Below are 72,089 nucleotides of genomic sequence, written 5' to 3'. Positions count from 1 at the left end.
AGTATTTGACAATGCTCAATTAAATTCCTTCAACTGCATTTGAAAAATACCAAATGTATCATGTACATGTTACTTTTACATAGAAAATTTAAAGACAGCAACATTATAAAAAAAAAATTTTAATTAGATGATCTCTAATTTTAAATTGTCCACAAAAAAAAAAACAAAAAATAAAAACACATTTGAAGGTACTACACTGAAAGAAAGCAAAATATATGAAACATTAATTAGTGTCTAGGAAAATCAAGGAGTCCCAAAACTGTCATGAAAAAAAAAAAAACAAGAGGCCCAGGGGCCACATCGCTCACCTGAGCACTCTGGCTAGGAAAAAGCAGAAATCAGTTCAGTCTTGAAAAGTTCTGATATAAAAGTGGTTCGGGAGGGGGGGGGGTGTTGATTTGAACTTGAATCTATTCTTAAGAAGACAATTTTTATTGATATATCATTTGTATTCCTTTGTATAACTATGATCCCCTGTTATGGCCCCCCATTCTCCCGGGGGGGGGGGGGGGGGTCATGATTTGAACAAAATTTGAGTCTACATTACCTGAGGATGCTTCCATTTAAATATGACCAATTATGGCTTTGCTGTTCTTGAGAAGAAGGTTTTAAAAGACTTTTTCCTATGTATTCCTATGTAAAACTTTGATCGCCCATTGTGGCCCCACCCTACCCCTGGGGGGAAGGTCATGATTGGAACAAACTTGAATCTACACTACCTGAGGATGCTTCCATATAAGTTTCTTATTTTCAAGCACAGTGGTTCTTGAGAAGATTTTTAAATGATGCCATCAATTTTTCACAAATTCATGATTATCTCCCCTTGGAAGAAGGTGTGGCCCTTCATTTGAACAAACTTGAATTCCCTTTACCCAAGGATACTTTGTGGCAAGTTTGGTTGAAATTGGCCCAATGGTTCTTGAGAAGAAGATGAAAATGTGAAAAGTTTACATGACGACAACGATGACGACAGACAACGGGCAAATTTCGATCAGAAAAGCTCACTTGAGCCTTCAGCCAGGTGAGCTAAAAAAAGTTTCATCCTTTTCCTTTGGAATGCTGTGGACAGCTTGAAGCATCAACTTTGTACCTTGGCATGGTGCAACAGGCCCTATTGCTAAATGTGCTGACATATGTAAAATATTCCTGTACAGTATTGCATAGTCCAATTTCTGAGATACTTGACACTTTAAGGGAGGGTAATCTTCATTTGACAGGATATGCTTTGCATGATTGAACAATTTATGCTGAGATCTTTCATCTTTTGACCAATTTAGATGCACTGATGATATGAATTCAAAATCTGTAAAAGCAATGACAAATTGATGTTTGAATTAAAGTTTATAATTGATATTGCAATAATCATGATAATCAAAGAAGACATTTTAGTACAATAAATTTTCATTTATATCCAAAAGCAAAAGAGCATGTATTTTGATGTTCTAAATGACATTGGGAATTAGGGAATAATTTCAATTTTACAACAAAGGGACCTTGGCAATGCTAGCCTGAATCACCTTTATTTCCTATTTTGTAAGAGATCCAAATGCCTTAAATGGCTACTTGAGTTTAATGCAAACCTGCAAATGATCCAAATATAAAACAAGCTAATTCAGAGAATTGTGGCCCCCACTTATGGGGAAAAATTGAGGATGGGAGAACTGGACAAAAAAACATGCAGATGGAAAAAGAAAAAGGTCAACCTTAACCTTTCAGCTTTTGGCCTTAAAGTCAATTGGTGTCTTTTTTTTATTAAAGAAATAAATTCAAGACCTCAAAGAGAACCAGAATTATCACCAGGACATAATTTATTGCAAGATATGAATTTTTCAACTTGACCTTTTAACTTAGAAATCAAAGGGGATTTCTTTAAGTCATTGGGAATTATGATATAAAATTTAACAGAAAAAGCTCAAGGGAAACTAAAGTTATTATTTGAATTTTTTTTTGCATTGTAGGAATTTCTAACCTTGACCTTTTGACCTCAAATCAATAGGGATCTTTTCTAGGCTGTAAGGAGTTGTGATATGAAATGATATTGCAAAAGCTCAAAGGCTTCAAGAGATATTGTTCCCAAATTAAAGTGTTATAGTACATACATGTACAGACAGAATGACACACGGACAGACTAAAATTAATATCCCCACTTACAGTACAACAAATAAGGGACAACAAAATAAACTGTTTACATAACCAGAAGTCTCTGATGAGACTGTAGCTCTACTGGTCTGTTTGTATAACAAAAGAAAAGTAGCACTTGGATTTGAAACATTGCAACATGCAACAATAAATAGAATTATGTATCTTAATGTAGTCTACTTTTGTGACAAGTTATATTGAAATCAAATGAAAACTAGGAGTAGTAGCGTTTTGAAAGTATTTCACGGAAATTTCTATTTTTAGTACCGGTAACAATGACAACACCATTCACCCAAATAAAAAAAACAGAAATACATATTATGTATCGTAGTGTATTCTAACTGTGTGCCAAATTAGATTGAAATTAGACCAAAATTGTAGGAGGAGTAACGTTTTAAAGGAATTTCACAGAAATTTCTATTTTAAGTAACCATGGCAACACTGTTCATCGAATTCAAAAACCAATGCAATAAATTATGTATCTTAGTATAGTCTTCTTGTATGCCTAATTATATTAGAAGCAGACTAAAACTGTAGCAGGAGTAGTGTTTTAAAGGAATTTCACAGAAATTTCTATTTTTAGTAACCATGGCAACACCGTCCATTGAATTCAAAAACCGATGCAATAAATTATGCATCTTAGTGTAGTGTACTTGTGTGCCAAGTTATACTGAAATCGGACCAAAACTGTAGCAGAAGTAGCGTTTTAAAGGAATTTCACAGAAATTTCTATTTTTAGTAACCATGGCAACACCGTTCATCGAAATCAAAAACTGATGCACTAAATTATGTATCTTAGTGTAGTCTACTTGTGTGCCAAGTTATATTGAAATCGGACCAAAACTGTAGGAGATGTAGCGTTTTAAAGGAATTTCACAGAAATTTCTATTTTTAGTAACCATGGCAACACCGTCCATCGAAATCAAAAACCGATGCACTAAATTATGTATCTTAGTGTAGTCTACTTGTGTGCCAAGTTATATTGAAATCGGACCAAAACTGTAGGAGGAGTAGCGTTTTAAAGGAATTTCACAGAAATTTCTATTTTTAGTAACCATGGCAACACCGTCCATCGAAATCAAAAACCGATGCTCTAAATTATGTATCTTAGTGTAGTCTACTTGTGTGCCAAGTTATATTGAAATCGGACCAAAACTGTAGGAGGAGTAGCGTTTTAAAGGAATTTCACAGAAATTTCTATTTTTAGTAACCATGGCAACACCGTCCATCGAAATCAAAAACCGATGCACTAAATTATGTATCTTAGTGTAGTCTACTTGTGTGCCAAGTTATATTGAAATCGGACCAAAACTGTAGGAGGAGTAGCGTTTTGAAAAATTGTTTACAGACAGACGGACAGACAGACAGACAGACAGAAGACGGACGGACGACGGACACCTTACTATCGCATAAGCTCTTCTGGTCTCTGACCAGTAGAGCTAAAAACACACATACTTGCCTGTATAAGTTATTTATAAATAATTGATAAACATTTATTTGGGGGGGGGGGAGGCTGTTACCTACACGTATTAGGTCATATGTTTTCTGTTATGTCCATGACTTCTTCCATTTTCCTCCACTCTTTACTCTGTAAAATAATTGAAAAAGCCATGAAGTATATATACTCTTATACATTACAGTTAATGCTAAAACTGCTAATGGTGAAACATTTTGAATGAATCATAATTAAATAATTTGAAAGCTCAAAACTTGAACTATATGGACTGGACTTTTCAGTTTATCACTCACATATTCAGGCATCTTCACCATTTAGACCTAACTTCACATAAATTGTTCTTTGTTATTTTACTTATCAGTAATGTGAATGAGCAGTTACATGTATATTATCATGATTATAGTAACTTGTATGTATACATTATAAAATGTTAACCACATGTACAAACTCTGGTTCATGTCATTGAACTTCATGATAACAATGTCCACTTAGTTATATTTTTCAGTGTGGAAATGAAACATATTTGTTAATTTTATTTTTTGAGATATTAAACATTGACCTTATCTATATTATTATGTAGTACCTTAAAAATATTATATTACAGTAAGTGATCACCTGTTTGGTTTGATTCAATTGTTGCCTTGTCAATAGGAACACATTTCTGCTAAAGAATAAACATTAATTTTAATATTAACTATACAATACTTAATAATCCTCATAGTTACATGAATACTTATAACCAGTTATGTACACATAAAATAAAACAGAAATCATACTTGAGATTTTATTTTTAGAACTAATTCAAAATAATATGCAATTGAAATTTTATTTCCAAACAGGATTGGATCATTTACATGTGAAATCTATCAATATTATGAAACTATTGAGTGTAAAAACCATTCATCAACATTTACTGTAGAATCCTTAATTTATGTGAGTACTAAATATACTCGAATGAGAACAAGAATTAACAAGTGGACTGCTGCTCAAGAGTTTTCACTTTTTACATGTATTTCAGCTATAAAATAATAAAAGCAGGTAATTTTGCTTCATAAGTGAAACTTGATGTATAAGCTACTGAGTGAATTTCAGAAATAATTTGATAAAACTTTTACATATAATTATAAACACATAGTATATGTATATGTACCTTTAAGCTCTTCCTTCAGCTTTACTTCCATACTGATTTTTTAGTGTGTGTTTCTATACATCTTTTGCATATACCTGTAACAATTAGGAATCAAATTAGTTGATAAATATAAATCATTATTATAAATCATTATAATAGATTGGACATGTAAGTTGTGTAAACTTGATATCAATAGGTTTTCACAAACTATAAAGACAAAGTCAGTAAATATTTCCAATTATGATATCACTTTGTGATATTATATTTACATGTATAGGGTTGTCCTTAAGACCTGTGGGACTGGGGAATTTCTTCACCTGTAATGACATAATTCCCCAAATACTCTGGTATTGCCCTCTCAACCCTCACTAAGGGGAGGAACCCCCAACATGCTTTAATTTTTTTTAAAAAATCTGTTTCATTTCTTATGGACAACCCAAATACCATGTACAGTGTCTCTCTGAAAACTTTAAGGTCAGAAATTCAGTTAATTTCAATGGTTTAGCAAAATTCCTTAAGTTTTTAATTCCTTGAGGGACACACAAAAACTGCATAATGTTCTTACCAGTTCCAACAGGCAAAACCTCATTCAGCTTGACCCTCTCGGTTAACGGGTTTGCATAATAGCGTCTCCCCTATCAGGTATGGGTGACAACATGTTCTTTTTTTCCTTTTCCAGTGTAGACCAAGTATATTTCTGTGTTTGACACATACATGTACATGTAGGTATGTTTACAGAAAATAGACTGTCCAAGTCCCATAACAGCTGCATGGTTCAAGATGGTTAACGATAAGAAGCGTTTCAGGGACAGAAATGTCTTCTGTGCTGCATTTAAAATACCTTGTATATTCAGCTGAATCTATTTTACAATCTTTCAACAAAGCTAGAGATCTTTTATCATAATATTGTCGTCAAATCAACACTTCATCTTTTCGTCTGCCATTAAGACACCATACTTTTAATTCCTTTAAATAAGGAGAGTTCCACTAAGGGAGATAATTTTTCTAATAGTTTCAGCCAACTTCAATCTATTTTTAAATTAGCATAATGCCATTTGCAACCAAATTCCTTTTAACTATATATTGATTTTGAAGGATTTTTGCAATTAAACTGATATGTATAATGTTTTAAGCGTTTCTTGGGTTTTTACAGCATTATAAAGATAGTGGTATTTTAAACACATTAATTTAATCTAATTTTAGACCCCACTTTTACAGAATCAGTGTTGTTAAATGAAATTAAATAAAATATTTCTAGTTAGAGCACTTCCTTTAAATTTATTTAATATGTAACATTTGAATAAAAGTGCATTTTTTCCTGCAATTTTTTTCTCTTAATCTCTGGGTGTTTTTCAAAATATTTTCATAAAATGTGCTAAAAATAGAATATAGGGCTATAATAGGGATCCCCAAAGGTACCTGACAGTTTTGATACCGTGATTTATTAGAGGACACATGATGCTAATCAGAAACAATAAAATCAGTCAAAATGATCACAATGCCTTTCATAATAAAATTTGGATTTTGCATGGTTTTCTCGTAGACACGCATTTAAAGTATGGGAAAGTAATTGAATGTAGCGTGTTTGTCATCATATTCATTTCAAATGATATTGCGTGGCTGCATTAATAGGAAATATTTATATGCATATATATTAGGAAGTTAAACTATTTTTATTCATTAAAGCTAAGCGCAGATACAATGAATCCTGTAATATGCATTCACAATGCTATGGGAATACCAATTGTCAACAGGCTGGGGAAGAATTTTTGTGTCGTTGCAAAGAAGGATTCGAGTTTATAAATGGAGAATGCCTGAAAGGTTTACTAGATTCTTGATTACTGAAATGTGCACTTCTATGCAACACTTCGGAATCAGACCGTGTTTATTATCAAGAGATGAAACTGTAACATATTTAAATAGAAAATATATGTACAATTGCATACGATAATGTGTATACTGTACTATCATCATTTTATCTTTTTTCTACTCATGAATATTGATAAGTTAATGGCATTTGCTAATAAATAATGTTAATTATCATAAATATACGAACTTTCAACAAAGATTATTTCAATCGTTAAACTTTCATTTTGAAATGCATTTCTTTCGCGACAAGTTATTTATATAATGCCACTTGATATAATTAACGTTTTTACATGAATCTTTAAGTCATGATTATTTAGAGTCCTCTTTTGTTAAGTTGAAATACCACTTAGTGAGGAGTGTAATGACAGTCGACAATGCACAGGATCTGAAAATGCAAAGGAGTGTGTCTTTAATACCAACAAGATGAAACGTGTTTGTTCTTGTGAGAAACCATTCCTTCTAAACAGAGGAAAATGCCTAGAGAGTAAGTGTGTGTGTGTGTGCATATGCAATTCAAAAGGTTGCACAAAAGACACATGTATCGATCGGATGTATTAATAATTTTTTTTTAGGATACGTTTACTTAGAGGACGAAAACTCCACTAACAAGAATAAAAAACCACCTATTGTACATTGTATATCTATGATTATAGTGATATTTCAATTTCAAATAACTAGGTCAATGACCTACTTTTTATGCTAGTCTCCCCTGAGAATCTTTGAGGAAATTAATCATTTTTTAACACTATGACCAATATTTTCTTAATCAATGAAATATGTCAAGCAAGAAAACTCTTCAGTTAATGAAATAAAATTGGAAATGTTTGAGCAAAAAAATTCTTAAATATTCCAGTCCGAAATTTCCTCTGTCAATTTTCTAATTTTTACCCATCTTTTAATTTATTATTACAAAAATCTGAGTGATAGGAACTCTACAATATTTCTACCTTAAGTTAACTTATAATGCCCTAATTCTGCTTGTATGAAAATTATATGATCAAATCTTAATATATGTTATCTGGAATCTGATTTGTATTTTTGATATATTTTATCACATCCTATTTTGATATATTTCATTGCATCCCATCTAATTATTTGAAATAATACATGAGCTTCATCACACCTAATATTTGCAAAATGATGTAAAAAACACAAAAAAATCTTAATTTTCAGAAGAATACTGTAAGAAGAAGAAAAAGTATGGGTAAAAATGAAAAATTAGAATTTGTTGCGAATTTCCTCTGCATCACTTTAGATTAAACTATATGATGTTGCTTTTTTTTTTTTCTCCAAACAGTACAAAATTAAATTTTAACACTAGAATTCGTTTATTAAATCGTTATTTGCCCCTTTAGAGCAATTCTGATTTTAAGATGTTGTACTTAAGGTAGAACCTACGTCGTATAACGTCATATCGAGTAAATGAGTTTAGTCTGTCTTTTTGGTGCTAAATCCATTATGACGTCATAATTAATTAAATGTTACTTTTTCCCGTACTTTATTGCTTTAATCCAAGACTGTCTCGTGTAATGAAGTTGCACAACTGTGATAATGTGAATGGCATGCAACTGTTTTGAAGGAATGCAAAAATCCAAAGAAATCTAAATAGTACAATATCTTGATGAAGTGTGTCGGAGTCAAAGACCTTTTAAAGACTGTGTGTAAATTTTGTAATGTCTATAATAATATGACGTGCATTCTTTTTCATAATTATTTGTAAATTATTCATAATGGTTGGTGTATAATAATAATGTTTCCTTTAAATATTCTCTTTTTAAATAAAAAAAATTACAATTTTTTGATAAATATTCACTTTGTAAATTTGAACGTAACTCCAAAACAGTCATTTGATAATTAAATCCTGTGTAAGTGCAAAAATTCAACAAAAGAAGAATTGATAAATAGAGTGTCTCTCATTAGTTTGCGGGGAAAGGTGTATATTTTAATCACTTTTTCTAATTATTTGGGTAAGTTCTTCATCATTTTAAAGATTGAAAACATTTTGACAAAGACTTTTGAAAAATATTTACAAATTAGGTTGTAAATAGACTCAAAAAATATTGAGCACATTTACCTTTATTTGTTGAAATGTGGATTTAATCTTTTATGTCAATTGAATAAAAAGGGATTTATTCTTGAATCATATTGCTTAATATGATTCAGTTAATGAAGTCTATAAACGGCGATGTTTGAAGAAGTATTTTTGTGATTTTCTATATTCTCTTTCTGACCAGTGCCCCTAAAAATGGCTGAAAATATGTAGTTGCAGTGTAAAATTATCATTCCAAGTTGCACAGGCTGCACTACTTTTAATAACAAGGAAACATACCATATATATTTTAATTGATTGATAAGCGAGTGCTAATTTTTTCATTTTGAAAAGTTTGAAAATCTTGTGACAAAGACTTTTCCGACATAGGTTCTACCTTACACAATTTGTTTCTGTCAATTAAAACCCTGAGTAAAGTAAACGCCATCCTGATGTATATTCTTATGATAAGGTATATAAGATACTTATTTATTGTTTTATTTCTATAAAGGAATGTCTAATCTACTCATGTAAATTTTCTCCTTTTTTTATGTTTCATATCTAATAACTATGAGATTTTCTTAAATTTACACTACTTAAACGTGCATTTGTATGATAATAGTCATTGTCCTTTTCAACTTTAATTAATACCTGTGCATCTTTAAACACTGGCCATATAGTTTCGTGTTGATAATATCTGTTGAATGTAATTATCTATATTTTGAAGGGGATCGACGTCTATATGAGCCATGTGAGTCTTCACTTCAGTGCAAGGGATCATTTGGCGCGACGGAATGCAGATATGTGGATGGAGTAAAACTATGTTATTGCCCATATGGCCATGGCATCTTCAGAGGCGCATGTTTGAAAGGTGTTGATGTTACAAATGTCCTAAGGCTTTTTGCTAATCTAAACCAAAAGTAAAGATATACATAATTGGCTTCACATTTATTCAATTAAGCCATGGCTTGTTATTCTAGTCGGTCTTGTCATGGGAAAGTTTTGTTTGGCAAATGAACAATGTACTGGAACAAAGAATGCCCAACAATGTAAACCTGACAATGAAACAGAAAAATCACTCTGTGTCTGTAACCCTGGATTCATAAGACATGATGCCCACTGTCTACAAGGTATGCTGCATTCAATGATATATCCTATATGTCTAATGATTATCGGTTTTACTGACACAGTAATCAGAGAAATCTCAGTAAATGTTTCAGATTGTATTGTAGTCAACAAAACTCTGTACGAGGATTGTTTGATAGATGATCAGTGCAATGGAACAGCAGGTATGGGAGTCTGCAAAAAAGTCCGAGACAGAAAGCTTTGTATGTGTGCTTCTGACTTCGTAGAAGATAAAGAAACTCTTACGTGTCGGAAAGGTATAATAAATCATATATTCGATTCCAAAACATACATGACATATGAGACTTGAATAATTTACAAGAGAATCTAAACTTCAACGTTTCTAACGCGTTTTTGAAACATGGGGAATTGATATTATTTTCATTATTTTCAGCCAATAAGTGTGTATTTGATTCATGCAAAATTAATGAGCAGTGTACTGGTACAGAAAACGCTAGAGTCTGTCGTTTTAACGAAGAACAGAAAGAACATATTTGTACTTGCGATGACACTTTTATCTGGCATCAGAAAAGGTGCATACTGTGTACGTGATGTATGATAATACTCATTTTATAAATAAATTAAGTTTTAAGTAGATTTATCATCGTTTTTAACATGCCAAATGCACAATGAAAACCAAGTCTTAAAAATATTTTACTGTTTTTGCGGTAAGTCTTCACATATACGAACTTCAAATATTTACACAAAAACGCTTCTTTATTTAAAAACATGACAATTTCAGAATAATATTTATTCAATAAAGTTTGTTTTCTTCGTTTTCCATTTTCCTTTTGTTATTTTCTCTTCTCAGGTTGAAAAAAAAACATGAAAAGAAATATTTATGTTGTTTAGGATTTGCACGATTTGTAATAGTACCACTAAATACATTAATACATTATACAGGAAGAGAAAGATTTTTACCCTTTATTTTGCATGCATAAAAGATAAATAAATGAAATATGTTTTCCGTGGAAGGGGTAGGGTTGTTGAATTACCAATGACTCTAATTACTGTTCATATTCACCAGCAATCAACATTCATCTGGCAATTCACGAAGTGTACTTAATTTTTTATTATTATTATTATTATTTTACTGTTTCTTTATAAATTTTAAATTTTAAATTTTAAAAAAATTCTTTTTAAACATCTTTTTCCTATTCAGTAAAACAAACTAATTTGAAGGCTTAAAAAAAATTGAAAAGTGTCCATAGTCCATATAGTGAGTACTTATACACATATACAAATTTCTACATATTAATGAATTATATGTTTATGAAATATTAATGTCAAAAGCTCTTGCTAAAAGAATACTTTTTTAAATTTTTTATTTCATTTTTTTAAATAATGCTACTTAATTATTTCTCTCTGTCTTTTTAAAGAATTATAAAATATGATCATATTCCAATCATGACAGGACAAAACATAATCATATATTTAGATCCCACGCATTATGTTAAAACTTATCATTGATAAAAGCGTAATTTAATGAAACAATTTATTGAAGAACAAACACACACATTGTAGAGAAAATGTTTCGCAAAGTTGCATTTCCTGAACTCTTTTATTTACATTTTTTGACAACTTTATAATTTGTGATAATATGAAGCATTTCATTTGTAGCAGAAAGACATTTATTTGATTCCTGTGAGTATGATATTCAATGTAATGGAACAGAAGATGCTGACTTTTGTACAGCATTTGGAAAAATGAAAGTGTGTTATTGCAAACCTGGACACGTCGAATATAATGGACGATGCATTCAAGGTACATTTTTATGGACTCTGAAGTAGATGTAAAAAATGTCAGAAAACTGCTATTATATGTCTTGTTTCTGATAATTTTAGATAAAATCCGTTTTGGTGATCTATGTGAGATAGATAAGCAATGTGCGGAGAAAGAAGACAATGTTATATGTGGTAAAAATTGGACTTGTACATGTAACGATGGATACTTAAGGGTCGATAAACAATGTGTTATAGGTGAGCCTGGAAGAATTTCATATATTAACCATCCCCTGTTGACCGATCACACCCGCCGTGTGCTCGTCATGATCGGGTAAACGAAAAAATCTGTACATTGTACGATAGTTTAAAAATGGCCTAACTCTTTATATGAAGAAAGTTAGTCAACATTAGACATCCTGGTAGATAGTATTGTAATCAAGGTCATTGTATCAACCATAACTGTAGAACTGTAGCTCTTTGGTTGAATTAAAATTCGGGAAAAACAAACCAGAGAGCATTGAAAAAATCTTTAAAATGTCGGCATTTTTATAAACCATATAAATAAAATGTCTATATAAAGTCCAGACTCTCTGACATTGTTGAAAGCTGAAAAATTTGACAGCGTTGACAGCTGAAAAATTTCTCAAGGATATCAACAGTCTCGTTTGAAGTCATCTTTTCGCAAGTTTTCCGGTCGATACATTGACTTTGTCAGCACATACAACCAATCATTGAGTCAAATGCCGACTGTGACGTTTTTCATAGTAATTGTTCAGCCATCATTTATACACTGAACTGTCTACGGATTTTTCCGGTTTTTGTTTCCCGATCATGACAAGGAGCACACGGCGGGTGTGACCGGTCGGCAAGGGATGCTCACTCCTCCATGGCACTTAATCCCACCTCTAAATTTTGATGTCCGTGTTTGCTCTGCTCCAAAATTGTATCGTTTCATTGGATTTTTGAGATTGAATACTGTTCGTTATCTTCATATTTCATGCCACTGTAGGTGTTTGAGTTAAGAACAAAAGAACGTTTTCCATACGTAAGCAGTCGTAATGTTATTCATACATTTTGTGATATTAGTTAAACACGTTTTTGTAAGGCAAACTTCATTCCAAGACATTTCATTCATAAATAAGAAATCCGAAATGTCTACATTGGGGGGGGGGGGGGAGGGGAGGGGATGTAGTTATCATATACAAGATTTTATAAAATGACATCCTAATAGGGTAGGGGATATGAATTACTGATGCAATATTCACGGAATGCTTGTTTTGATTTGTTTGTAACTGATATTGAATAACTTTGTCAATAATAATTATGTAGCGGGAAGAAAGATGTTTGAGTCCTGCATTTTTGATATCCAATGCACTGGCACACCAAATGCTACCAGATGCAAATCGGTCGGGGAGGTTCAGATATGTCATTGCAACATTGGACAATTTGAATTTGAAGGAAGATGTTTTCAAGGTATACAAGTTTTATCTCACGGGGCATGGAAATATTTTTATTTATAAGAGTACACAGGTAACATACTCTGATAGGAAAGGATTTTAAAAACTTATTTGTAAGATGTATTTATTTAAACATTAGAACAAGAGGGACTTTCATAAACAAACATACTAATTATTTGTTGTACATATTTTATGATGACATTTGACGCCTGCGTTTAACATGTGCCTTATATTAGTAGTTTCCAGAATTCTTCAACAATCTTAGAAAAGATTGCATGTGTTAAACAATTTCTAGAAATTACTTTATGCAATTATTTCTACAAGGGAAAGCAATACTGCAAGAAAAAAAAATTATTTTCTAATTGTCTTGTACGTTCGGGAAATATAAATACCTTCCTCGCGTCTTAATCGGTACACTATATACTTTCCATGCCGGGATACTCATATATTTGATTGCTTCTGGGTTTTTTTTTCCGTTTGATTCTTGTGGTTTAATTTTTTATATGAAGATAGGCAAGAATTTGTAGGTGACAAAAAAATGGATGATACATGTGAAATTGGCCTACAATGTAATGGAACAAAGCACGCTAGTGTCTGCGGAGAAAATCTTACTTGTATATGTGATGTCGGATTTTTAGTGATGAATGAAACCTGTATTATATATAGGTTGTATATGTATTTTATATATGTATTGTATATTTGCATACGAATAATAAGCTCTTTATTCAATTCGTAAAAATATATACTTGTGCTAATCAAAGAAAACATTAAAAGATATTTATCCTTAGGAAATTTATCTGTTGGTCAATCCTGTGTACATTCATCACAATGCACTGGGACTGAGAACAGTAGATGTGTAGTTGGGAAATGTTTGTGTGAAATGGGGTTTGTTCTCGACAACTTACAGTGTGTTTCAGGTCTGTAATATAAAATTTAAAAATAGATCTTGAATAATTAAAAATTTGATTTCAGTCATTTTCATCGATTTAGTTTAGCATTTTTATGTTGCTTATATAATCTAATTGTTATGTGTAGCACCTTGTTATGGAAATTCATAAAATTCTTAACTTACTAAGGGTTTGATAGTTCTAGTCATGGTGAGTTAAAATGTTGAAGATATTCTTTATTAAGATAAAAACATGTAATACAGTAATACTATCTATTTACAGAAAAAATGCCTTTGCCTTGGATTAGTGGTATGGAAAATTCTATCAAAGGACCCTATAATTATTGATATTTCGTAATTAAATTATACAGAGTTCATATCTTCATAGTTACTTCATTTTGCTATACTTGCTTTTATGTTTTAAGTCAATCTTCAGGTAAATATAATATTTCTAATGATTTTTTCTAACATGCTTCTCCTGAAATTTCAGAAAAGAAGAACCAGTTAGTATTGGTCGGTACTGGTGGTTCCCTCTTTGTCATATTTATTTCATTCATAATTTGCCTCATAGTCTTTAGAAGAAAATGGAAATCGCAAAATAAAAGGTAGTTTCTTTTTTAAGATAAATATATAGAAAAACTTTTAAAAGAAAATAAATATTCTGAAATACTCTATTATAACTTTGTTTTGTTGAATTAGACTGGATATTCATACAGCTGACAATGTACCAGAGGACCATAATTACTACACGTATGCTATTCATGACAATTTCAGAGATATAATGGTATGCTTAAGACAATTGCAAGAGAAGAAAAAATATTAATATCTACTGAAAAGTATCTCCTTTATTTCTTAAGAAAACCAAGTACGGTCATGTATCAATATTTCAACGGCTGTTTAACGTTGCTTAGCAAGCCATCTAATAGTTTTCGTGAGCAGTGGCTCTTCTATCAATGAACATTCAATGATGTATATATCAATTAATAATACAATATTTAACGTACGTAATCCTACTTTATACGATGATTTATACAGACATAAATATAAACCATAATATGTCTTAAGTGTTTGTTAGTATGAGAATTAACTTCGCAGCTATTATAGAAAAAAACACATAATTAGCTTACGCGATTTAAATTATGTATTTCTTCTGCAACAACTGCAACAAAAAACCAAAGAAAGCATTTTATTGCTTGCACATGTCACATGTTTTTACTTTTTTAAGAGACTGGAATTGCTAAGTCCCCATGAAAACATTTAAATTTCATGTACTTTACATTTTGTTTACTTAATTTCAGAAAAATCAAATCTCTCCGAATATCAATAATTGCAGTAACACAGGAGATATATACGATACAACTCGCCACACAGAAGAACAGCAAACAGAAAATATATATGACGTCACTGAACCATTGTCCACCTTCAGAGGTCAAGCCTCCTCTGAGGGTGTATACATGTACAACCACCTGCATGATAAAGAAACACAGCTGTGTGAAAATCTGTATGACGTAACAGAGACAATACCTGTTACTCCTGAAACAGACGCATGAAAGTGTACACATGTACATTGCAAGGTTTTGTTAAAGTGTGAGGGGAAATACTAAGTGATAATCAATTTTATTTTGTACTTCAGGGTCAAATCTACACTTATAAATTAATAAATTTTGCAAATAAACTCCGAAACGGATGCACCAGAGTTTTTACTTACTCCTCTAAGAATACATTAGAAACAAAATGATGTCCGTAAACTATATTTAGATTTCACTCGCATTGTAAGTATCGTACATTGAATTAAAAGTCTACATTTTCTATAAACAGCCATGAAATAGCAAAAACGTGAGTACGGTGGCGTTTCCGGTTGGCGGATCTAAGTTACTGGCAATTTTTAATGAAACTGACAACAAGCAATCGTTATTTATTTCATAAAACGTCATCACTGAAATAATCAATCAAAACTTGATTTAAAGTATATAAAAGAAATAAGTTGTGATAATCGATTAAAAAGGGAAATGTGCAAATAATTTTCGTCCTTCACCGATCTTAATATTGACGGAAGCTTCTAGAACATCATATAGCATCGAGCCCGATGTTAAAAAGAAAAACGAGGCGATTATAGCTGCATGAACATTAAAATAGCTTTTGTGTTAATGGCCATTGAAATAATGGCAAATCATTGATAACACTATAAGTTGTGAATATATTTATATATCGAAAGACTATTACATATAATTGGTTTTCCTAATAAATTTATCGGTAAAATTTGTATATATTCCTTATTGAGAGCATCGTGGCAACGAACCCGATGTACAATTTGTACTTAATAAACTTGCTTACATGAAAAGAAAAAAAATAATGAACAAGGTATTGTTCAAACACATTAAAGCTGTAAACTTTTGTTCCTTAATCAGTACATTTCAGGGTTTTTTTCTGAATACAGTCTTTTGTATCAAATACTCGGCCTATCCATAAGGCGTTAAAAGCTAATTTTTACACAGGTACTTGGTTTATATATATGTATGTACTTACTGATATAAAAAAGTACATTTTTTGCATATCAATAAGGTACACACATATTTATAAACCAAGACGAAAGGAACTGTGAATCCCCCCCTCCGAAAAAAATCAATTTATCAGTAAAATGTGCATATTCGCTGCTTTTATCCTTCACGGAAATGAAATAAAAGCACCTGAAGTACAATATCCATAACAGTATAACAGGTTTCACAATAAACGTCAATTAATGCAAATTGTTATTTTTCAAGTTTTTACAAAGGGGGTGGGGTGGAGACGTACATCTACTTCATGCGGGATTTTGAACAAAGTATTTCTTCCTGCTATAAGCCTGTAGGCTGTCAGTAGAAACTACAATATATTTTCTGTCGGTAGTGGTATAAATTCAATTCCACGCGCTTGCGCGGGGTTTCGTCTAGTTATTAATCGTTCTTAAAGTTAATTGGGATTTAACTACGGGTTGTCACGTGATCAAACTACCTTAAAGCTTTATATTAGATTTGAACACGAACCAACCCGTATCGTTTTATACAGGTAATTTTTTTTAAAAATGATACCTCATTACTATTATTAATACGTGGGACTGATTTATGACAAATATTTGCGTCCTATAGTTTTAAACCTATGCAATGATTTTTTTTTCTTTTTAGTCAGACCTCAACGGTATAAACTGAATATGTTGAACTCATCGACACTTACGACATCATTGGGAGATAACATCGATAACAAAACAATGAGCTTATGGCCATTTGATTATTTTTTTACATATAGACTTAAATAATCCTTATTCAAATAATGTTAAATAAGGGAAAACATTTGCAAATGTAAATGTATGCATTTAATATTAGACATTATTAGCCTGTCACATTTGGTTTTGGGGACCTTTCTTAAATATTGAGTTGAATTTCAGTATGTGAGTCTACCTTGATACGGTACAGACAGAGTTTGTTTTCTTCCCGTTTCCATAACTCAGACGGAATGGTGGCCTTTAGTCTTGGAGCCTTAATTTTTCTTTATGTAATCCTCTCATAATGCTAATTGAATAAGACATGAATATGATAAAATTAAATATTTACCTTTTTAAATATGCAATACTCTCAGAATTCTTATTATGATAAAATCAAATATTTACATTAGAAAACGATTACGTGACGTCACTTACAATTGAAATAGGAGATATCTGCTACGAATTACGCAAAACTATATTCACTTTGTGTACAAAATGTACGACTGTGTTCACGGTTTAAGAAAGTACTGTAGCCCAGAGTATATGTAAAATGAAATGTGAATATAACGAACAGTATTCAATCTCGAAAGTACAATGAAACGATACGAATTTGGAGTAAAGCAAACACAGACCTCAAAATTTAGAGGTGGGATCAGATGCCATGTAGGGGTGAGCATCCCCTGCCTATCTGTTATACCCGCCGTGTGCTTCTTGTCATGATCGAAAAAACGGAAAAATTTGTAGACAGTTCAGTATATAAATTATGGCAAACAATTAGTATGAAAAACGTCAGTGATCATTTGACTCAATGATAGGTTGTATGTGCTGACAAGGTCATTGTATGGACCGTAAAACTTGCGAAAAGATGACTTTAAACGAGACTGTTGATATCCTTGTTTTATCCACTTGTTTGTCAATAGCTTGCCTCGTTTTAGAAATTGTATGCTCTAGCGTATCGAGTCAATTGAGAGACATAAACCCCATATGCAGGTGATAAGGGTATATTGCTACATAAGTAAGGAAAGTTGACGATTGAAAAGTGAGCTGACTTTTCTTTTGATATGGAAGAGTCTCCTTCGATTCAGGCAGAGTTAAAGCTGCGGCGAGCTATAATATAGCCATTGGATGGATAATTGCTTCTCATTAAAATTGGTGGTGTTTAGTAATCTCAATTCATAAGCTCTAGGCTAGGACTTGATTTCCGTGAAGACAGAGAATTTGCAGTTACTGAAGAGGCTACAGACACTCAGAAAGGAACTACGTGTATATAGTATGATAAGCTTCCGGCTGAGGCCAAAGTATATAGGGAATCTGACGTATTGCCTTGCCTCCCTGATATAGTCAGTGTAAAAAAAATGGGCGAAGATAACGAACAGTGATCAGAAAGCCTACATGTACAAACAATACAGATCTGTGACCAGCACATAAAATACGGATACATTAGCAGCTGCTTATCTTTACCGGAGATTTCAGAATTGTGATCAGGTGCCTAGGAGGAATAAGCATCCCGTGTCCAACGGTGACACCCGCCATGGGTCCTATGTATTGATCAGGTATTTGGAATAATCCGTAGTTAAATTTAGTAAAAGAAAACGAAGGAAGGCCTTACAATTGGTATGAAATAAATCAGTTCAATACGACTAATGATAGGTTGTATTAGCTAATAAGGTCATTACAACGACCATAGAATTTACAACATGCTGACTTAATTAAAACAAGGTTGTTGAAATTAATCCCTACAACTTATTTGTCAGTAGCCTGTCTCGGTTTAAAAGTAATCGTACTCAGAGCAAGCTATTGAAAATCAAAATAGGTTGGGATACATAAACACCACATGCAGGTAATAGCGGAATACTTCTACATGAATAAGGAAATCTGACAACAGAAAAGATAAAGTCATCTCGTTTGTCATACAATGAAGTTGTTAATTTGGCCTTATCTCACATTGTCAGTAAAATAAGATATATCTGAATGATGTTTTTTCTCTTTCTCATGTACATGTATTGGAAAAAAAATTCTACTTCACGGGAATTTAAAAACTGATCGTCTAATAAAGGGGCAAAATTAGTGCCCATTGCGATTCCAACATATTGTACAGATCTGGTCTCCGAAGACAACATAGATGCGAGTTAGATGATTTTGTTGTAACGTGGTAGAGTCGCTCTCCATTTCAGGCAGGTTATTAAGCTGCTGCAAGCCTGAATCAGCCTTAGGTCGGTGACCGTTTCATGATACAGGTTCTCACCATGCTCTTACTATGACCTGGTTTAAAATTGATCCTATAAAATATTTTTAATGTTTGCTTGCCTTCCCCGGATTCAGGGTGGGAAAATGGGTAGGTATACATGTAGGGGAATAATTTTCTTTTTCAAAAATGTTTCAAAATCAGTGCTTTATTTAAGGAGGATCGGTCCTGAGCTTATGTGCAGATTTTTTCCTGGACCTCTGTTTCTAAGATTCTGCGACACATTTACGTTCTTACAATAAACGATTCTATAATACCAATTAAACTATATTCAATTAAAAACTCATGATTTAAGTCCATATAAAAACATTAAGTAAGGAAATATAGGGTTTTTTAAAAGAAGAAAATGATCAATTTATCTCATTTAAAGTATTTACAATTCTAGGTTCGGATCCCTTTTTTCCATGCAGGGTGCACATTGAGTTATTTTATGCTGCAAAATGTTTTATGCTTGTAACGAATTATAAAATTAATCAAATTAACTGTTCTATCAACATATTGTGACAAATACAGCAAATATATAGTGAAAGTCCAGAAAAAAACGCCTAATTTTTTAGCTTTAAACAAGGGATGCTTACTCCATGAAGGCACCTAATCCCACCTCTGGAATTTCCGGGGGGAGGAGGGGCATGTTCACAGATGTGTATTGTTTGTAGATTTTATTGAGATTGGTCACTGTTCGTTACATTCGCCTTTTTCATTAACAAAGTCTGTAATCTAGGTAATTGAGTCATGTGACTTTAGTTCTTCTAATCCTTAGGCGTCGTATTAGTATCAGTGGTGGATTCAGGGAAGGGGGGATTGGGAACCCCCCCCATGCTCATTTTTCTTTTTACGTAAGTGTCATTTTAACAAAAACATAAATGAGATTCTAAAATCCAAGCACATTGTTGTACACAATGATGTGAAATACACAGCCACTACGTAACGAGAAATCAATTTCCGCTTGAACGCACACAATACACTCTCAGGTAATCAACAGTATGGAGGGTGGCACTAGGGGTATCATAATAGTTCGTGCAGCTAGTGATAAAACAAGAAAATTTACAAAGAACCAAAACTGCACACAGTTATGATGTAATTGTTTTGGCATTGCTTTAAGTAATATTCTCGATCGCAATCATTTTTTTCTGATAAATGAATGTTATTTTATTGAACTACTCTAATAAACTAGGATTGTTGTTTTAAAAAAATAAATTAATACAATATTTTTCACAATCAGGTTGGCTTTACTACTGGGAAAGTAAATCCCTCAAGTTGTAACGGTTTACCAGTAGTCTACGTTGTGACCTGTGTCATGTTGTAAATTTTGAATTTACCGGGTGGCAGTAAATACAAAATTTACAAGTTGTCGTCATGCTGTAAATTTTTTATTTATAATTACTGCTACCCGGTGAATTCAAAATTTATAACATGACGTCTGTACCAAAAGGGTAAAGTCTACAGAAAAAAATGCATTGTATAGTGTTCGCTGTGTATATGGAGTAACAATATGATGGAATTTAAAAAAACAAAAGATCTGCAAATATTTTTTTTTTTTTCAAAAAAAAAAAAAAAAAAAAATACAGCTGTACGGAAGCCCGTTGAGGCCAGTTCAGAAAAAGAAATATTTTTATTGCGTTTAAACGCAATAAGTATTGCGTTTAAACGCAAAACATTGCATTTAATCGCAATAACCATTGCGTTTAAACGCAAAACACTGCGTTAAATCGCAATAACCATTGCGTTTAAACGCAAAAGACTGCGTTTAATCGCAATGTATATTGCGTTTAAACGCAAAACACTTTGCGTTTAATCGCAAAAGATTGCGATTAAACGCAATCTTTTGCGGCGTTTAAACGCAATAACTTTGCGATTAAACGCAAAAGTTTTTGCGTTTAAACGCAATAATATTTTTGCGATTAAACGCAATGATTTTTGCGATTAAACGCAATAGTTTTTGCGTTTAAACGCAATACTTTTGCGTTTAAACGCAATAATTTTTAGTTCAAAGGCAATAATCTTTGTGTTTAAAGGCAGTCATATGTATCAAACCTTGCAGAGTGCAGTGGATCCACGCATACTTATATCTTTTATTTCTTTCTCTTTTTACTTATGAGGAAATTGCGTATTGTTTAGTTTTGTAGAATCAGAATTCTCCGAGCAAACGCTCTCTGAAAGGATAAATCACTAATTAGAATTTATAGAGGAGATAAAATGTCGGGTTGTAAAAACAAAGGCACCCTAAGAACGAGACATGTCTTAAGCTTATTATTCTCTACATTCTTAATGAAGTTTTGGTCAGTTGCTCTGTTAAAAAAAAACTGTCCCCTATTGTGTGGTCACAAGTTTAACCCATGTATAAAGGGATTTTTTAAAAGGACTGAGGAAATGTTGGAATTACGTACAACATCATGAAGTATTTAGAATTTAATGTACATTCATAACCCTTCCTATGGTTGCATACAGTAAACACAAGAACATATGTGATGGATTTATATGAGATCAAAATCAAAATCAAATGAAAACAGATTGGTCGATGTGCACTACATGTATCAAACTGACAAGTGCTATTAATACCACTGAAACATTCTCTGTAAGTTGTGATATACGTAAGCAATTGATCAGACACTTCATTAAGAGTTTTGGGTTCTAATACATTTAAGACATTCAGGTTTTTAGGATGCCATTGTTTTACCACAATTTTCAAAAACTGGAAAATTTTGCAAAAAGACACAGAACAAATCGAATCTTCTTAAAGTTGAAGTGTCGGGTCCTAGTACATGTACATGTAATTATAAGCTTTGACTAATTCATGTTTGATTTTGAAACTACAGTATCATTGTATTTAAATGCAAAACAAATCCTTATAATGAAGGATTATAGCGTTTAAACGCAAAGATTATTGCGTTTAATCGCAAAAAATATTGCGTTTAATCGCAATACTATTGCGTTTAATTGCAAAAGTATTGCGTTTAAACGCAAAAGATTGCGTTTAATCGCAATTTTTTGTGTTTAAACGCAAAGTGTTTTGCGTTTAAACGCAATATACATTGTGATTAATCGCAATCTTTTGCGTTTAAACGCAATGATTATTGCGATTAAACGCAATGTTTTGCGTTTAAACGCAATAATTATTGCGTTTAAACGCAATAAAAAATATTTCTTTCTCTGAACTGGCATCAACGGGCTTCCGTACAGCTGAATTGAATTCTTATAATTAAACCCCAATTAACGGTTGCAACTTTGTATTGTGAATTGTGGTAAAACTGATATGTAATAATAATGTACAATAGAGGCAAAGCAAGAATCGAACACTTTTTTTATTAAATGTTTTTCAAGACTTTTTCTGAAAATGACGGGCCGCTAGGTCGGTAAAAAATAAAATTTGATTAGTTCATTTATGTACGAATCTATTTTTACCCCCCCCCCCCCCAAATGAATTAACAAAACTTCCTTTTTTCAACAATTTCCCTATCTAATATATATTTTTTCTTCAAAATGAAATTTCATTCTTTGTTTATTTTTTAAATTATATTGACAGTATTATCAAGTAAGTTGAAAGGCATTAATTAGGGATTCTACATAGAATCCAAAGAGCTAGGTTCACTTTATGCATAAAATGGCCCTGTCTATACACCAATTAATTGACCAAGTCCCAATGTCCCAATTCAATCATCAAATTAAATATAAAGTAGAGACTTAGTGCTTCTATTTCGTCTAAAAAGTTTCCTCTCAAAATCCAGGTAGTAAAAATTCAGGCTTTGTGAAATTGCAATGTTCTTCAATTTTGCAGAAATCAGGTGTATTTGAGTACCTACAGCAAAAAGAAAAAAGAAAAAAGAATGAAATATGAGCCCACCCCTCGGCTAGTATGTTAAGGCGGCATTTAGATCAGTATATTCGGAAAATTCACTTGTAAAATGTAACATTTATAAATCGAAAAATCATGGATTAAACATTTGCTATTATTTTCCATTGTATAGACATCAGTCAGTCTTAGGCAAAAGGAGCACTCCACTAAGACATCAACATGTGACGTCTATAATAGAAAGATATGCCTTAAAAAATCTTTTTGTAAAATTGATCGTGTAAAACATCTCTAGCGGCCATGAAATCCTACTCTCCTGTCACAGAAATGATTATTCGACACGTTCGCGTTACCTTTAACCTTTTAACCTGGTTTAACCTTTCCAAAATCTTTTACATTTTGTTCAAAAGATCGAAGAAATTTCATCAACGCACGCTTACCACACGATTCTAGCAGCACTTCAAAGGTACTTTTAGAACACAAGCTCTTGATATGGACAAAAATCATGTTTCAAAGTATGCGACACAGTGTTGAATTTTTGCATCTTTGTTGTTAAGAAACAAACAGGCTGATCGTTAATTTAAAACACTGCCTTTCTTCAGTTAAGAAGGGGAAAAACATGATATTCACGGTATATGCTTTTTACTCCCATTTCATATGTATTTATTTACTCGCTAATTAAGTTTCATTTTCACTCGACAAATATTTTATCAAATACTTCGTGTATTTATACCATCCACAGCATTAAGTTTATAATATATTTTGTTTTGCGTGTTTACATTTATATCTAGGACTTGAAATATATAAATCTATTAAGAAATCGTTATCTCAAAAATTCACGTCATATAGATTACCTTAACGTCATATTGTACATATCTGGATGTATGCTTAACGAGGTTGGATCCTGATATTTAAAGTCTTAAACTTTTTTTGTCAAGTATATTTTTAGTTTCTACACATATAGCTTAATTAAAAATCAAAACAAAAAATGGGGGTCAATATGCTTCTTTTGCCGCTACAGTACATTTAATATGACCTTTTTGCACTGAAATTTTTGTCTGAATCAAAAATCACATCTTCGACCTTTTCCCTCCAATGTTTTTATCCAAATAAATCATGGGACAAAATAAACTATTAGCCTATTTGAAAAAAGACACATTAAAATTGTGACTAAGAAAAAGTTTCAAATTGCTTCGCATAATCAATTATTTGACCTTTCTGCACTCAGAAAATGTGATTTTTCTGGCATTAAAAATTTAACAAGCAGGAAAATTATTTTAAAGTCTTAAACTTTTGCTGAATTTTAGCAGGTTGATCAAAGTTATCTTATATATTCAGAAAAGAAAAACAAAAGTGGGGGTCTATGATGTAAATTTTTAGATATTACTAAAAAAAGGTTTAATTTTATGTTAAAATTGGCTCAATTTTTTCCTGGACTTTCAGAATATATTTACTATATTTGTCACAATATAATGAAAGAATTCATAAGAAATAATTAAATAGATATTTCAGAACCAGAATAAAACATTTCAGTGCAAAAAACAGCTCTGTGTGCAACCAGCATGGAAAAATAGGAATTTAAACTTAACAGTACTGTATATACTTTAAAAGAGAAAAATTGATCATTTTCTTCTAAAAAACCTTCGCCACAAAATATAGTTCCTGGCTTAATCCTATTTGAATGGAATTTAATCACGTTTTTTTCATTGGATATAGTTTAATTTGCATTGTAGAATCCAAATTTAATGTTAGAACTTAAAAATGATGCAGAATTTTAGAAATAAAGGTCCAGACCAAAATCTGCTCAAAGGCTCAGGATCGAACCTCCTTAAAATACCCGCCTCCATCCAAAATAATTGGCTTGTATTCTTGATACTCAATTCAATTCATTAGTTTATTTACCAATTAAGGGCCCTCATGGGGCAAAAAGAAAGTATACATTGTAAATTAACATTTATATAGTCATATATATGTAATACAATATACACACATGTTAAATTATTTTTTATAAATATACAGTGTTTTATTTAGAAATACTTCGTTTTCCACAATGATAACAAACACTATAGCGTGCACTAAATTTTAACCGATAAAATCAGGGTCTAAAAAGTGATCACGCTACTTATACTTAGGTTGGTAACTCCTCCCTCAGAAAAGTTTCAATTTTCATGTTTACATGTAAGTTAAAAAAAATCCCCGTTTTTTTTTTCTTTTATTTTCAAATTCGTGAAGATTTTGGTAGGCCGGTCTTAAAAAACAACTAATAAAAATTGGTCATTAAGAAATGATTTTAAAAAATTGATTCCATCTAAAAAAAACTGGAAAATACACCATTTGGAGCCTTTTTTTAATTTCACGGGGTAGGCCTTCTGAACCCCACCTCAAAAACCTCTCCCTTCGGGCATCAACCTCTCTTCAATCATGAATTTCTCGATCCCAGTGGCGGATTCATGGGGGTTGAGGAGGGGTCCCCCCCCCGCTCTATTATTTTCTACAAGTGTCATTTTAACAACTTATTGCATAAATGAGATTGATAAATGAGACCCATTGTTTTATATAAATATATACGGCCAGCACAAAGGGTGGCATGGTCCGTGCTGCTAGCGATGATAAAATGTCATCAACAAACAACCCACAGTTTGTTTTTGGTATTGCTTTAAAGTAATATTCTTGCAAAGTTAACACTTTTTCTGATAATAGTTTTTAATTTCATTGGACAACATGAATAAATTAAGGACCCTCTATACACCAGTGTAAAATGTTTTTTGGACATTGAGAAAATTATATTGTATATAGGTGTAAATTTTGAGCTTATCTATATAAATTCCAATATATGGTACGTGGCATTTACCCCCAAGAAAAAATGTTCAAAGACAACAAAATATCAATGAACAGAAATCACTGTTCTTTACTTCAATGGATACAATATATGCAAATGAAGTGTTCAGTTTATTTATCTTGGCCTTTTAAAATGTTAAGAATGCTTGAATTGATTACAAATTGAGAAATACACGGTAGATTTCGATTTATTTGAATTTAAATCTAAGGGCAGATCACTCTAACTGCAGAAAAATACCACAGAATCAGAACTCTTGTGTGCAGTGTAGAGAGGGTTCTTAACTATGATTTTTTTTTTTTAATTGAATTGAACTTTTACAATTGTAAAGCCAATCTAAATTTGAAAATATTGTATTACACTGTAAGTTAGGTTTATCGTAGTGACCTTTACCAAAGGATAAAGTTTAAAGGGACGACCATTTGACATTGGAAGTGGGGGCAACGATTTTGGAGTCTTTTTTTTTTTTTATTTTCTTGCCAGTCGAGGACAGAGTATTTCTTTTCAACATTTTTGAGGACACATGCATTATTTATTTCCAAAATCTGCCCCGCAGCCCCGAATCAAATGGTCGTCCCCATAACATGCTAAAGTTGTTGTTGTTGTTTTTTTTTAATAACATGCATTGGATAAATTCTCTATTGAGAAGTTGATGGCTCGTTTTAATACTCCCCCTCAGGGAGTATTAAAACGAGTCATCAACTTCTCAATGGAGAATAGCATTGAATAGTGTTCCTTGTATAGATGGAAGTTACAATGTAATAATTAAACTTGTTGATTTAAGCAAAAGTTCTACAAATATTTTAAAAAAAGTTACTATTGAAACTTAGTGAACGATTACAACTTTGTATAATGAATTTTGGTAATTTTTAACTATTTCGTTTGTCCACTAGAAGCCCTTTAATTTCAAAGCAAGAAAAAAAACTAACAGGTTCAATTTAAAATGCCATTTTTGAATAAAATTTTCTCGAGGGAGGCCCCGAACCCCCCCCCCCCCACTGAACATCCCCTCCAATATCCTCCCCCTCGGGCCTCAACCTCCCGCCCCCACACACACGAATTTCTGGATCCTCCATTGGATCAGCTACTGCTCAAGGATACTGGAATTGAATAACTCTTCGCTGTCTGATAGTACTTTTTTTTTATTCTGATTCCTTATTGAAAACCGCCTTCACGCTAGTGCTGCACATATTTTTTTTTTTTTTTTTTTTTTTTTTTTTTTGTTTGTTTTGTTTTGTTTCTGCACACGTGGAGTTTCTTATTTCCTAATATTTGACTCTTTTTGGCACTTAAATATTGACAAATTTACAAACAAAAAATGTATTTCCTGCGCTTTGTCGTGGGGGCAAATATTGGATTAATCTCGGTGAAGATTCGGCTCGACCGAGATTAAAATTGGATCCGCCACGTAAAAGTGAAGGAAATACGAAACTGCGCATTGTGTCTAGCTTTACAGTAGCGGTATTCGCCATTTTAAGAGTTTGGAGAAAGAAAAATTTTGACCAAACAGCCGATCTTGATATGACTGGGTTACCGAGAAGAATTATAAAGGTTGAATTTTAATAACAAAAATATTTAATATTTTTTAATTAGAGACTGTCAATATAATTAGTGATTCCTGGCTTTTATCAAATGTTTAGTGTCAAATGTTAACCGATTCGTAACACGAGTTATCGGGAAAACATTGGGAATGGATCAGACTCTATGTCTGTTTTTGCAAAAAGGGACGGGGAATGTTCTGTATAAGCTTAATTCTTTTAAGCCTACTATTTATAAGTGAGCAATAGATAATCTGGACATTACGTGTCGTATCAAACCTTTTACGTGTTATACAGTTGTTGCTTGATGCTGCTGATGCTCACATATATAAGTAGTAGCATCTTGGTAAACAAATATGTATGATATTTAAGAACAGAAGGAAATAGCACAGTTCTGACAGAACTAGACATAGAACTACTGAAAGTCTTTAGAGAGCAGAAATTTGGCAGGGTTTTACTTGCAACCAATCCCTCTAGGCTTTCCATAGATAGAACATTCTATCATTAAAATGATATTGTCCTACGGACTCGGTTTAACGATAGAATTCGTTCCGTGTATTGGCAATGTTGTAAAATAAACACGGGCGATAACTCAAACTCTGTGCATTTTCTATGAACAATCCAGAGAGTTCCGAATGTAACATGGTGTTAAATTTGAAGCGAGGAAAAAACGTTGAGAAAATGAGTTGAATTTTTGTATTTATATGGATTATTTTTTAGGTTAAAAGGCATATACAATCTCAAAAAGGTTTGTTATGATTAATTTGGTAGTTATTTTCAGTGCAACTCCTTTTGTATTCTTCACAATCATTTCGAAGTGGATCCACTCCGATTTGCTACATTGCAAGTATATGGACATATTCTAACTGTGGTGGGGGCTTGTCCCAATTAGACACAGTTAGATTATTCTAACTAGGCTTTCCATACATACCTGGGAATATCTAAGAGAAGAACTTCCTAATTTTGGTCAAAATGCTCCCCAGATATAATATCAAACTGCCCCAAATATTGGTCAAAGCACCCCAATAACCTCATATATTGATCTGAAATATGTTTTGTCTGTGAGGAGAGTTCATTCTTGCTGGTGGCCAGATTATGATAATTGATAGAGTACCCCTTTTACAGGCTGTCCACAGATTTGAATTTACAATTTTCTCAAATTTTCAGTATATTATCATGACTTGTATGTTGCGATAGCATTTCACGTGGACATATAATAAAAGCATGTTCAGAAACTTCTTTTATCTGGCATTTATTGAAACTACGAATTGTTCGATTGACACATCCTTGGACTTTCACAAAGTAAACTTCAACCTTAATACTTAAAAAAAGTAGCAATTTTGTTGTGTATTAATGAAAAATATTAAAACTATAATCAAGAAATTTCAGAGTAGAAATGTGAGAAAGCAAAACCAACTCACCAGTATTGTCAGTCCATACTTAGTGATGTGTGCAGAGTTTAACAAATTGAACACACCCGGTGAAATGTAAACGCTAACAATAACAGAACTCATGCCCTGTTTACAAAAAGTTAAACAGATGTTTGACTTGATGTAAAGAAGAATGTTGTTGTCATTGAATTCTAAGAATATTCATGGAATTTCAATTCATTTAAGTGCTTTTATTTTTTGAATAAGCATAGAAACTTAAAATGTAAACATTGCAACTTTGTCCAGGCACCTTTAAAAGGTTGTACCCCTTTTCTTTTCCATCAGCTGTATTAAGCATTTTATCACATGTTTACTTATACGGTTGATATAGGTTATATGATATTGTTTTCAAATCAGCAGTTGTGATATCGGGATGGTTTTTGTGTGAAAGTGACGAAGTCAAAAAAAGTGGATTCATACGTGAAAACAGTGTAAAACGTGATAAAAAGAATCTCCCATGAGTTGTGGTTGGATATGATTTGTTTTTAACTTGTGTGTTTTCTATCCCAGATGCGAGGGGATAGAAACATGAGTTGGAAATTATCATATCCATCCAGAAACCACCGGAGATCCCATATCAACATTTTAGACCATTTAGGCATTAGAGCTTCATGAATTATGATTATAGAAATAAAAGAGTTATAATGTAGTTCTAAGGATCTGTTATAATTGATCTATTTTTTGACATGAATAAGTGCCATTAACATGATTAAGAAGGTAATTCTGCTGAGGTCTTCCCATTTTACAAGTGCATATATTTTGTTTTTATGACAATTATAAAGCTTAGAAATACTGACTGGGGGATATTTATTTATTTTTTGTTCCCAATGAGTGATATCCATGCAGTAGACAAAAGGGGTATACTTGTGATAAACAAGGATAGGTTAGGTTTTAAACATGATAAAAGCTCTTTTCATTGACAAGACTTGGTTATTGATATCAATATTTTGTTTATAGTTCAAATGGTCCTATTCTCTGTTATTTCCATATTTATAATTTCTAAATATAACAAGAGGAAGGATATAGTGGATTCATAGTCAAGGTTGATCTTGGGAAGAGGAAGTTGCTAGAAAAAGATATGTAGTCATTGTAGCAGTTAAGCATTCCCATTTCAAAACAGGTACTTCTACGTGTGTAGACATAAATGTGAGTGACAATCCGTGAAAATTGGTAAAGATGAGTTTTAAGAGCATAAGTTACACAGTCATTTAATTTAAATTTCTTCAAAAATGTGTCATTTCATTTGTTACTCTTATTGTTCATGTTGTTATTAGGCTTAACAAGAAGTGTTTTATTTGAAATATTGCTAACAGGGGTGAATGCAGGGTTTCTGGGTGTTGGGGGGATGGGATGAGTTGGAAAAGGGGGAAGGTGCAAGATATATTTTGTAAATTGGCAAAGAAATAAACAGATGATCACTTTATCATGTTTATATATGCCTTGTCATAAGGGTAATACTGTGAGTTAAATTTATTTCTTATGTGACACTGTTGACTACATATATGTTTAAAAAATACTCATAATTTGGCAAATTTGCTGAAGCAAAGAGGCTGAAGCTGACAGATACACATTGCTTAACTCTTATAATGATTATCAATTTTCATTTTCTCAGGAAACACAACGGTTGCTACAAGAACCAGTACCGGGAATTCAGGCAATGCCAGATGAAAGTAATGCCAGATATTTCCATGTAATAGTAGCTGGTCCTGCAGAGGTAGGCATTTCCATGTTATAGTAGATTGTCCTTCAGAGGTAGGCATTTACAATTAGTAGTAGCTGGTCCTGCAGAGATAGGCATTTCAATTTAATAGTAGCTGGCCTGCAGATGTAGGCATTTTAATCTAATCTAAAAGTAGCTGGTCCTGCAAAGGTAAGCATTTTCATTTAGTAGTATCTTGTCCTGCAGAGGTAGGCATTTCCATGTAATAGTATCTTGTCCTGCAGAGGTAGGCATTTCCATGTAATAGTATCTGGTCCTGCAGAGGTAGGCATTTTCATGTATTAGTAGCTGGTCCTGCAGAAATAGGCTTATCATTTTGTTTATTATAGAGGAGATCTACACATAGAAATACCTCCCATAAACTCCCTCTAACTTGTGTCTACAATCAGTTCAACAAGCAGATTTATAATTAAAATCAGTATTGTGTATATTTACTTCAAAATAGTCATTCAACAGACATATACATGTATTTAAGTGTTGCAGCTTTTTACATTCATTGAGTTCTTATCTTTAACCAAGACACATGTATAAGATGTTCTTCTGCTGTCAATTAATGTGTATATTCTGTGATATTTCTTTTGCAGTCTCCATATGAAGGAGGAACATTTAAATTAGAACTTTTTTTACCAGAAGAATACCCAATGTCTGCACCTAAAGTCCGCTTTATGACAAAAATTTATCATCCTAATATTGATAAATTGGGTAGAATATGTTTAGATATTTTAAAAGGTAGGGAAGCTGTGAGTATAAAGTCTCTTGTTTCAGAATAAGATTTAGCATTCATAAAAAATCAACCTTTCAGAGATTTTTTTTTTAAGTTTCCTTCAGAATTAAGAATAAGGACAGTGTTTAATATTTTTGTTATTTTATCACTATGAAATATATAGATTGATTAGGGTTGTAGGAGTTATCTTTCTTGTTTTAGATAAATGGAGTCCAGCCCTACAAATAAGAACAGTCCTCCTTTCTATCCAGGCTTTACTTAGTGCCCCTAATCCAGACGACCCTCTAGCTAATGATGTAGCCGAGCAGTGGAAAGTTAACGAATCACAAGCAATACAAACAGGTACTCTTAATGTATGGAATTATTTCTGCATAAAAGTTGAGCCTCCATAATACAATCACAGATAATCTGGATGCTCTACCTTCCAGATGAAAGGGAGGAGAACATTATATATATATATATATATATATATATATATATATATATATATATATATATATATCTACAAATTATAAAATGTATGTTACAGTAATCTGGATGGTTCAGTTTTCCTTACTGATTTATGGGAACATTAGTATTTGGATTAAAAGTCTTGACTGTAGAAGTTCCCATACCGGGGTGATTAAATGTAATAATATTCATTATATCTTTATCCTTAGTAAGTGACCTTGATGAATTTAAGAATTGCACATTTCATGATGAACAAGTGTAAGACTGTAGCTGTCAAGGTCATTCTTAAAGATTAATTATCAGAATTTGCCACCGCCAAACTCTAAGTGGTTGTGCAACCTGCATTGTGTAGCACAAACAAATATTACATCATTGTGGTACAAATGTTACATATGTGTTTCATTAAAGGCTGAAATGAATCCTTTGTATATATTCCTTTCATTCATTCCAAAGCAAGTAAAGGCCCCGTGGTGACCAAACTTCCATTGATACCGGATAATTATAGATACACACAACATAACTTGCTTAAAAATTTTAATATGCTGGATCTGCCCTGCATTTATTGAAGCAGGGACAATACCAAGTAAATATAAGCTCTATGCATAATTATGGTGACCAAACTTGCACAGATGATTGATCTAAATTTACATACTACATACTTACTTCAGATACTGTATCTGACCTGCAAGGAACTAGAAGCCCTATTGTGACTGAACTTGCATGGATAATGCTGGTAACTGGAGATGAACAGTACTAGATATGCTTTGGAAGCTTGATCTGTTCTACATTTATATGGTGATTGAACAGTTAGATATTTTGAAGAGATTCATTTTGAAGTATCTACCTGGACTATTTTGACTTTACTTGTATAGATGATGTATTTAGGGATATACACTGCCAGAACATTTGTTTGGTTTGGGACTTAGTGTTTCTATAGCATTAAGGTGAGATTTTGTAATCTTTGATTAGGCCATCATTAAAAATATCTTTGTTTCCCCTAACCCGACCCAAAAATTTCAAGTTGGGTCGGGAGGTAGGTAAATTATTTTTTTTTTCTGACAGCAGTTTTGGAAATACATTCTGAAAAATTGAATAATATCTTTATAATAAGAAAGAACAAAAGAAACCAATTTTTAAACCGAACATCATACAAATGAAGCAACATGTATGGTAAATTTATCATGTTTATTCACAAATATTATTCATTTGAACTTGTGAAATATCTCAGGCAAGCGTAAATTTATTGAAATCGAATATTTACAAAAACACAAGATTCGCAAATACTGAACCATCGGACATTTTTCAAACCTTCTATGATCTTCCAGTACTTACAAAATGTCAAGGGCCTCGCGTGGCGCAGTAATTCTAGTCTTGCGTTTTGGAGTCACGACGTAATTCAGGAGCTTATTCTAAGTCACGGGTCCCTATGTGGGACGTGGAGACCGGTCAGTCGAATAAGACCGTAAAAACGTAGGTCCAGTGTCGGAGTATACATGTAGATGGCACGTAAAAGATCCTCTACTGATGCTTAATGATCAATGGCCATAAGTGCCGAGTAAAAATCTAAATTAGGAGCCCTCCTACGGCCCAACAATTTTAAAGGTATTTGAAAGCAAAGAAACAACCTGTTTTCAAGGGCCTAACTAAAGAAAAATAAACTGGACATCTCAGGAAGCCGTACCATGAGCAAATTTTAAAGATTTCAACACTATCTGGAAATAGTGTACATGTATAAACAGTATATAATTCAACCAAACCATATCTAAAATGATTAAAGTTTCATATATCTAATTTTATAGTCACAGAGTTAATACCCCATAGATAAAAGGAATTAAGAAACGACATCTGAATTATATTTATCAAGATAAAATAATCATACAAAGACATATTTACAACTCCTATGGTCCTATATAGCAAAAATAGGATCATACATGAACTGTTTCTTAGATCGAAACGAATCAAATGCAGTGAAATTTATTGATATGTATTCACAAGGAGCGCCCCTCATCTGCTCATGAGGCAGGCTTTGCTATGCGTATTACGTACGTTAATTTTAGAAAACACATTTGTAAATACCATCCTATCACTCCTTAGTCATGGTACATTAATTCACGAGATGTCTCAAGAGTGTAGGATTCTAATAAGTTAAAGATATGTAATAAGATTGATACGTCACCATTGTTTTATAACACGAACTAACCCTCTGTGGCCAGATGTTGTGGACACCAAATGAGAGTAAAACAAAAGTCGCCGTTCTGATATAAAACGGATTTTGATGAAATTGTAGAAAATAAAAAAAAATTATTTAAATAATCTTATTAAAAAAACTTTTCAGTCGGCACGATTTAAGTGGGTCGGTCGCATTAGGGGAAACAAAGGTATTTTTTATTTTGGCCTTAACTTTATTTTCATTTTTCAGCTAAAGCATGGACAAAACTTTATGCTTCTCTAGATCGAGAATGACAACACTGTTTAGAGACTGAAATTAACACATAATCAACAAAACATGTAAACATCATCAAACAAAGACAACATGGATGTTGATTTTCCTTGGTTTCCATAGTAACAGCTTTACTTTACAAGTGCTGTTAAGTGATATTTTCCCCCTGTTTCTGCATTAAGTGTACAAGTTTTGAATGGATGTTGACTTCAATGCATAATGCACATCACTGTTCTCAGTATTATTTCCTTGCAAGATATTTCAAATTCAGAAAGAGTTAAAGAGTTAATCTTATATAAATAGTATGTTACATGTACATGTACCTTTGTTAAGTTCCTTAAAAGAAAATTACAAATTGCTTTTCTTATATGAAGGGTGCAATTAAGTTTTGACTGATATAGTATTGTGATACATTTGATTTTGCATCAGTTTAGTTTTGAATTTTTCTAGTTGAGGAGAATTATAAACTCATGTAAGGAAAAAAAAATAGAGAGATAATTTAATGCCTCATTATGTAGTACAATGGATGAGCTAGGCATTAAGGGTTAAGGATTTTTAAAAAATCGTTCATTTCACATTCTCTGACATAACTTAATTTAAGTAATTTAAAATCTAATTATGTCAATTAACAATTTTTTGCCAATTCTGAATGATAAAGTAATTTTGCTTTGTGTATTTCTAGCTTTTATGTTTATATTTCTTTTCTTTGTAATTATTATTACTTCTATTATTATTTTGAATGTGTCAACCAATAAATCAAAGTAAGGTCTACAAGTGCTTATATTCTGATAACTATAGATAGTGCTATGTTAAATGTCTCATCAGTGACTGTAGAAAACACCCTCTCTTTAAGTTAAGTATAGTTTAGAGAGTGTTAGAAAATATGTATTTTGAAAAAGAATTAAAAAAAAAAACAAATAGTTGAAATCTATTGTACAACTAGAGAGCAAGGATTTTGTTATGAGCAGACCAGGTATCTACTTCTCACCTGCTGGTATGTAGGCCAAGATTAAAATGATTGTTTAAGAGGATCTGTAACTTATTGAATGTAAACTCATGTGTCATTACAATTTTAATAAACTTTCATTTGTAAATGACGTGTTTTTGGATAAATTTGTTACATTATAAAACATTGACTTGATACAATGAAAAGGCAACCTACATGTCAGATTGTCACTGAGAAATGGTTGTAATGAATGAATGGTTCATGTCAGTAATATCAAAATAGCAGTATTAACATGCTGAGACTCAATTGTAATCGACCTAACACTGTATAGTTGAGCTCACCGGAGCCAGAGACTCCAGCTTGTTTAATCACTTTACCTTTAGATTGTTATCTGTCATTAATATTTTTAATTAATCTGTAAAAATACTGGTTACTTTAACTAAACAAAATTTTACTTGCTTAAATGCAAATATTTTTGGAAAATACAATGAGGCTTGCCATCCACAGGCTCTAGTAGGCTGCCATCCACAGGCTCTAGTAGGCTTGCTTTGACAGGCTCTCATAGTCTCCCTTCTAAAGACTGAAGTAGGTTTCCTTCCACAGGCTCTAGTAGGCTTCCACAGGCTGTAATAGGTTTCCTTCCACATGCTCTAGTAAGTTTCCTTCCACAGGCTCTAGTAGACTTCCTTCCACAAACTCTAGTAGGCTTGCTCCCACTGGCTGTAGTAGGTTTCCTTCTGCATGCTTAGTAAGGCTGTAGTAGGCTTCCTTCCACAGGCTGTAGTAGGTTTCCTTCCACAGGCTGTAGTAGGTTTCCTTCCACAGGCTCTATTTAGCGTCCTTCCACAGGCTGTAGTAGGTTTCCTTCCACAGGCTCTATTTAGTGTCCTTCCACAGGCTCTATTTAGCGTCCTTCCACAGGCTGTAGTAGGTTTCCTTCCACAGGCTCTATTTAGCGTCCCTCCACAGGCTGTAGTAGGTTTCCTTCCACAGGCTCTATTTAGCGTCCTTCCACAGGCTGTAGTAGGTTTCCTTCCACAGGCTCTATTTAGCGTCCCTCCACAGGCTGTAGTAGGTTTCCTTCCACAGGCTCTATTTAGCGTCCTTCCACAGGCTGTAGTAGGTTTCCTTCCACAGGCTCTGTTTAGCGTCCTTCCACAGGCTGTAGTAGGTTTCCTTCCACAGGCTGTAGTAGGTTTCCTTCCACAGGCTGTACTAGGTTTCCTTCCACATGCTTATTAAGGCTGTAGTAGGTTTCCTTCGACAAGTGTCCTTCCACAGGCTGTAGTAGGCTTCCATCCACAGGCTCTAGTAGGCTTCCTTCCACGGGGTTTAGTAGGCTTGCCTGCCACAGGATCAAGTAGGCCTCCTTGCATGCCTTGTGTAAACGTTTCACATATGCTTCTTAACACTTGGGTAAATTTAAGTTCACCCCAAAATGCTAAGGATTGAGCATCAATGTATGAAGAGGATTTAAAGAATGAGGGCGCACAAGGCGAGGATAACCCCTGTTCTCAGATCATACTAGCTAGTATATCTTAGTTCATGGAAAGTAACAACTTTTAAAAATAATGTCTGTAATGTCATTTTTAAACACATTTCATTTATTTATTTTATTGAATTATTTACTAATTGTTCATTTGTTTTTAAGTTGACAGTTGAGCATATTAAGTTGATAACGAGTCTATTTGAGCTGTGAAAAAACGAGTTTTGAATTTGAATGGGTCGTTTCCTTTCTACAAAATTTTTTAATGAAAGTAAAATTTATGTTTCAAAAAATGGAGTTTGAACCATTTTATATGAAAATCAAACACTTCTGAAAAAATTATATTCTTCAACAAACTCGTTTATTTAAACCACACTGACACACTCCAAAGATTACAACAAGACTGCGTAGTATAGTGGTTAACGTATTTATCATTACGCCGTACTGCAACCTTCGGAGAGAATTCGAATCATTTATAAGACTTTCTTTTCACATAGCTTAAAGAACATAACTAAAAAATCATTAATTTATCAATATGTAATTCAATAAAATAAAGGAATCAAAAGTTAAAGATGATACTGACATGACGATTTTGAAACATAAAACTTTTCTATGAACTTTTAAATTGAGAAATATCTTGTCTCAGATCGTGGGATTGTCCTCGTCTTGTACGGCTTCACTCTTTATTAAAATAAAAGTCTAACCTTTCTAGAGAGAAAGTGTGGCGTACGTGAGTTAAAGTCTTTATAAAGACTCCCAACGTCAGGAGTCATCACGTTGCCATTGAAGCCCTGACAAATTTCATTCGATATCTTGTGGGCTGACTGCAGCAACGTCTTTTGGGAAAATTACAAATCTTGATTGTTTTTCTTATCTCCATGCAGCTCATAAATCACAAAAGCCTTTCGGTGATAAACAATGCGTAGCACGTGCATTTTAGTTGGTAACTGATTCCTTTCTGTTTATATTGTCTGTCTACTTTAATTTGATTGGTGCATCTCAATGAGAGAAGCAAGCCCAAAGATATCGAATGAAATTTGTCACGGGTCCAACGGCAACATGTTAACGCAGGATTCCTGACGCTGTGAGGATGTGCATTCACTTGTATTCGGTACGCAAGAGCATTTCTGAGAAATGTCAATTTTAGAACCGAGGCAGAGTACTGACAAAAAATGATGTTGCAAGGCTTTCAACAATTTCGTTTAAAGTCAGCATTTCGAAAATTTTATGTTTGTTATGATAATCCCCTTTACAAATACAACCTATTATTGAGTATTTTTAGGCCAATTCACTAAAGGTCACTCCGTTTACCTGATCAATACAGAGGCCTCACGGCGGGTGTGACCTGTACACAGGGGTTGCTTACTCCTCCTAGGCACCTGATCCCACTGGTGTTTCCAGAGGTCGGTGTTCTTGCCCTATTCACGATTCTTTTTGTTTACTGGATTTATGAGATGATAGCTATTTGTTATCTTCACCTTTTTTCATGCACCCGTTTTTAAAATAATATGATTCTTTGTTACTGGAGCCTTGCTTAATTGTTAATCAGTATTCTTTAGTTTATTTTGAGGGAATTGTTTAGCAGTCCCTGAACCTAACAGTCTGATCATGAATCCTGAGATAATACCAGGTAAAACCTAGCAAAATACGATTCACCCTATAGCTTTATACATATGTTGCAGAATTTTTACTATCAAAATATTACAAACACAACTGGAAATGTTCAAATACATGTCACTTATAATGTTTATGGATATAGGCCACCTGATTCATATTGTTGTATGTGCCCGCTGTGATGCATCACGCGTTATAAATTTATATTAACTTTTTGATGACTTTGTTCTTGGAATTTGGTTTGTATCAAACTATGTAAGAGTAGAGAGAGACGATAAATTAATAAATCAATAGTTTATGTCTGTTGTAAAACATTTATTTAGTAAAAGGTAATAATGAAGATTTCAGACTTTTAGAAATGTAAAACAAGAGATCACTGATGTAAACATACATTTTTTATATGTGCAGTTGGATGAACAACCACAATGTAATTATTAAATTATAAATGAATACGGAATGTCATTACCTCGGAGGGCAATAAATATCGCTATAAAAATATATCAAATCATTATTTTATCATTGTTAACACGCAGGCAAAGGGCACAAGTAATAAAAAATATATTTGGCAAAAATGAAAAATATTAAAATCCTTTATTCACACACACGCGCGCGTGCGAAATCCCGTTCCCTTTGGCGCAGATTTTGATACTGTAATCAGCAGATATTATATAGATTTGTGAAAATCATTGAACACGATTTGTAACATACATATGTAATACACGACAGATACCAATGTATTCATTATATAAAATCATTGAACACGATTAATAACATATCGTACACGACAGATATCAATGTATTCAAAAATTGAAAGGAAGTAAGTTAATTCATTGTTGATCATAGGTTCTTTTGAAGTTTATTAACATGATTAAGTTTCCCTTTTTTTTGTTTTAAAATCACTGACGAGGTGTGATGTTTTTGCAAAGCAGGATTTGCATGGTGCTCATTCACATTTTCTCGTAATTAGCTGCTGTCTGAAATTTCACGTACACTTCGTTTCTTTCAGCTTTCTTCTGGAACCGTAAATAGGATTAGACCACATCTGAATTTTGTAATCAGGCAAATTCTGTAATTCTATGGAGCTCATGGATTTCACAAGTCTAGACGATTCCTTGTCATGTTGTAACGTCACTGACTGTCGATCCGTTGCACTTTCCTTTGACGTTTTTCGAGGCGGATGACTTCGGCGTGGGTGGTGCGACAACATCTCTGAATTCTTCTCTGTGATAGAGTCCGAATCAGAGGACTCATGAAATGTCCTGTCGTCCGAGTCGGTTGACAAACACGTGGTAATGTTTTCTCTAGAATCCGTCACATCGTTATTGTGACACACAAGAATATCTCCCTCTTCCATAACGTTTATGTAGTCCTGTTAATGAAAACAGGCATTATCACCTCTGCCAAATAAATGACTATACATTAAAAACTCTGACTTAAACATTTCTCCTTATTACCCTGTCATTTGGAACCTCCCACTATTTTATATTCAAAAAAAAAAATCCAGACAACAATGTATAATTGTTTCTTCGAAAGTAATTCTCAGCTGATATTCTATTATTTCACAGAATGGATGCTATTTCAAAGAGGAAAATTAAATTTTCACGCTTTAGCTTTACAAGAGAAATATTTTTATGACTTCAGATAAGAGATGTTGCTTCTTCAAAAGGAATGTTGGCATTCTATTATTTCATAACGATGATGCTATTTCAAAACCAGAGAGGATTTTGAAGCATTTGATTTGCTATGATTACAGGAGAAGTTCTTAAAAATTTCAGTTAAGTTTTGGCTACGGTGAGAATGTCTGCTAAGGATGTTGCACAATGTAAGGGGCATGATACCTGACCTTCTATAGTCTTTTTGCTACTAGAGTACAAGCCCTACCCTATCATCTGATATATTTTTTATTACTTAAGTTCTTCTATTAATTATCATAATGATCAATACTGTAGTTTTCTTCTTTTGATATAGATCGAGGTCTTCTGATAATCATATACTTTCTTTATCATCGCAGAAATATATTACTAAAATATGTTATTCTGAATTAACAATATACAACTAAATATACTAAAAGTTTTTGAAGTACATGTATCTCTTCTGTTTCCCATAAATTGGCAGGAGATAGCAGTCTAAATGTCGTTATTCATTAATTTCGCTGACTGAACTATGTGCAAAAAAAAAAAAAAAAAAAAAAAAAAAAAAAAGATCTATCAATTTTATTTGGTCAAATCAAGTATAAAGGCACATGTTACACATCTAGAAGGTCATTCGATGAAAAGTTATATTACCCTGTTTGCCACACGCTGCAACATGCCATCTAATCTGGCCTCGATTTCGTTGAAAGAAGGTCTTTCTTGTGTGCGTTCAGCCCAGCATTCCAGCATTAGCTTGTATCTACCAATGATGTTTTTAAAAAAAGAGCATCCTGATTATATATTAAAGTAAGCAATGTTTTCAATGTACTGTTTGTGTAAAAAGACAGTTCCATCAAATGAATATTAATGGTTAATGAGAATATTGCAGAAAACAAATAAAACAAAAAACAAAAAATAATTATTGACAAATAATACATGCAGCTTACTGATAGTCTGGACAAGTCGCAGGTTTGGGTAGCCGATAATTATTGGCGTACATTTCACATAATGATTCAACTGGAATTCCAGCAAAAGGGTTTCCACCAAGCGTGACAACCTCCCATAGAAGTATTCCAAAAGACCATACATCGCTTTTAATGGAATATTGTCCCATCAGGAGAGCCTCAGGACTCATCCACTTAAAAGGTAACCTTCCCTACAAAAACTCAGAGTGAGGCCAGGGCAATTTCAATGAACACATTGATTATGCCCAAGAAAAGAATATATACATGTATACGATATGGCGTTACCTTTGAGACTTTAAAATAATATGCTGATTCATACACATCTCTTGAGAGCCCAAAATCAGATATCTTTGCGATTGGGTCCTGTGTGAGTAGAATATTTCTTGCAGCAATATCTCTATGAATACACTACAAAAGAAAATGTATCGTCTTTCGTTGTCACACTTGTATTTTAGCTATTCTCTCTTGACATAAAGTGTTTCTTCTTAACGAATAGTATAGTCAAATACATTTTTATCTACAGTACACATTTAGCAAAATAAATGAGAATATTTACATTTGCTGATGTTTTCCCTTATATAGTACTATTTGAACAAGGTGTATTTAAGCCTGTGTATAAAAGGGTCCATCACATGACCATGCATTCATTGTTTAGTCATAAACAATCACCCTATTTCAAAATGACGTCATAAGTGCTCGACATGTTCAACACATTCAATTTATATCGATTAAGTTGGATAAAATAAATCATATTGCGTGGGTTTAAAAACTATTGTACGCAAATATATTTGTTATGAATAAATCACAAATGTAAACGTAAGTAATAAGGTATCAGTCAGGATGCAGATATGTACGATGGCCGACAGCGGCCGCCACTTTCTGATTAAGAATATTGTCATTTTGTACAGCGTTTTTGTCAATTTTCGTTGACAAATTACAACTAAACTAGTAATGCTATATGTACATGTACACTTTTTACACTGACAATTTACACCAGCGAAAAACATTAAAATTCTTTCGTGTGATATGAAATTAAGATACATAAAACAGGTGGCTTGAAAGAGATAAGGAGCATTTTAATGATTTTCACTCTCAATTAGTTTGAGATATCGTAACCCAGTTAATCCTAGATTAGACGTAAATCGTCATTCTGTAACCTTGTTGTATCATTAAAAAGATATTCTTGGGATTGTAATTAAAAAGGCGAATAAAAGTAGTACGTTTGTTGTAATGGATATACATGAATATAATGGATATATCTCGATCCTCAAAGTGTATGAGACAACTCGATTCTACCTATTATGTAGAGGTAGAAAAACAGGATTTAGTAGCTCTACATGTGAGCATTCAATCAAAAGTTTATGGAATGTATCAAAAACAAAACTTTAGATACGGAAATATACCCGTTTTTAAGCAAGAATAAAATGACAGCCTGAAATGTGGGAGTCTGTATTTGCTCTCTAAACACATAAAATTAATAACTAAATGCTTGAAACACTTTTAAAGGCCAACGCAACCTCTCAAGACTTCCACCTGGTCGGCCATTTAATTTTCAATGTGGCACGGGAATGAAAATATAGGTACATGTAACTAATGTTATCATTTCCTCGTGCGCATTGTTTAAAAAACAAAATTCATACATCAAAGACACGTCCGATTATGAACAAAATCAAATTTCTGATAGACCTGGAAAATTTCATCCTGGTTACCTATGATGTGACCAGCAGGTACACCAACATGGAATTTTATGAATTAATTACTACAATCTGTTGAGAAAGCATATCTAGAAGACAATACTAATCTGTAATCACTCCGACCTTGCTGTTCTGCTACAACCTTAAGCTTATCACCTTCAAGTAACCTGTTTTATGTATCTTCATTTCATATCACAAGAAAGAATTTTAATGATTTTCTTCAGTGTAAATTGTCAGTGTAAAAACTGTATATGGACATATAGCATTACCAGTTTAGTTGTAATTTGTCAACGAAAATTGACAAAAAAGCTGTACAAAATGACAATATTCAGAATCAAAAGTGGCGGCCGCTGTCGGCCATCGTAGATATGGGTTGGTATGTGATCAAATCTACCATACAACCCGAAGGGCTTTTATGGGATTTGATCACATGGCATCTGATTTCTCAAATAATTTACTCTTAAGGTCTGACGACACGTTCCTCAAATATCTGTTTTGTTTCTCCTTGTAAAATATAAGAAATATTCATAATATCAACATTAGGTCTATCTTGTGATTTCTCAACTTTTTTCAACATGTCATAGAAAACTAATACAACAAAAATTGTTATATTGACAATTCAAGTGATTTCAAATAGGATTATATAGGAAACACCACCCGCTGGTATCTTGCACAAATGCTTGGTAAGGTACCTCAATTTTTTGTGAGGAAACTTGTTAGAGTAACAGTACTTCAGTGACAAATGCTTGGGAAAAATGATATATTATTGAGGAACGTGTCGTCTGACCATAACACGTATTCCAAAGTATAAAGTCTGCTGATTCACATACACTAAGTTGGACATAGTTGCCGGATACCTCAGATAGAATTAACTATAATCGGCTGCAGAATATGCTTGATAAAGTCATGTGCCATCGTCTAATGTTTTTACTATTTTTAGAAAAAAATATACCTTTAATTTTTCTAAATGACACATTCCTTTAGAAACATGCCATGCAAACATAACCAAAGTTCTATACAATACAACAGCAGCTTTATCAGGGCCGAAACCAGGAGAATTAAGTTGTAAGCCTGGAACTGTTGAACATCGTCTTAAATAGGATAGAAGATCACCATTACATGCATACTCTAGCACCAACATCAAAGAACCTATTTCAAGTGAAGAGTAAAACATGGTTAAATACAGTTGATCGATTGACTGTAGTTGTTTAACGTCCTTTGTAAGAATTCTTCACTCATATCAGACGTCAACATATACCGGTGAGGGGCTTCAAGTTTATACCTATTCTAGACACTTACATGTACGGCCGTTGGGCAGTGAGGGTTCTTTATCATATCAACGCTTACTGTGACACCTGGCGTATGTTTTTAAGGTCATATCTGAAGAAACCGTGACTTTCACTTTTAATGCTGGGCGCTTGGCGAAGGAACAGTCACTACCTATGTCATACGTCTTAGGTTAGATCGACGCGACGATGGGAGTGAGAATCGAACCCGGACCTCCCGATCACGAAGTGAGCTACTACCACTAGGCTTCCGCGACCAGTTATACACGGGGAGTCGCTTGCGTGGCGCAGTGGTTTGAGCATTTGCTCTAGAGTCACGGAGTAGGAGTTGATCCTTATGTCGCGGGTTGGACTCCACTGTGTGACATGGTGACCGGTCTTTCTGATGAGACACGGATAAACAGAGGTTCCTTGTGGCAGTGGGTGCTGGCACGAAAAAGATCCCTCACTGCTCAAAGGCCTAAGTGCCAAGTACAGATATAAATTTGCAGTCCTCCGACGGGAAAATGGTGATGTCTCAATATCAGTAAAAAATCTCGAAGGGATGTTAAACAGCAAATAAAGTAACAAACAAGATACAGGGAAACATGAATTAAGGATTTCTGAGACCCAGTCTCATAAAATATATTTAAATACATTTGAAAAATCTGTCCTATATAAAAGCTAACTGATAAGGCATGGCTCACCATCGAGACATTAAAATATGGAAAAAAAAAAAAACCGCAGTGAAACAGTGCATTCGACATGGGCAGCAAAACTTAAATGTTTACTAATACATTTGTATTAGGTTAAATTCCTTTGGAAAATAAAAAAAAATCCTACTCAAATTCCCTCATTATCCTAACATCATTAAAACAGTAATCTCGTATATGAGCGCGTTTACTACCTTTCATAGAACATAGGCCTATCAGCTCTATGATATTGGGATGTTTTCCAACGTACATCATATGATCCAACTCCATCTGTAGAGCCTCTTGTTCTTCTCGTGTGGCGTCTTCTGAAATTAATTACATTCTATTTGACATTCCTGAAAAACTCTCCATGAATATTTTTCTGGAGGTGATTAATTAGGATAAATTACATCCAACTAAATAGCTTCGTTTCTGAACAAAATATTCTCTAGTAAGTGGTGCCGCTGACATTGATAACACGATATGTGTTCCGGTTTTTCTTTGGAAAAGTCGTAATCTTTATTTTGCTAATGGAATTCTAAAAAAGGAGAAATACTTTTTTTTGTATCAGGATAAGTTCCAAGGATTCAAGATAACGTAGAAGAATAAGGTTTAAAAGCAGCTTGAAAAATACTTGTGGAAGTTAATTTCAACTTTTTAAGTGAGTCAACTGGGGTTTTATTGTGTGAAAACTGCAATAGAAAAACGTTTTAATTTTATATCATATGTAACTTACTTTGACTTCAATATACATGCTAAGATAAGGGGAAATCTATTGTCTGGGCATTTTTAGGGACAGTCTAAAAATACAGGTACATTTACTAAAGGATTATTTGGGAAAGTGCTAAATTTTTCGCACTCCAATGCAAATTTTACAAATTCTACAATATACTTTTTGCTCAAATTATAATATATGATGAGTAATACTAAATTGTACACTTAGTCTACTTGTAAGAAACACAAAATTTTATCGTCTGGTTTCCAGAGAAAGCATATCAAAATGTTATATATATATATATATATATATATATATATATATATATATATATATATATATATATATATATATATATATATATATATATATACGAAAATTCCTGTTTTTTTTTTTTTTTTTTTTTTTTTTTTTTTTTTTTTTTTTTTGATACTATAAAATAGGACAGATACTAATGATTCATGCAAAAAATATCAGAATATAAATTTTGAATTTTTTTAAATTCCTGTATTTAAAATTTCAAAAAGCATATATTTTATACTTTTTCTTTTGAAACATTATTTATGACCCTCTTATCAAACTGTATTTTATTATAACGTCACAAACACACTGTCACGACGTCTATCTACCAATACTTGAAAAATTGTTTAAAAAGTCTAGCATTGAAATAGATTCTTTTAACTTGAGATTTCTTAATTTTTGCTAATTTGATTAGTTATCTGAAAATATTTGCTTTTAAAGTGTAAGTAAGCTTGATTTTTCTATGCTGCGCGAAGTATTGTGCAATGAAAACCCCAGTCGGTTCCCTTAAATCAAGTACATGAGGGTTATGTAACAGTAAAGCATGTGTTTCTGAAATCAATGTTTATTGTTTTAAAAAAAATAGAGGAAAGATAGAAATTGATGTATATACATTTCAATTGTATCTTTTCAAACATTTGGTGCATTTTATTGATTTAGAACTTAGCATATTTGTGGAATCGTCATTGTTCGTGGGGCACCAATGTTCTCGGATTTCGTAGGTCACCCTTACCCGCGAATTAACATTCCCATGAACGTATACATTTTTAACATATTAATTCATTGAATCAGCGAACCAACGAAATTACATCCCCACGAACAAGTTAAATTTTGCTTGCCCACGAACATTGACCTCCATGAATTTAAAAAAAAGTATTTAATGCAAAGGACTATACAAAAATGCAGCAATGATATATATTGCCCAAATCTGCAAAATTTGCAATAGTTCAAGCACAAAATGTAAGCCTGTCCATATTCCATATTCACGTACATCTTAACATTATTATCATATACAATCATACTTTTAAAAGACAGAGTATAGACATAATAGTTTTATATCTAAATTTTCAACGCAAAATATATTATTTTCTTTCACAATCATTGAATGTGTAAATAAAATGAATGGTTGCATCGTGGCAAATACTTAAAGTATTTTCTGCAACAAAATTTCAAGAAAAATGCCTTTTCCTCTTTCATGTTTGGTAAACTGTATTCTGCACAACTCTACATCATAATCATAGAATGAAATATATGGAGATAACGAACAGTATTCAAGCTCAAAAGTCCATTAATCAATACAAAATAGGAGCAGAGCAAACACGGACCTCCAAACATCAGAGGTGGGATCAGGTGCCATGGAGGAGTGAGTATCCCCTGCCGACCGGTCACACCCGCCGTGTGCTCCTTGTCATGATCGGGAAATAACGGGAAAATCTGTTGACAATTCAGTGTGTAAATAATGGCCTAACAATTAGTGTGAAAAACGTCAGTCAGCATTTCATTCAATGATAAATTGTATTTGCTTACAAGGTCATTGTATCGACCATAGAACTTACGAAATGATGACTTTAAACAAGACAGCTGATATTCTTGTTTCATCAACTTATTTGTCAATAATTTACCTCGTTTTAGAAATTGTACATACGTAGAGCATGCTCTTGCGTATCGAATCAACTGAGAGATATATACCCCGTATGCAGGTGATGAAGGTATATTGCTGCATAAGTAAGGGAGGTTGACGATTGAAAAGTTAAAGTCATCACGTTTATCATAAAGCTTGGTTGTTAGATTACCATTTACTTTTTTTCAAGTAAAATATCCAAATATGAAACAGATGTGTCAGACTCTGTGGTATCTTTTATCTCAAGTTCACAAGGATATATCATATCGACATGAGAATGGAAATAGCCATTGTTAATTGACAATACGTCGTCGATATATCTAAATGTCGATTGAAGGCCACAGCAAGTGTTTTCTTCTTTTCACGTACAAGATTTTGGACAAATTCAAGAAATGGTGTGATAATAATCTAAAATAAATACCCTTTAGTCTTTTGATGGCCACTCTTTTCGTATTTTCATCTTTTTTGTCACGTAAATATCCCTCATGCACCATTCCAAAGGCTCCACGTCCAATCAATTTTCCTATTTTTAGCTGACCAGAAGCAACTTTAAGTCCTTTATAATAATTCTTAAGTTTGGTAGAATAAATCAGAGACTCGTGTCGCTCTTCGTATTGATATGATGATTTACACTACAAAAATGTAGCATAAGAATGTTTTTTTAAAGTGGATGGGCATTCTTACATTTAAATTCATTCATACATATAGATGTAACTGAAGACATTATTTTGGGCATTAATTCAAATTAAATACTCACTTATTCTTGGATTAATTCTTTAACGATTTCTAATGATTTCTTAACTTTTACGTTTTGTCTACTATCCTTCTGTCTTGATACAGTACAATTGCTCTAAAGTACATTTTTGTTATCACCAAATTCACAGTAAAAGAGAATGTTTCAGCATTTCAGTTTCAGAAAATGAAATAAAGCATGGCTTTAGTAAAGGACATCTAATATGCTATTAATATTTTTAAGCAATTAAGAGAAATTAAGTAAGATTGATGAAAATTGAATTTTCAAACTAGAAAGCATTAGAAAAGTAACACTTACCATTAGCAGTTTCGGAAATTTTAGATAAGTTCGATGTGTTTGTTTCCATTTATACACTGTAAATCCAACACCAACAAAGAATAAAACAATTACAATTCCAACGACACCAAACACTACACCATCTGTTTAAAGGAAGGAAAATTTGAAATCACAAAATTTTACCAAAATCAATAACATCAAAACAAACGACTTTTCAACTTTATACAACCATTCCTCAAGATAAAATAAAGTCCAAGATTTTTGACACCATTATGAGACAGCTGCTTTTTCAATAAAAGTGGAACTCGTAAATATACTTACCTTGTCATTGGTCATTTAAAATTATTTTGTTAAAAAAATATTCTAATTCTGATAAGTACTCTGAAGTTGATCTTAAAAAGATGCTTGATAGTCTGATTGACAAAATCTATGTAGATTTTGGAGATCATGTCTTCAAACAATCTGTTGGAATTCCCATGGATACCAACTGCGACACGCTGTTAGCAGACCTTTTTGTATTCATATGAAGCAGAATTCATTCAAAAACTTCTACACAAGAAGAAGAAAGTGCTTGCTGTGGCCTTCAACTCGACATTTATATATATCGACTGTGTATTATCAATTAACAATAGTTACTTCCACTCATAATTATGTCGATTCGATATATCACAGTGAACTTAAATAAAAGAAACCATAGAGTCTGACACTTCTGTGTGACATTAATATTTGGATATTTTATATTGGTAAATAACATGTATCACCTGCATATGGGGGTTATATCTCCGAGTTTATTCGATACTCAAGGGTATGTTCAAGTACGATAAATTTTTAAATCGAGGCAAGCTCTTAATATCGGTAAGTGATGAATCAAGAATATCAGCAGTCATCATTTCGTAAGTTCTAAAGATACAATGACCTTGTCAGCAAATACAATATATCATTATAGGACATTATTTGCAGACAGAAATATCTACGGATCTTTCAGTTTGCCCGATCATAACGAGGAGCTCACGGCTGATATGACCGGTCGACAGAGGATGCTTACTCCGCCATGGCCCCTGATCCCGCCTCTGATATTTTGGGAGGTCTGTGTTTGCTCTGCTTCCGATTTGTATTGTTTCAATGCAATGGTCTATGAGCTTGAATGCTCTTCGTTATCTCTATATTTCATTAGAAACATTGCCCACTGAATGAATGTTTGATAATAGTTTAAAGCTTAATGTAATTGAAGAGCAACATTAATGTAGTAACAAATTTCATAATAATTCTAAAAGTGTTAAACATTCTATATATTGTTGTGCTATACCAAAACTTTGCCCAAATAATGGTAATTCTTGCCGAAATATAGTTGAAATATTGCCGACTCGGAGCTAAGCAATCAGCAAGCAATCTATCATGACAATTCTGTGTTTTTATTGTAGAGTTTTAGAGGCAAAATTGCCAAAATAAAAATAATCATAAAACTAGCATTCTGCTACCTGGTGTTTTCGATCTGTTTTCATATTCTGTCATTTGATCGTTCTTCTCTGGTGCAAACGTTACCACTGGTTCCATACCTAACCAAAGATAAATCTGCATATAATTCATGCCTTACAAAAAATGAACCTTTACCGATATTTCCTTTATATACAAAAAGAAACCTAGACCGACCCTTTCCTTTCACAGAAAAAGAACATTTATCGATCATTTCAATCAGATGAAAAAAGACTCTTTACCTACCTGTTCCTTACCAAAAAAAAAATAAATAAATAAATAAAATAAATAAACATTTATCGATCCTTTCCTTAGAACAAATGAACCATTATGCTGATCCTAAGCTTAAAAGCTGAACCTTTACCGATTCTTACCCTACAAAACTGAACCTTTACCGATCCTTGTAATTCATGTCTTACAAAAAATGAACCTTTACCGATATTTCCTTTATATACCAAAAAAAAAAAAAAAAAAAAAATAGACCGACCTTTTCCTTTTAGAGAAGAAGAACATTTATCGATCATTTCAATCAGATCAAAAAAGACATCTTTCCTACCTGTTCCTTACCAAAAAAAAATGAATAGATAAATAAAATAAAATAAAATAAATAAACAAACATTTGTCGATCCTTTCCTTAGGACAAATGAACCATTTTATCGATCCTTAGCTTAAAAACTGAACCTTTACCGATCCTTACCCTACAAAACTGAACCTTTACTGATCCTTACCCTACAAAACTGAACCTTTACTGATCCTTACCCTACAAAACTGAACCTCTACTGATCATTACACTACAAAACTGAACCTCTACCGATCATTACCCTACAAAACTGAACCTTTACTGATCCTTACCCTACAAAACTGAACCTTTACTGATCCTTACCCTACAAAACTGAACCTCTACTGATCATTACACTACAAAACTGAACCTCTACCGATCATTACCCTACAAAACTGAACCTTTACCGATCATTACCCTACAAAACTGAACCTTTACCGATCATAACCCTAAAAAACTGAACCTTTACTGATCCTTACCCTACAAAACTGAACCTTTACCGATCCTAACCTACAAAACTGAACCTCTACTGATCATTACACTACAAAACTGAACCTTTACCGATCATTACCCTACAAAACGGAACCTTTACCGATCATTACACTACAAAACTGAACCTTTACCGATCATCACCTTAGAAAACGGAACCTTTACCAATCACTACATTTTAAAACTAAATTATTACCAGTCATTACCCTACAAAAATGAACTTTGACCTATCATTACCCTACAGAACGAAACCTATACCAATCCTCAATATTAAATGCATATATTAATTCTGTCAGGATTAGATTCTAATCACGTAAAATTGTAAGCTTTTACTTCAAACTTGTTCAGGGTTTTTAAAAGAAGACAGGGATCTTCATCTGATTTTAGAAATTAACACGTTGTTTGTGAATTAAAGTAAATCTATTATGAATTTTTTTAGTGTTCTTTTTTACCAAAATCAAAACAACTTTCTAAGTTATTATAAGCACTTTTTTCATGAAACAATTTTTCACAATTCATGCATTGATGCCATATACATGTAAAGATAACTGCTATAGAAATGTTATGTATTATGTTTTACGATAAACTTATTTAATAAGTCACTCAGTCTATTTATTTACAATGTGGTTAGTAAAAGGTTAATAAGCCATTATTATACATACTTTAAATGCAGTTAAAGTGGAGAGATAAATAAAAGAATTAAACAGAAACGATACTCAATCTTAAAAGCAGCATAAAATGTTAGCAAAAATAATGCAAAAAATCAAAATGGCACACAGGAACACTGGTGAAATTTATACCAGAAATCAATTTTGGCTTTCCTATAATTGATATGTTCCTCTTTGTTGACACAGCTGGACCTATGCCTACAAATTCATTTATTAAAAAGGTTTAAATGTAAAAATAATACTTTGTTTTGTTTTGAATACATTTTAAGCTCCCTCTTACTTTAGTTATAATTTCCAACATTGTTTATCTCTCCAATCATTTCCAAATTTGCACATATGTAAGATATCGGTGAATTTTATTATAGAAAACAAAAATAGCAATAAAGGAATATAGATTTCTATAATGACAATTGAATTCTTTGAAAGAACTGAATGCACTAAATAAATCATCAAAAATCTCTTTGATAGCAATCGGGTATGAAGCAGATCTATATCTACAATGCTTATGGCAACATTCAGTGCGTTTGTGTCAATTAGATGAAAGAGCCATCAAAATATATTGTAGGTTATTGATTGAGTTTGTTTATTTGCTTTTAAAATGTATTTTTATTATGCATAAATATAGGCATAACCGTTAAATTAAATTGCTTTTAAAGATAGACATGAAGAGTATTAACCTAATCTCACAAATTCCTCGTTTTCATAGCGTTGACATTTTCTTTCTTGGTCCGACAGTATTTTGAATTCTCCATACTGACAGACACATTGTTCCTCCGAAGTACTACCAATTTGACTGGTCGAGTACTGTGGACAGGGGGTACATGCTGCTGGGCCAATAAATGACTTGAATGATCCCTCTGGACATTCTGTGGAGAGTTAATATAGATTATGTAATAAAGCCTCTAAACAGTCAACTGTCATATACTGCCAATGGCGACGTTAAATATTAATCATATTTGTGAAAAAGGTGAAGATAACAAAGTGTGATCGATCTCAAAAAATATGATGTACGATTATCTCAAAAAAGGGAGTTGGCCAGTATTATATATTGTAATGATAAGCTACTAAATGCGGTGTTATAATACAAAATGAATTTTTACGTTCACAAACTCCATCTACAAGCGTGTATCCTTTTTGACAAACACATTCTGAGGCCCAATCATAGAGGGGATGAGATCCTTTAGGACACGAGGAACACTGAGTTGTTTGTATTTCTTCAGAATCCGAATCATCGTAACAAGTTACTGAAAAGTAGATAATGCTATGAAGTTTTCATGTAGAATTGTGTAACTATTCAAACTCGCTAATTATGTACAGTACCCAGACTTTGGTTTCTACATGCATTATAGCTTTGACAATTTTTATCAATAAAATCAGAACTTAGAATTTTATCACCTTTACAGGATTCAACACTTTGAGTACTGCAGTAACACCGTGCTTTACAACCTAATAAAGAAAAATCTTAAATATTACGACATCAGACCTTACCAGAATTTCTTCTAAATATAAGTGAAATCTTTTGGGTTTTTATACACTTTACATAAGATATATCTTTTTTTAATACTAAGAATATAAATAAAATAATATCAAAATTGAATAGAATTTTTAAGTGTCAAACATACCACAGGTCAAGTTATTCATATCGAATTTCTCCATTGAAATACTGGTTCCGTTCTGAAAGCACATCAGGGCACATTCCTTTGTTTTGTGGTGTAAATCGCATCTTTTCTTCTGCCACGATATTAACCACCTATTTTTACAGCTGCATGTTAGTGGATTGTCATGCAAAATTCTAAAATAAAATATAGAACGTTATATTAAGCACTGTAATCATATTTTAATATTTTTTAGGATTTAATCATCGTACTTAAAGCTATATATAGCGTAACTGAGCTTGAAAAATAATAATACGAGACTGAGTGTAAATATACATGATATATGTTATTTACGTTCACATTAAAATTTTTAACGATTTTGAGCTTGAATAACCTCAAGTTTCTATAGTTAAATTGACTTTAAATTTGTGTGTTATTTAAATGTGGAGTCGGTAAATAAATCGGTTATTGTTTAAATTTTCAATATCTTTGAAACATGATTGATTTGAATTGTGTAATTTACTGGAAAGGCCTATCTATATATAAAGTAATAAAACAAAAAGATCTTAAGTATTTAATTTTGGTCACTTGAACTTATCAAAAAATACGTCATATATGACTTTAACACCAGGATTTTTTTTTTATATATTGACGGAAGAAGTTATGTACCTTCAAAATGAAAGATATACATATAATTACATTTGATGATAACGAAATAATTAATATGTGCATAATCTGAGGGTTCTTCAATTTTTATGGGAAAGTAATGGACAGCATGTGAACGCCTTCCGGCCGGCCTGGTTCTTAAAATTATTAAATTTTCTGAAAGGATTTTGTGAATTGACATGCATTATACATACATCTGACTTAAGTCCATTAAATGGAATTGAAGTGCCATTTTCTCCGGCAGAGTGTTAATTTCATTCCCAGACAACAATCTAAATGAAATATAACAGTATCAACATTTTTGATAAAAAATTATAAAAATGTCACTTATAAAAAAAGTAATGAAGGGCGACGAGAATTGATATGTTTACTAGTAATGAATTTTCTTTTGAGATTCAAAGCAAGTAGCTGCTAAAGCTTAGATTTATCAAAGCAAAAAAGAGAGACATGGTTTATTTCAGAATCTGTGAACTGGACGATGAAAAGTACATACAGCATTGACAGATATCGCAGATCATCAAAAGCTTTGCTCTCAATCATTCGGATTTGATTATTGGAGAGGTATCTGGAAAAAAGAACTCAATAAAGGAAATGACAACCTGATTAAATCTACTTTACAATTAAAACATTAAAATTCATTGATTTTAAACCTTACAATGATACATGTAGATGAATTAAGATGATTCATATTTCAATGTTTGGATATATCATTCCTCATGATGTACAAATCTATTCTACATAGTTTTCTTAAAAAAATCTTTTCAGGATTTTTTAAAACTTATTTTTTAACATTTCTAATGTTTAATATTATCCTTACAATTATTTGTATTTTATTTATTCATTCATTTATTTATTTGATTGATTTTTTTCTTTTGGCATTATACATTAAAAAATGGTGAAATGTTACTTACAGGAATTTTATTGAGGATAAGGCACTGAGAGAGGGAATCTTCTTAATGTTATTTGCACTTAGGTCTCTGGAGATTAAAAGACAAGAAAATATCAAGGTATACTAAACGTGTTGTGAATGAATTGAAAATAATATCTGGTTATTCATAATTTGTCTATTTATTTGGGAAGGGGGTGTCTGCTCAAATAACATAAATATATGTAATTGATTTTGTAAAAGTTACCGAACACACACACACACACACACAGAGAGAGAGAGAGAGAGAGAGAGAGAGAGAGAGAGAGAGAGAGAATCCTTGGTATCAGGTGAAATATTTACAAAGAGGACGAATGGTAAAAAATAATACTTACAAGAGTTTTAAATTTTTTAGCATTTTTATAGAGACCATTGGAATTTCTTCAAAATAATTATTTTCTAAGTACCTGTAAAGTAAACTTTATCATAAATATTAAGATAATTGTTTTCTAAAGTATATATAAATTATGTAAACTCTGAAATACTATTTAAAATTTTATTTAATATTAAAAACTAAATACATGTCATGTTATCGTGAACATGAAGAATTTCACTATACCTTAGGTGAATTTGTGTAAAAAAAAAAAAAAAAAAAAATTAAAAAAAAAAAAAAAAAGATTTTCAGATTCTTAGCAGCTTTTTTTTTTTTACTTTAATCTCTATTTTTAATTAATATATATAATTATATAAGAGTAAATACGGAATAAAAGTAACTGCAGAATCAGAGTGAAAATAATTTGGAAAAACAGTGGTAAATACGCTCTTGATTTTCTTATTTGAGTTTGAAAAATAACGTTGGAATAAACCTTCTGTCAGTCCGAATGTAGAGTATTTCTAGAGCTCCAAGTATTTAACTTACAATGATATTAGTTCAAGGTTCGACAAAAATAGATTCTTCTTTAGGTCTTTTAATTTGTTGTGGCACAGCTTTCTGAAGAAAAAAATCTTCAGCTTTTAAAGTTATATCCATTTCGTGATTTTGTTTATTGAAATTCCTTATATATTTACATGTTCTAATTTTAATATTTAAGAAGATTAAAGAGATGGTAGAAATGAAATCATTTTCTCAAAACAGACAATTTTAACAACACTTATTTTCTCACTGTCCGTTTACAAACTTCATTAGTTTTTCTAGTACATGTAATGTAAAATATATGATTATTTGTATAAACAATATAAAAGATAAGTATATACATACAAAATCCGAAGATTCCAAGAGTCGACAAACGCTCTCTCATCAACAATTTGAATTCTGTTATGACAAAGATCTCTGTAAAGGAATTAAAAATGACACTGATGCTTCACGACCCAATATCTAAACAAAATGATCGTACAAAATGCACATGATAAAATATAGCACATTCTCAGAAAGAAAATAGTTTTATAGTTTCTTTTTAAGCATAGTATGTTGTGCTCTTTGAAATTTAAAAAAAATGTTGTCAAGATTAGTATAGTAATTTAATAAAAATGGATGACATATCATGCTTAAAAGAGATAAGTGCAATCATATTCTTTATTGAACTGAATCGAAAAATGTGTTATATTCATAATCACAGTAAATCTCCTTTACTGATGATTTTTCCCGAAACAAATCAATTCAGGAATCTAACCCAGACACTGAAACATTCATGACGCCTTACAGACAAGTTTAAAGTACGAATTTCAAAAGATGCCATCAATTAGATAAATTTATTTCACAACTCTACAAAATCTGGCTTAGTGCACAAGAATCTACTTACAACTGTTGTAGCATCACCAGACTCTGAAATGTATCTTCCTGGACGGTCGTGATGTCGTTGAAAGTAACGGAACTACAATTTGGTGTATAACAGATTAATAATTACATTAACAATAGCAATTTCCTCATCCGGAAACTTTTGCTGATTAAAGTATTCTGCTTTTAATGTGTTCTACCACGTTTTTTACTCCCCTTGAAATGAATGTATTGTACGTTTTGCACTTATTGTCTGTTATGATGAAGTGTTAGTGTTAATTTCGCCACCCATGTCTATTAACCATACATGTATATTTACGTTTTATACTTCTTGTTTTTTTTCCTTGGTCGATAAAGTGTGATTTTATTACTCTCCAAAAGCCTGGTTATAATTGACAAATAGCAAGACAACTTGTTTTTTTTCCTGGTGTAATAATTAAAAGTTAAACACATTTATGACTCACATATATCATGATTAAATATCTCATAATTTTGAAAGAAATACTCTATCCATGTATATTATCATTCCTACCTTAAACACTTAAAGATGACAAAAAAATAATCTGATTTTTTTTCTTATTATCAGAGTAGTAAAAATAGAAAAAAAAAATCCAAAACCAAATAAATTGTTACCAATCAGAAGAATCTATGCAATGTTTCACAATTTCAGGGAAATTTAATCTCATCGCTTTCTAGTCTATTCCTATTGTAAAAAAGCTCAACGCAAATTTCTTTACTTTCTTGAGGATTATTTTTAATGTAAAATTTTACTATGTGGACACTGATACAATTTTTCTACTTTGTACCATTAAAAATGTGAATGCGAAAAAACTACATAAATGGATCAAACAAAGTGACCTGTTAATTTCGCGCTTACATTGAATATATCCTCTTCTTGCTTGCAAATAAAAACGGCTGTAAAGTTTCTTTGAGATTCAGAATTGAGCAATTCTTCAATGATCTGTTAAAAATAACATATATTTACAAAATATTAATGTAAATGAGTATCCATACATACATAGGTCATATTTTGTTGTGATGCCTATGCATTGGTGAAAAGGAGCACACGACGGGTGTGATTGGTCGGTAGGGGATGCTTACTCCTCCATGGCACCTGATCCCACCTCTGATGTTTTAGTGGTCCTAGTTTGCTCTGCTCCTGATTTACATTATTTAAACATGTTAAATGGACTTTTGAGCTTGAATACTGTTTGTTTTCTCCATATTTTTATTCCAAAACAATATCCCGACGTACAAGCTCTTTAAGTATAGATGACTAGATGGTGTCCCCATTTATCTTTACCATACTGGTAAGAATCATTATTACTGATTTATCATTACATTTTTCAGTCAAGTTGTATATATTTAAGGAAATTCTTTGCATGCCAATTCTTTAACTTATGTTAAAATACATGTATGTGACATGTAACAGCAGGCCAAGGAGGATGATAAAATTTGGCAACAGATTTTTATCATATCAATCGATCAACATATTATACCAACTCAAAGCAATATATATGTGGGATGTGGGACGTTCCGTGCTGAGACGTTTCGCCTTAAGACATTTCATACCGGAAGTCAATTAATAATTCCCTTAATAGGTAAATTGAGAAGAACTTATCCCTTATTGCGATAGTAATTATATTTGACAATGTGTTAGTCAAACAACTTGTGTTATTACAGTATTTTCAGTACTGACGAACCATTGTGCTTTTGTTGACTTAATAAATGTACATTGCTCATGAAATATTTAATATTTATTAAATTTCTCCATTATGTATACATGTATCTGTGTTTTAATCTCTCTGTTGACAAACTAATTTGTTAAAGGTGACCCTTAACCACCATTTTATATTGTCTTCTTAAAATATTATTGGGATAAAAATTCCTGTTATTAATTAAAAATCAATATATTCTTAAGCCATTTTAATGTATTAGTAAAAAAATTAAGTTTAGCCATGCGCATGAAATTATTTTGTTTTAAGATTTTTTTTCATTAATATCAATCACTTTTTGAAATATTCCATTCAATTTATTCGCGTTCTTATAGTTATCAAATGTCATCTTTATCTACCTTAAGCTTCTCATAAATTTATTTTGCTAAATTGTTTTGCAAGTTTCCAAATCAGCTATCAAACTTCATTCATAATTGTTGAATTAGCATAATTAATATACAACTATATCCTCTATGTAGTGCATCAATAAATGATAATGATAAGTACAAGGATACCAAACTTAACAGCTAAATTAATAAGACTGATGACAACAACAGTTTTTTTTTTCTTCTAAAAAAATATTATAATCATATTAAAATATAACAAGTACGTTAATTAAATGTAGAAGGAAAATATGAATTATTTACATTATTTATTGCGCGAAACGTCTCGGCGTCTTAGTCTTTGAAGCCGAATGGTCTCAATACGAATCGGCAATAGAGAGAAAAGGTCCCATTACTTGTATGCGTATGTTTACGTAATAAACATACTCTAGATCTGCATATAAGTTTCTCGCTTTTTTATGGTTGGCACACTCTTTAGATATAATGCGCCTAATAGTAGACAAAAAACGTCTAATATTTTTAACATATGTTAAACAAATGATATACGTCGACCGCGTTTCGCATTAGACAGAGCGTTTGCTCCAGAGTAGCGGAGTAAGGAATTGATCCTTACGTCGCGGGTTTGAATCCCACTGTGGGACAGGAAAACCTGTCCTTTGGATGAGACTGTATAAACCGAAGTCCCGTGTCACAGTAGGTGTTGGCACGAAAAAGATCCCTAATTGTTCAATGGCCCTGAGGGTCGCGTATAGGTCAAAATTTGCAGCTTTCCACCGGAAAGTGGTGGAGTCTCCATATAAGTGAAATATTCTAGAGAGGGACGTTAAACAACAACAACAAAATAAAAACAAAAAACAAAAAACAAAAACAAATGATATACAGGTATGTTGCTCCGTTTAATGTATTATATGTGTTGAACACAGGTCACTATGTTATCTGTGTAATGGTAAAGGTGATGAAAAGGATTAGTGATCAGATGTAGCATTCATTAACAGCCGATAATTTCAATCTTTGTAAATCACTTTTAAAAGCCTTTTCCCCTAAAGTTCAAGTATGATTTACGTTTCATCGATTTAATAGGTGATTTGAGTAAATATTTAAACGTTTTGGTTTCAAATTATTAAAATGATCTTCCATGAGAATTTGGGTATTTTATATACCTACTGGAAACTAGGAAAAAATTACTTCTGACAACATTATAAAGCCTCCATGACTTCAAGCGAGACAAGCTTAACGATGCCTCCCTTGATCCCAAAGGAATCAATTTTGTCCAATGTTTCTTTTTTTAATGTACTAGCAAAGAAAACGTCATTGCCAACAGTCAGTGTTTGTAGTCCATATTCGGTTTAGGACTGGATATTTTTGGTTTAAATGAAACACTAATGCACCTTTACACGTAACAATTCCGAAAAAGAAAATGACAGTGGAAGAAAGCAACACAGGGATCAATAAACGACTTTCTAACAGTCGGGAACTTGATTAACGAAGAAGGATATTCAATTATAGGAAGGTGACTTTCGGCTGTCATTTTATTTAATGAACATACCCAAACTGAAATGTAAGATTACGAACAGTAAACAAGCTCAAAAAATCTAATTAAACAATACAAATTGGGAGCAGAGCAAACACGGACACTGGAAACGCAACAGGTGAGATCAGGTGCCATGAAAGAGAAAGCACCCCCATACCTGTCACATCTTTCGTGAGTTGATAGTCTTGATAGTGTAAACGGAGTACACCAAAGACATAATACATCAGTATGAAAATGACGGTTTATAATTTCTATTAAAAATATCAGTCAACATTCGACTCTGTGAAAGTTTGTTTCAGCCAAGAAGGTTATTGTACGACAATACAATCTACGAAATGTTGATTGTAAACCAGATTGTTGAAACCTCTGTTACTGTAGCTGATTTTTCAGCACTACCGGTTTAAAAATCAACCACAGGCAATGCTCTCGCGTATCGAATTAATTTGGACATTTAATCACCATATGCATATATTGTTGCAATGCGCTAAATAAGGGAAGGTGACGATAGAAAAGATGAAGTTAATCATAAATTTTAGTTATGTATCGTTAATAAAATATCAGATACAAAGTATCAGATATCAGATACATAAGATACAAAGATGATAAATACAATCATTTGGATTAATCCTTTTTTTTATAAAGACACATTTTATCACAAATGAGATGAAAAAGACGAAAAGTGTAAATATTGTTTGTTTGTTTGTTTGTTTTTTAAAATATTTTTTTTACTCAATTAATTCCGTTTAAACATGTAACAAAAAAATAGTTCTTCTGTTTTTTTTTAAATAAATTATTTATCAATTATACTCAGGGCAAAAAAAAAATCAATCAATAATTCTCTGTATCATTTAAACTGAGAGTTCGTATAAGGCGGTATGCATATATATACGTTTATGCTTCAGTTTATCAAATCCAAAAGCACGAAGCAAAATACCAAGATGAAAGATCTTTGTAAATTTTCAGTTAATATCAAAGAGATAAAATCTTAAATACAATCTATATTGAAATATCACCAAAAGAAGACCAAAAACTGTTTTATCACTTAGGTAATAATCAGGGTATAGCTTAACCTTAATAAAATGATTAAAGCATGAAAATAACACAAATCATATAAAATACATAAATGTCACACAGGACTTACAGATCGAGAAGTCTGGGATAATTTCCATGCAATTGATACAGGTGTGTCAGAGATGTATTTGTCATTCTTCTGAAAAGGAAAGAATATAAAGGGAAAATAATAATACCACAATCCTTTCATCCGAAAAGGGACAAGATGATACAATTTGACAAATGTACATGCTTTCAGTTGATTGATACTATTCTAAAACAAGTAGTAATTTGGCCCAAAATCAACTTTTTTAAATATATATATATATATATATATATATATATATATATATATATATATATATATATATATATATATATATATATATATATATATATATATATGTGTGTGTGTGTGTGTGTGTGTGTGTGTGTGTGTGTGTGAGGGTGTGTGTGTGTGTGTGAGGGGGTGTGTGTGTGTGTGAGGGTATGTGTGTGTGTGTGTGTGTTCATCATTGTATATTTTTACTCTTTGTTTAATCTTTATCCTATATTTGAAGGATCGAACACATTTTTTTTAATTTAGTCCTGTCGAGAACCATAAAGTGTTTATCAAGCATTAGATTTTCCAATTTCACATGTTTATGTGGTAGCTACTAGCCATAATAAAGGCTTAGGATATAAATTCAGCGTTTATTCTCCTGAATGGGACCTAACATATTGTCAGAACCAAATTGTAGTGAGGAAAAGAAGTTTCACTTTTTTTTTTTTTCGTTTTAGATCATTTTCTTATAATATATCAACGACTTGTTTGTAAGAGACATTAGAAAAGACAATTGACTTTCATGAAAACAAATATAGTTTTAAGATAAAGTTGACTGAAAGAAAAGAATTGTTTTTTTTTTTTTTTTTTTTTTTTCATTCAAATTCAGATATCAATTTTAATATTTCTTGTGAGACATATGTATATGCATTTTTTCTGTTAAAAGAAACCAAATCATAATTAATTTGTTCATTTTGTTGTTGTACTCGTGCTAAATTTTTGTTCTAGAAATCGCTAAATGCATGGCCAATAAACATCTCTGTCAAAGAAACTTTCTCAGAACTCTAATAAAAAAAACATGTAGCCTTTTCAAGATTTGTTGTATAACTGCGTCAGACATTGTTAAAAATCAATCAATTTTAATCCCCCAAAAAATCAAAATGTCCGATACCCCAACATTCAACTTCATCGTCCTTTCAATTAATGTTTGACAATGTGTTTGTAATGACTTGGTGACTTTTGGGTATTTGTCAGAACCTTTTCTATGCACAAAAACTATCTGACGGATTCTTTTTGTTGAAGACAAGAACTTAAAACAAGACTTCGCAAATGTATTTATAAAAGCATGTTCATAAATACAAGATATAATCTATGTATAATTAATATTAAAATGCCATTGCTCTATTTGGATCATAACAAAACTTAACAATACACACACACAGAGAGAGAGAGAGAGAGAGAGAGAGAGAGAGAGAGAAATAACTAATTTAAGGCATTCATTATTTTTTTATTACAATTATTCAATAATATCATGAAAGTATTTCTCTCATTAAATTTATTTCCTTCAACTTTTACGAAGAATTTTCGTTTGATATTAACGCACATAAATGATTTTTTACTGTTTTTTTTTTAAGTTAAATATTTGCATACATAATAATAAAGTTATCTTTTCAAATAAATCTTTTCAAGTAATAATATGAATACAATAATAAGTATTTTTATAAAAGGAAACAAATAGTAAGAATTGTTCTATATCAATTAATAATTAGAATATATAAAAGGAAACAAATAGTAAGAATTGTTCCATATCAATTAATAATTAATATAATTCATGATACTTGCATTTCTTCAGTGTTCTGTGGTATTTCGATCATAACCTTGTATACATTTCCTGACTGTACGTTGTCACATTTGACATAGGGCTTCAAACCAAAAATACTTCCACATGAGCATTCCTTCGGACACACAACAGGCGATAATGCTGAGTATTGCACCATCAAACTCTGTATTATCAGGGTAATCTCCAGCATGTATAAACTGTACGCCGTATCAAATCGTCTCATGGCTTAAAACAGTGTGAATTGAGTAACGTGTTCGAAGATTAATCCTCGATATCTGTGATACTTCTAACCCCGTGTTATAACTCAAGGACTTGCACTCGATATACAAAATGATGGATATCGATTTTCTTGTACATTTATCTTTTTTAAGCAAGGCGTATATTCATGATATTAACGACTTAATGATATTCACAATGAAATATCAAAAGAACCAATGAAAAAAAAAGTTCAATAAAAAAATCATAGGCAGATCGACATTTGATATGTGTATGTACCCAAAGATTTCTAAAGAATCATTGTTTATTATCTTCAATTTTAGCTCACCTGAGCGAAAAGCTCATGAGCTTTTCTGATCATATTTTGTCTAACGTCCGTTTATCTGTAACCTTTTTACATTTTCGACTTCTTCTCAAGAACCACCGGGCCAATTTCAACCGAACATTCTATAAAGCATTCTTGTATAAATGGGACTACGTTTGTTAACATGAAGGGCTACACTTTCTTTCAAGGGAAAATAAATACGTATTAATGAAAATTTAATGGCATGTTTTAAAAATCTTCTTTTTAAGAGCTACTGGGCAGTGATAGATGAATCTTATGAGAAAGCTTCATTACGTAGTGTAGATTCAAGTTTGTTCACATCATGAAACGAAGGGCTAGGGTGGGGCCACAACAGGCAATCAAATTCATACATAGAAATATATCGGGGAAAAAATTAAAATATTTTCAAGAACAGCAAAACCATGATTAGTCATATTGATATGGGTAGTTTTGATCAGGTTTGTTCAAATCTTGAATCCCCAGGGGTATGGGTAGGGTGGAAACACAAAAGGTGATCAATGTGAGAATATATAGATGTTAAAAATCTCTTTAAAAATCTTCTTCTCAAGAACAGCAAACAAAGCTATGATACGTAATATAAACATAGAAGCATCCTCAGGAAGTGTAGATTCGAATTCAGATGGACAGATGTACAAAAGTACAGATCGTCAGACAAAAGAACACCGGAACGAAATGAATCAGAAAAAAAAATATCTGAGCTGTTGGTTTATATGAGCTACGTACTACAGAAAAAGCTTTGGTCAGCATGAGTTAGAATCAATTATATGCAAAGCAAGATGCAAAAAGATACAATATATAATTTTCGTACACGTTAAGAGTCGCTTCCATACATCATGTCTGACGGCCTAGTAAGTGAAACGTTAATTCCAAAGCATTGGGATATTTTATTTTGAACAATTTCGTGAAGATTTGATCATTCACAAAGGACCCGTGCACTGTCAATACAAACCATAATAATGTGATGGAAATTTAAATGTAATTTAACAGAACATAAAACGCGGACACCCGGAAATTCCAAACGTGGGATCAGGTGCCTAACAGGAGTAAGCATCCCCTGTTGATATGTCACACCTACCGTGAACCCTATTATAGGTTTTATTTGCTAACAAGGTCATTACATTGTATAATGACCATAGAATTTACGAAATGCTGAAATTAAACAAGGTTAATAAAATCCCTGTAACATCAACTTTTCTGTCAGGAGCCTGCCTCGGTTTAAAATTTGATCCTACTCGGACCATGCTTTTGGGTATCGAATAAGTTTGGAAGCGTAATTTGCAGGTGATAGCGGAATATCGCTACATAATGTTGACGACGGAAAAGCTAAAGTCACCTTGTTTGTCGTACAATTTAGCTGTTAGATGCCCTTCTTCTTTAGTCAGTAAAACATCTAAACATAAAAAATGCGGCAAACTCTGGGGTGTCTTATATAATGTTCACTGGAATATATCGAGTGACTATTGTTAATATATAAATCGTCATAGATATATCCAAATTTAAGTTGAAGGCCACAGCAAGTGTTTTCTTCTTCTCATGTTGAAGTTTTTGAATAAATTCTACCTCATAGGCGTATAAAAACAGGTTGACTAATAAAGGTGCACAATAAGGGCCGATAGGGATTCCAACAGTTTGTTGGAAGACCAGGGGTCCGTTTCATCAAAAGTCGTAAATTTAAGACCCAACTTGGCTGTGATTCCTGGGCTTACGCCAAAATTTAGTCGGACGTAATTTGCGTTTCACGAAGTAGCGTAAGACTAGTCGTAAACGATACGCTTAGTCTCAGGACTAAGTCCTTGACAACGCTGCATTGCACATGTGCAAAAAACATTAACATATGTATTGTGTACAATATAACATACAGTGTTATTCTACATACATTGTACACAATTGAACAAATATTAACTTAAATGAAAAATTACATAAAATTTTAGGGACCATATTATAAAATATTAACTATTTACAAAATACCGTCTGATTAAACTCCAAAATTTAAGGTTAAAGAAAAGAAATACATGTTCGTGTAAATGTATTTATTTTGGAATATTAACATCTCCCCTGCCTCACCCCCTTCGATTTTGATACACACACACACACACAGAGAGAGAGAGAGAGAGAGAGAGAGAGAGAGAGAGAGAGAATCCGTTACAATTGTATATACTTGTAAATATATGTAACTGAGCATATGATGGACTAGTCTGCTAAATTATCAAGAATAGATAAAATAATACAAAATATGTATCATCATGAAAAAATAAACTTTTTTTTTTATTTCTTCTATGACATTACGTTGTACGCCTTTCCGTTTGTTCCTAAAAATTGTAGTATTTATTTTTTTTTAATGCGGATTCTTTTTATGTTTTATGATAAAGAAAGGCAAGTACCATCGATATTCATTTTGAAATTTTCAGAAATTTATCATTCATTGTTTAAACATTAATATATATAGTCATACATGGGCGTAATAATTGTAAAATTACAGTCATTTCCGAGTCAAGTTTCTCTGACAGCTGATTTTCAGAAGCTTTCGAGTGACTTTGTTGACCCCTAGTCCCTTAGGTAAAACCCTCCCTAATTTGTATTGAACATCAGGAAAAATTGACTTCTAAGTAAAAAAAAATTGACTTCTAATCAACTGGAATCTTTTTTTTTCCGTTTTTTGAACGTTAGCAACTTTTTCTGAACGCAGATGCGGGTCTGTGATTTTTTTTTCCAAGGGAGAGGGGGGATGGGGCCGAGTCATTAGTAAATAAAAATTCCATCTGAGAAACTTCTTGATAAAAATCGTAATTTTCTTTCCCAAACCTGAAAATTTTAGGGGGGCGGGTCTTTCCCTTCAATTCCTAAACTTCATAAATATAGTTCTTCCTACCAACGTACTAACTTAACTCTCTAACAGGGGTCCACGGTCATTTTCATTTTTCACTTACTTTACTCTAGATTTGCACGATAAATACTCCTATATAAATACCTCCACAAGTTGCTGCGAGGAGGACTGAACCCCTCCCTGACCCCTCTCTGGACGTGGAGTAAATAAGAAATAGAGTTTTCGAGCACGATATTTTTTTACCTCCTCGAGTGGGTGTATCCCTCCTCCCCAATTTCCTGTCCCCCATATCTTCATAGTTGTGAAATTTCATACTGTTATGAAATTATATTATGCATCGTATGTATCAAAAAGACTTCTTAGAACCGTAATTCTTCTTAAAGAATGGCTTAATTATTTTCAATTCAGTAAAGTTACTTTACTTTATGTTTACGCCCGAACTAACGCCTACCCATGAGTAGACGTAAAATTTTGGCCTACCTTTAGTCCGATGGAAAGATACCTATTTAATGAAACGCAAATCATTGTGTCAGTCCCGACTTTATGCCGGCGTAGCGCTACGACTGGGCGTACGACCTTTGATGGAAACCATCCCCCCCCCACCCCCACCCCCCCCCCCCCCCCCCGGTCTCCAAAGACTACATAAAGGTTGCCAATGTGTAGAATCAGAGTGATATTTAACGAAGTAATTTTCTTGATGACCAATCACAAGATACAGAAAATTCCGAGTTTCATTTTTATTGAAAAAAAAACAACAGTTGTCTATATTATCAAAAAGCCTGGTTTTAAATTTATCTTGAGGAATGGTTGTATAAAGTGTAGAAGAGTCATATATTCTGTTGCTATTGACTTTAGAAAAATGGTGACTTACAATTTTTTAAAAGTTCCTTGGAGTTTTTGAGATTCCAGTCTGATTTGCACCAATTCTAGAATATGCTGTGGCACAGTACGTCTGAAGTTTCTCCTTTACAGCAGCTAATGTTTTTGTAAAGAGTAGAGGTAGGGCTTGGTAGCGCATTGCTGAACCGGGCAATGTATCTTTGTTTGTAAAAATTTTTTATGAAGTTTAGGAATCCAATATAAGTATGCTAGATTGAACTCACTTGGTTGACTTGAATATTGAAAATTTATCACTGTTTCGAATTTTAACCCTGAACATTGACGCTTCAGGTTGTCAAAGCCTTGATGGAAAATTATTCAAATCAATATATTTTTGTGTCGATTTTCTAATCTCCCTGATAAGTTTGTTCAACAGTTGGAAATCTTATCCATCTTTAAAAGGCTTTTAAATGAAAGTAAATGTTTAAATCTAGTGAGGACACGAGTAGCTCAGGGTATGGCAAAGGTATGTTTTAAGCAGGCATATAATTATGAAAAATAAATTTAATAAAACCTCTCGAATACTTCAAAGGAATTTCAAAAGAACTTTCCTATCCAAGATTTTTTGTGTTGAATCGACCGTACACTTTTGCTCACTAACTAGATTTTTTTAAATCAAGGTCGATATCATTTTTTTACCTTAAGGGGACAGAAAATACAACGGGCTGTCTAAAAGTCTCATGCAATTAAAGTAAGATCGAGATGAAAATACATCGGGCCGTCTAAAAATCTCATCCAACTACGATAATATCGAGATACCCCGGAAGGATCGAAGATCGGGAGGATAATAATTTTGTCCAGTATGTAACAGTATAAAGGCGTGTATGAGCACTTTATGCTGTTATGATGTTCGAGCATATGTTTGTAACTTTGAAAAGCAGAAAATATGATCGAAAGAACCTTAGCTATTGAACAAAGTGAAATGGGCTTATTGCATGTATTTGATATATACCCATGAACCAAAATAGTATAATATATCAAAAAATCGATTGCAGGGATCGTGAGAATTAAACACTCGTATTTCAGTGATCTTTGGATTGATTCCGTTCACTTTACTTTGAAAAACAAAGAATACTATTAGTATGAATATTGAATATAATAAATCTCCCTTCATGTGATAATATATATATTTGTTTGCATGCATTTCTCTTCGTGCGTATTACAGATGTTAAAGCTATTGTTGACCAAAACTGGTGTTTAACAAAAATTACTGGTGTTACATGAAATATGCAATTGCTATGCGAACATATCAGATAATTTGTGTTCATGTGTACTCACTTTCACACTCAAAAGACTAAGAGTGGGGGGGGGGGGGGCAGAAAATTGAAGATGCAAATTAATGATCAACAAATGAGTAGTATTTTTTTTTTCATAAATAAAATCTTCAGAGTTGGATCTCTCTCTCTCTCTCTCTCTCTCTCTCTCTCTCTCTCTCTCTCTCTCTCTCTCTCTTTTTTTTTTTTTTTTTGTATTTTTTTAACAATTGGACAGATGAATGATTTAGTAAATACGACATATGTTTTGATAATGATCCCTGGCTTCTGCAAATGAACGACAGTTCTTCTGCCCCTTTAGGTTATTTATGCTCCTGCTGCCCAATTTAGGGAGTAATTAACAAATCATTTATTATACATTTCCAGGATGCTTGACGTATACATTACTCCAAAAGCTAATGGGAAATTGGTACAGGGTATTAATATTTTCCTTTTCCATTACCAGTGGCAAAAGGGGATAAAACATTGTCTTAATAATCTTGTCACTTTCTACTCCAATCACCTCTCTGTGTTTATTTGTCTTCCCTAAAGATTCCTGTCAGGAACACGTCAATTAATAAAGCCGAAAAAGAAGCTTTTCAAGACCTGTACATTTCTCTTTCAAAGACAGCTTTGTGGCTAAAACTGAGTATATGCAGTGTAAAGTCTGTCCCAGGTACCGAGGACAATACTTTTTGCATTTTATCGCAAAATACATATATACCTGCATATGGGCTGTCAACATAGGTTCAAGCAATAGATTATTTTCCCCAAACTTTCTGCTTTGAAAGGAACCTCCAAATTCAACTAGTATATTGACAATTTGACATGACAGCAAATTCAAAGTCTACATGGATTTTACATAAAGAAAATGACCGCCACTTCGAAAAAGGACCGTATATATCCTCGCTGCGATGTTTTCCAGTGATGACCATTCAGTCACTGATGTTAACCTTAATTTCAGCAGGGACCTATATACTTTAGTATATATGTCCCTGATGTCAGGGACTATAGATGTGAAGTTTCTCTTTGAATGAATAGTACACAATTAAAATATATCCATAACTATACGTATTATGTGTTTCTGTGCTTCTTTGATTTAACTTCGCCCATAAACCAATCAGCTCTGAAAAAGGTTGGCCAATAATCGAGGTCATTGCTAAACGCCTATTGAAATGATTGATTGATTGTATGTTGTTAAACGCCCCATTCGAAAATTTTTCCCTCATATTGAGACGTGACCATATACCGGTGAAAGGCTTCAAATTTTGACCTTTACTCGGCACTCAGGGCTATTGAGCAGTGAGGGATCTTTATCGTGCCAACGCCTGCCGTGACACGGGGCCTCGGTTTTTTAAGGTATCATCCAAAGGACCCGCAACTTTCACTTCAAAGTGCCGATCTGGCTTAAACTGGATGGAAATGAAATTTAAATGTTAAACCCCTTTGAAGGTTACTCAGATGGGCGTTGTGACCCATGGACCTCTTGTTGTTAACTGTGCTTGGATGTTTATAAGGTTAGCTTTCAGGCCACTTTCTAGGTGCCCTGTTTTTTTCATTGTCAACTACAGTTAACGTTTAACATTTCCTGCTTAAATATGAAAATATTTTTAATATTCCCAACAACCAACATGAATTTGAACTACCATATCTACATTGGATTCCGAAACTTCATAGAAATCCTTACAAACAAAGATACATGGTGGGTTCCAGTAAATGTTCTACCAAGCCTCTTTTTTTACTCCTCACTAAAATATATACAGTAGTGAAGGAGAAACTTCAGGAGTTCTGTGCAACAATATATTCGAGAAGAGGTGCAAATCACATGTGGATACTTAAAAATAGAGATGTTTCTGAATATGAATCGAATCCGAATCTGAAAATGAATCTAAAACGAATATGAATCGGGGGGATCGCGATCCCGATCTGAAAACTGAGAAAGATGTCATCATAAGAAAATTCTTAATAACACATTATGCTCGTAAATTATCATTGTTGTATTATTCACCTACTTTACATTATTTGTTCCTCGCAAGAATCGTGTTCTGGACTCTATTTTTCAAAAATATTCTATGTAAATGTATACATACGATCATTTTATAATTTATATGTAATTGAAAATTATGTCGGATAAAAACCTTTTTCAGCAACCCCGTGGCCACTTTCTGGCAGCCAAATTTTCTATAGAAAGTTTTCGGAGATTTGCTTTGATGTATACAAGTTTCTAGTTTAAACGTTTCCTTTCATTTCTAGGAAAATTTTCTTTATTGGCGAAGAATGTAGCTTGTTAAAATGTATAGTAAAAAGTTTAATTTGTCTCCTACAACTCAAAGAACACAATTCTCCCGAGGAACGAATATCTACTCAGTTGAACAATAAAATAATAAAAAAAACTGATACATTTCCTCTTCGTATGTATTGAAAAGACACATTACTATTTGTAGTATGTAATATGGATGCTCTGTAGGACTCAATTACAGTACTGGAATCGGGCGCAAATGAACAAAAAACAGAAGTCTACAAACTTTATTCATGAGGGACATAACCGTAATTTTGATAATTTTGATCTGATTATATTGTGTAGTATATAACAGCAAAATTAATAGGAAAAAGGGGGGACTGGTCTCCATGTCTCCCCCAGTTCTTACGGGCCTGATATCATACCATTATTTTCAACGACTTGAACTTCAGTAGCTATCAAGCGTCGGAAGGTGTCAAAGTAGTCCAGCCCCACCTCCTATTTTTCAGGGTTATTAAATTGTACGTTAGATAGTTAACAAAGATGAACTTGCCACCCCCTCCCCCTACCGAAACCCTCCTTTGGGAAACACGTACCGTCGGACCCTCGTAAGCTGGTCGAGGAGAATCACACAAGCATGACAAGCCCCCGCACACAGATTTTTTCACGTCTGCAGAGAGATGGGACCATTTTTTTGGTCAAAAAATATCCGAGTCGGAGAGATAGGGTGTTTATTTATCTCCCTATGGGAATTTATAAGTATGTCCTCCTCCACGCCCAAATCAAAATTCCTGGTTAACCCTTGGCATTTCAAACACGCTCCCTAGCCCTCAAGAAAAAATAAATCTAGCTTACATCATCAACTCTTATTTTTTCACATTGCTACAAGTAATAAAATAAATATAACATCTATATACGATTTAAATCATGGATTTATTGCGCTGGGGGGGGGGGGGGGGGTCACAAACACATTAAACTTTTTTATATAGGTTACAGATTTATATAGCAAAGAAAAAAATCTGTAATGATCTGAAAACATGTATACGTTGTATTCATTTTCAAATCGGGACCGAGATCCCTCTGATTCAGATTCGTTTCATATTTATTTTCAGATTTGGATTCGTTTCATATTCAGAAACATCTCTAATTCCAAGGAAATTTGAAATCACAAAATTTTACCAAAATCAACAGCATAAAAGGTTATGACTATTCAACTTTATATACAATGAAATATATATATACCATTCCCCACGATAAATTAAAATCCAGGCATTTTGACATCATTGACAGCTTCTTTTTCAATAAAAATTTACTTAACCTTGTCATGGTTATTTGTAAATTATTTTGTTAAGAAACATTTTGATTGTACACGCAATTACTCTGAAGTTGATATTAAAAATGTACTTGAGTTTCTGATTTACAATATCTATGTGGTTTTTTGGAGACCAGGACTTCCAACAATCTACTGGAATTCCCATGGGTACCAATTGCGCCCCGTTATTAGCAGATCTATTTTTATATTCATATGAAGCAGAA

The 72,089-nt window shown here is 32.6% G+C and overlaps 2 protein-coding genes across 2 annotated transcripts; one reads left to right on the top strand and one right to left on the bottom strand.

Moving 5' to 3' along the window:
* The first annotated feature begins 27,367 nt into the window (after window positions 1–27,367).
* LOC133203624 (ubiquitin-conjugating enzyme E2 N) lies at window positions 27,368–35,319 on the top strand. The gene is made up of 5 exons (XM_061339398.1): window positions 27,368–27,474; window positions 30,504–30,605; window positions 31,196–31,340; window positions 31,537–31,677; window positions 34,205–35,319. Exons 1-5 carry the CDS (start codon window positions 27,445–27,447, stop codon window positions 34,246–34,248), a joined length of 462 nt encoding a protein of 153 aa, XP_061195382.1. The 5' UTR covers window positions 27,368–27,444; the 3' UTR covers window positions 34,249–35,319.
* A 3,771-nt stretch (window positions 35,320–39,090) lies between these two features.
* Window positions 39,091–63,019, bottom strand: LOC133203505 (vascular endothelial growth factor receptor 3-like). Its single transcript, XM_061339279.1, has 21 exons — window positions 62,795–63,019; window positions 61,005–61,073; window positions 57,151–57,234; window positions 56,645–56,697; window positions 56,299–56,370; window positions 54,546–54,611; window positions 54,128–54,199; window positions 53,829–53,906; window positions 52,996–53,165; window positions 52,769–52,819; window positions 52,474–52,617; window positions 52,051–52,239; window positions 49,663–49,740; window positions 48,206–48,327; window positions 47,576–47,786; window positions 44,734–44,844; window positions 43,514–43,710; window positions 41,153–41,275; window positions 40,850–41,058; window positions 40,557–40,662; window positions 39,091–39,640 (listed from the first exon to the last, which is right to left on the bottom strand). Exons 1-21 carry the CDS (start codon window positions 63,017–63,019, stop codon window positions 39,254–39,256), a joined length of 2,817 nt encoding a protein of 938 aa, XP_061195263.1. The 3' UTR covers window positions 39,091–39,253.
* Window positions 63,020–72,089: the final 9,070 nt, after the last annotated feature.

The sequence above is a fragment of the Saccostrea echinata genome, unplaced genomic scaffold, assembly GCF_033153115.1.
Source record: "Saccostrea echinata isolate AGI-Se365-2 ecotype Australia unplaced genomic scaffold, CSIRO_AGI_Sech_v1 ptg000051l, whole genome shotgun sequence".
Classification (NCBI taxonomy): Eukaryota; Metazoa; Mollusca; class Bivalvia; order Ostreida; family Ostreidae; genus Saccostrea; species Saccostrea echinata.
This window is presented reverse-complemented; position numbering and strand designations above follow the sequence as displayed.

What these genes read in the sequence shown, in the direction of transcription:
- LOC133203624 (XM_061339398.1), top strand. Translation starts at nt 27,445, where the DNA reads ATGACTGGGTTACCGAGAAGAATTATAAAG. An exon ending in TACCGAGAAGAATTATAAAG is followed by an intron (nt 27,475 to 30,503) that starts GTTGAATTTTAA and finishes TCATTTTCTCAG; the next exon opens with GAAACACAACGGTTGCTACA. An exon ending in TAGTAGCTGGTCCTGCAGAG is followed by an intron (nt 30,606 to 31,195) that starts GTAGGCATTTCC and finishes TTTCTTTTGCAG; the next exon opens with TCTCCATATGAAGGAGGAAC.
- LOC133203505 (XM_061339279.1), bottom strand. Translation starts at nt 63,019, where the DNA reads ATGAGACGATTTGATACGGCGTACAGTTTATACATGCTGGAGATTACC. An exon ending in TATCCCAGACTTCTCGATCT is followed by an intron (nt 57,235 to 61,004) that starts GTAAGTCCTGTG and finishes TATTTTTAACAG; the next exon opens with ATCATTGAAGAATTGCTCAA. An exon ending in CTGCGATATCTGTCAATGCT is followed by an intron (nt 53,907 to 54,127) that starts GTATGTACTTTT and finishes TATTTCATTTAG; the next exon opens with ATTGTTGTCTGGGAATGAAA.